A 72,089-nucleotide genomic window follows, 5' to 3' on the forward strand; every position below is an offset into this window, starting at 1 on the left:
CCTTACTCCAGGTGTAACAATTGAAGGAATACCCAACTCATCATCAATGCTCTGCTCTGAGCCACTGGATTCACCATCCACATAAGAGTGACTTGCATTCACATCAAACATGGGCTGATCTATCTTCTCTTTTCCTTTTCGTGATACCTACATACCACTATCTGCATTGCTTTGAGAAGATTCTCCTGATCTCAATCTGCCTATCCATGGTGAAGAATGTGAACCACTGCTAGAGGACGCTCCAAGTCCACTAATATCTTGTGACTGTTGCTGTGAATTCTGTGCAGCATTACCATTTTGTGCATCTACATTATCAATCACATTTACTAGTTTATACCATCTACTCATCTCATCAAAAACAACATCTCTGCTCACTGTAAACTTACGAGTAGAAGGGTTATAGCATCATACCCTTTTTGCTGCAGAGAGTAACCAATAAAGATGCACTTCTCAGCTTTTGGATCCAACTTGGATCTCAACTCATATGGCACATGAACATAGGCTATGCAACCAAAAATTTTCAAATGAGAAATATCTGGTTTCCTACCAGTATACCTCTCCTCTGGAGTCATCCCATGTATTGCTGCAGTGGGAGTCCTGTTCATTATGTAGACTGTTGTAGCAACTGCCTCAGCCCAATAAAAATCTGGCAGGTCTTTTTCATTGAGCATGGCACGAGATACCTCTCCAATATGCATGTTTTTCCTTTCTGCAATTCTATTTTGTTGTGGAGTATGACTGCATGAATATTGCTGCTTTATGCCATGCTCCTGCAGGAACCTTGCAAACTCATTTGAGAGGTACTCTCCCCCTCCATCTGACCTTAGGTATTTTATTTGCAGGCCTGTTTCTTTTTCAACCATAGCTTTAAGAGTTTTGAAATGCCCAAAAACTTCACTTTTCTTTTTCATAAAATACACCCAAATTTTTCTGCTATAGTCATCAATAAAAGTGACAAAATAATGATAGCCTCCAAGAGATGCAACTTTAGTAGTCCACAGATCAGAGTGGATTAATTCCAATGGCTTCTTACTCTCTTGAACATGTCTAGGAAATGGTTTCCTTGCCTGTTTTTCAAACTGACAGGCTTCACATACCTTACGCATTTCTGCAACATTGAATTTAGGCAATCCTGCAACAATATTTTGGGCTTGCATTGATTTAAGTCGTTGTACATTAACATGACCAATGCGTTTATGCCAGATATCAATATCTACAACTACACCGGTCCCATGTGCAAACATTGCTGCACTCAATTCAGGCATGTCTGCATCCAACGTAAACATTCTGCCCTTCTTCTTTTCTTTTGCTATCAAGCGACCTTTATTTTTCATATCCTCAACAAAGCATCCATGAGAATTAAATCTGACCTATAAGCCCTGCTCAACCATTTGACCAACAGAAACCAAGTTCTTGGTGATATTCGGGACATGAAATACATCCAACATGTATTTCTTTTTCCCATCCTGCATAGACAAATGAATTTTTCCAATCTGCACAATAGGATGTGTAATATCATTACCAGTCTCCACAAATCCTGGTTTTTCCATTTTCCTTGCATCATGCATCCATTCTGTATGACATGTCATGTGGTTTGATGCACTTGAGTCAACATACCACACATAGTTGCTTTCTTCTACACTTGTCACAGAATTGGTCATGTGCTGTACCATAAACAAATGCTCATTTCTGTCATTACCCTGTCTACGAGACGATGCATAATTCCCTTGTTGCAATTTTCCATTCATGATGTCATTCTGCTTTTTATAGCAGTCTTTAGCCATATGACCCATTTTACCACAGTAGTAGCATTCAACATTGCTGTTTGCATTTTGGCCTCTTTGCCATCCACCACGACCTCTTTGGCTCCCCCTGCCTCTAGAGTTACCACGTCCTCCTTCATAGGGCTGGTTTTCTTGAGTTTGCTGCATATTCTGATTCTACCACGGCCTCTAGATCGGCCTCCTCTACCTCTGCCTCTACCTCTTCCAGCATTTGAGTAGAAGACAACTTCTTTTGAAGTTCCTCCTGAAGAAGATGCACCACCATTTCTCTGCTCCTCAGAAATTAGAAGAGCAATCAACTCCTCAAAATCAGGAAATCTTTCACGGACGGAAATGGATATTCAAAACTGTGCATAATCCTTTCCTAGACCATTCAAGGTCACAGAAACTAAATCATCATCTTCCACTGGCGACCCAATGGAAGCAAGTGCATCTGCAATCTTCTTCACCTTCATGTGGTAGTCATCGATGCTCATACTTTCTCTTTGCACATTGTGTAACTCTTGCTTGAGTTGCATTTTCCTGGCTTGCGTATTTGTGCTATACATTTTTGACAAAGTATCCCATGCCTCCTTTGGCGTACTTGCATCTTGAATATGGAAAATCATAGAGTCTGAAATGCTGATAGACAACCAGTACATAACTTTCCTGGCTCTCTCATGCCATGTTTTAAATGCCTGCATTTGCTGTTGATTGGGAACATCAGGAAGAACTGGTTCTTCTTCATTTCTTGCAACGAATTCCCGATATCCTTTTCCCATAAGGAAATTCGTCATTCTGAACTTCCATGCTTGGAAGTTGTTCTTGTCAAGCTTTTCAGTGACAATCTGTGAAAGAGAATCAGACGCCATTACAGAACACTGCAAAAAATTATGTCGCTACAAAGAACATAGCTTCAACCTCACAAGGGCAAATCTGCAAAACTAACAAAAGTGGTATTTGACCACACAGTCACTTCCTAGTGACGATTTTGCATCAACAGGCAACAAGGATGATTCTGTAACTCCCAATGTCCCTGCGCAGAGGCATACGATGCAATTTCTACAATAACTTTTCACCGACCTGTAGAACAGTGGTTGCACAGCATAAAACAAGGCCTTTTCCTGAGTGCGTGCAGAAAACTTCCGCCTCCAAAACAGGCCCCGAAATGGCCTCAAATCAAAAAAACAGAGCAACCATGGGCTAAAGCCCCACCCGCAGCATATACTGCCCTCTTGCTACACCGCGAAGGGCGTCTCAATCTGAGACAAAGCACTCTTGCACTTTCCAGCTGTGCTACCTACAGAGACTTGCTCCCTAAACAGAAAAATGAAAGCAACACTAGTCTTCTTACCAGAACACCGCGAACTTGGTTTGCTTTCTTGAGCTCCTTACCACAAACAAGGCTCTGATACCATGTCAAGATTGTGGGAGAGAAGGAAGGAGTCTCACTTGTAGCTTTCTTGCTTGCACAATGGGGGAATACACACAAAGGTGGAGGCTAAAAACTATTTTCCTCTTCTTAGTTGTGTAAGCCAAAAGAACTCTAGTATAAAGAAATAGGAGAACCCTATATGTGGGTCTCAAACCAAACTCAACTAACTAAGGTGGCATACAAACTGAGCCACGAACTAGAGTAGATAAGGATAGCTGTCATCTAGATATTATTCATGGGCGGTGTACCAACCGCATCTGCAGCTAACAAGTCGGTGACATAAATGCACAACGGTCACCCTAGCATATCACGAGTGGAGCTCGATATCTCAACATATTGCACCTTTATCCTTCTCCCTTAACTTTGGAATCCCTACCACAATATTGCATCTTTTTACTTCTCCATTGAGACTTTGGGACCCCTCCTAAACTAGTAAGAGGTACAAAACTATGTATTTGTATGATAGAGACATATGTTTATCATAAATACTCAGGAAACTATAGAACTAGGAAATAGGAAATCTCAACTTGGCAACATAAATACCAATGATTACTATTAAGAAATGTGAAGGGAGTACAGTGTGACTAGATCCAATCGGCTATTTTAACCCCAAAAACCACAAATAACATTTGATATAGCTTAAACTATGTCCAAATATCCTCAAGGCAAGATTTTTAAGTCATATCAAAACAAAGAAGTGTTATGTGAAGCATGAATATGAATAGAATACAAAATTATGGTCCATGTAGATGATCATCCTCAACTCCAATTTGAAACATTGTTCATAGAATAAAGCAAGTAGCACAAGGAAGAGATGTAGCAAACATGCCATCCACATTCTCCTTAGAAATTACTCCATACCATGATTAATCATAGAGAATTCATAACTCTAGTAGAGGGTATAATCGACACTGTCATGCTACAGTCCTTGCATGGAAGATGAATATATTGGCGGTATCCAAGGTAATCAACTAGTAACAAGGATCTTAGTAGCATAAACATGTGCGGAACCAAGTAGATTACTTGACCAAGTATTCTCATAATTAGTTTTGCATGTTACAAGGCATCTATTTCAATCAAGGAGAGGAAATGAGACTAAGTCAACTACTTGAACACTTTGCTTGTATGCTTTGACAAAATATTCAATGCCTCTAGACTTGATAACTTCCTATTTTGTTAAGATATAACGTGCAATAAAATCAAACACAATAATGACTTATAGTCTAAATCACTATGAAGACTTAAATAGTGACCACAAGCATATCATGCAAGAAGGAAAATAAACAACATCCTCTTGCATGAGAGGAGCACCAAAGTGGAAACCCTATTTATGGGTTATTCAATACAAAGTAGCACCCACCTCAAAGGATGAATCAAGAGGCTAGTCCTCCTAGTGTGCCTTATCATACATATCAACTTTTTTTATTGGATTAGGGGTGTCTAGCTAGAACTTAGACTTAGGTTGTCGCATTCGACTGCTTTAGTAAACCAAAAGCATGAAATTTCACTGAAATGGACAAAGTAAGTGTTCAACTTCAATCATATCTAATCATATTTAACCAATAACCAAAGTTAATGGCCATATAAGCATATGTATAGGCGAGATGACATGATTTACACCAGACAGATCTTTTACTCTATTACAGTAGAGACCAAAGCTATATGAGATTTGGAATATATTTTTTGTATAAAGCTCAAGGGCTTGTAACATGCCTAGAATGTCTACCCAAAACCATGTTCTTATAGATTGTTAAAGGGCTTTTCCTTACATCATGGACATGCAACTTAGGTCCATCACTTGCAAGTCTTCAACTCGATGATTTTCTAACTATATTAACCTCCTAATGTGCCACTGACTCCCTTGTTGGTTGGAAGGACCCCTTGGAGGAAAGAGGCACCACTGCCTTATTCTCTTGTGTAGCCTTCAAACTCGTTTACATTCAATGACTCTAATTATACACTTTGACTTGTCTTCTCAATGGAAATAAGACCACCTTCTTAAAAACAACTTATTTGGAAGTATTCAAGTCTTCAACTCGATGATTTTCTAACTATATTAACCTCCTAATGCGCCACTGACTCCCTTGTTGGTTGTAAGGACCCCTTGGAGGAAAGAGGCACCACTGCCTTATTCTCTTGTGTAGCCTTCAAACTCGTTTACATTCAATGACTCTAATTATACACTTTGACTTGTCTTCTCAATGGAAATAAGACCACCTTCTTAAAAACAACTTATTTGGAAGTATTATTATCCTAGATCTTGGAAGGCTTGACTTCAAGTTACCTTGGGCATGAGTAGAGGCCATAGTACAACATACCCTAGGCATGACATAGTACAACATACCATGGGTAGGCACACTATTCACAACATAGCTTCTGGATACCACAATATGAGGTGCCCTTGCACTAGTAAATATTAAATCCACAGTTGCGATCGACTCCTTCATATTTTGAACACATTGCACAACCCATCATCATATGATTGAAGCTCAAACTAATTATTTTGATTGCTTATAGTGCTTTTATGTGCGTTTTTATCCTTCTTAAGTTACTAAATCCAATAATGACTCCAACTCTTGTACTTTTCTAACTACTACACGTACGTTTAACTAAAATGGCATTCATACGTCAAAATTTCTCGTAATTGAGGGTGCTTGTAAGCACATGAATACTATCTTGCATATTCCTATTTTGCACATCACACTTAGGATATTGATGAATAATTTTGACTAGCTAGCCATCTTAAGTAGTACACAAACATGTATCTTTTTGTGCACACAATTGTTATAACATTTCCTTCATAATACATCTGGGAAGAAGTTAACTCATGGCATGATAGATGCTTTCAAATACTAACCTATTAATCAACATTTCCACAAAGCAAAAGTTATAGGTTGGAATAGAACATTGAAAAAGACTCATGCACATGCTCCATGAAGTATTTAGAGTGTGTGATAAGTAACTTTTAGAAGTGTAGGATCTAAGATTAAGCCCATGACGAAATGCTTGACTTTGCTTGATTCAAGCCTTTAGTTTCCTAAAAGAGGATGACATTTGGTCTCAAATAATCATGGGAAGTTCCCTCTTCAACAAACATATCAAGGTAGAATTATGGTAGAGGCAAGCGTGTGAAGCATCAAGATGCCAAAACTCTTTATACATTAGGAACTTGGCCACTAATCACACTTGACTCAATCGCATAGACCTTTTTTTGCACTTGTGGGGGGTTATTCACAACTTTCTTTCTTTCTTTTTGTTTGATGAGTCTTAGTTTAAAAAATAGTGCATATTATCATTCTACATATATAAGCAATAGTGGAATCTCCACTAATATAGCTGCAATTAATGAAGGAAGTCACTACTTTAAAATGATGTCCTAATGATGATGAAGGGGTATTGCCAAATTGAGACTTAGAATTCAAAAGAAAACAATATTCAAGAATGTGAAAGAGATTAATTTTGAGATTTTGGGCCTAGATGTGACCTCCAACAATAAGCATTCTTTAAAGGATATGGCAACCTTTTGCAATATTAAGGGTTTTTTTTTTTTAATTTTGGCTACAAGGGCTCGCTCACTTTGTTGACTTTGTCGATCATTTGACTTTGTGTAAATAGGACTTGTGCATTGCTAAGGGGTTCTTAAAACAAGTTTTCAAACAACAAATAAATACTCTATTGAATAACCATTCAAGTTTGACAAAGAAGGTAGTGGGAAGAGGGATTATCGCACTTCTACCAAGCCTAAGGGCATGTTCATATGCAAGCAAACGTGCAACATGCTTGAACTATGTTAGATGTCAAAGCATGTAAGAGTTGCACTAGCAAGGCTTGGTAGGTCTACCACCATTCCAAAAACAAAGGAGACACTTTGATTCTCTTTGGGCCAACATTGAAGATCAATAAATTTTATTGCTTGAATTCATTTTCATTCAGAGCATCATTTCAAAGATGCAAAGGTGATCGTGCAAGAATAAGGGCACCCCTTGAAGGATCTAACACTTAGAGCCCCATTACACAAACAAAATGCAACCTTTGGTTGCCAACAGATTATTCGAATTGAGCTTGTGCAGAACACAACTTAACTAGGAGTACAAGCTTGAGGAGTTAGATAGGAAAGGTACTCGATCCACTATTAATGATTATGGTACAAATGGTTGTCAACGTTATGGCGAGCTTACAATTATGCAAAGGTGTTTGCACACACATTAAATGTTTATATGGTTGGGAACTTGGATGTGAAATAACATTTATATTTTAAGATTTAGGATCCTCCTTTTGTGGGTTTCTTTAGTTATTTTCCCTTTCATTTACTATTGCACTGGTCTTACATGCAGGGGTCATGCCCATTTAATACAATAGCATATAGAGGTTGTATTTTCTATTCGTATTTACCTTAGTAATACTTTTCTTACTTGCTTGTAAAATTTATACATTTCAAAAGGATCAAAGTCCTTGTTCAAGTGGCATTCATGACTTGCATGTCATGTTTTAGCCAACCTTTTGGCTCTTGCTTTTATGTGTTAACTGGTCATAAAATGCTCATTTTGTTGTTTGCAAGTGCTTGATTATTATGCACATCCAATTGTTGTAAAGCCTTTGTTCGTATGCCACAAGGTTTAACCTTCATTTTGGAAGGTTGAACTCAGACCAACTCAAGCGACCTTTGGCATCGATATCCCTTCTCATTGGTTGGTCAACAAGACTTGTTTGATGGCTTAGGTTGTTAGATTGGAATGGAGGCCGAAGATGGAAGAAAAGTTCTTTTTAACAATTGGCACGAGTATTACATGGCTTCTAGGTTTAAGTCTAATAGGAAATCCTCAAAGCTAATCGGCTCTATGATATGCTGAGGTACCAATTTCCGCGCCCCTGGATGGCACTTCACACGACTCCGCTATAACACAAACTCCGCTATAACACAACAACATGACTAAAGAACGTGTGACACAACTCTTTCACACTAGCAGCGTTTAAATGCTCGAATTGTGCCACATGGGAATGTAGAGAGCATGACAACTTACAAGGTTTTTAAGGGGAAAGAAAAAAGTCCACGTCAGCAGGCGAACCAAGAAAGTCCAGCCAGCGTGGCATCCATCCCTTGGGGCCTGCGACAGTTGAAATTGCCGGGGGGGGGTGGGGGGGCCTTGCATTTTCTCTTTTCTGATTAATTAATTAATTAATTAATTAATTAGACGGCGTTGAAAAACAAGAAGCACTTAAATTTTACAATCCTCGTTTTGAAAAGGGATTTTAGTGCAAATCGTTTTTCTTTTTTCTTTTTTTCCTTTTTTTTTTTGGCGCTTTCAAGAAAGTTCCATCCGTTTTTCCTTCTTTTAAAAAAAATTAAATTAAAATTTCGGAGACAGGATCGTAATGCGTACCGACTTACTACCCACCAAAGAGGCGATAAGTCCAACGGGAAATAATGCTAGAATATTTTAAAAAGCCCATTTGAAAATATGTGCCGCATTTATTAATCGAAGCGAACAGGTCTGAAATGACACGATTCAGAAAAAGAGAAATATAAGAAAAGAAGAAATCCGGGGCATTTTCTTCTTTTTCTTGGATTTTGTGTGAAAGCTTGTTCCATAAGTAAATAAATATATTTATTTATTTATGTATGTGTATAAGCTTTGAAAAGAAGAAAGAGAAGGCTCATCACGGCATTATTCTATCAACAAATATTTTAGCCCGTGAGTGGACAATTGTGTTGTCGGAAGCTCTAATAGAGGCAATCGTCTAAGAGGCCTTTCACACACACGCACTAAGTTTGAAGGACACACCCCCTTTAACCGTAGCTATAATGCACACATTCTTACCACACACATGCAGCCAGCAGACTATTGCGCAGCCTTGCACGCTTTTTGCGCAATTTTGACAAAGTTTACAATTGTAGGCTCTCTCGCCCAACAGAAATGGAAACTTCATCAAAACTTTTGGCGCCAATGTCCAAATTGTTCCGGTCATATACAAAAGAGGCCTTGCGTGAAAGGCTTCTCCTAAGAGCTTTGCTCATGGGAGCTACAAACTTGCACGCACCTTGAAATATTTCATCACACACGCTTATATAATGGTTGGTCGTCTCACTCACATGTCACGTGCTTGATTGCTAAGCCTCATGTTCGGTTGTTGCCAAAAAGGTCATAATACTTCCACGCAATTAAAAATTAGTTGGTTAGTTCGAAAGTTAGTTAGTTAATTAATAAGTTAGTAAGGTTACTAACTAAAGTAAAAACTAACTAACATTAATAACTAACAATTTTTATTTAATTAAACATATAAAAAATCGAGGGTCATAATCCGACATTTTTCCTAGATTGACAAGGATTGTAGCCACTCTTCACGGAAGTTACAACATGAACGAGAGCTATGAGCCATATTAATCACTAGTGTTAATGTGTATAGTATGGATGGTCCAAAAATATTAGATTTTTTAGTAAAACTAGCATATTTTAAATATTACTTATTGTAAATATCTTAAAAAGATATGAAAATTTCTAGAACTTAATGTTATGTAAAAAAAAAAAAGCAAGTGATTTTTTAGCAAGTTTTATATTACTACGCTAATAGTACCCACCACTGCACATTGTAGGTGGTAGGTGCCCGTCACCATTACTTTATTCTTTATTCTTTTAGTGACAGTTTGAATAAAGGAAGGCCCAATCACACATTGTGACTGTTGGAGTTCCCATTTTGTGTCTCTCTCTTTCTTGCTCTTGGTCTCCCGCCATAGCTCTTCCAAGCAAGCTTCGATCCTTCTCACCTTTCAACTAGTATTTGAGCATGGTTGCTTGAGCATTCGAGCTTTGTCTGTGACTCCTTTAGCTTCCTATCAATTACCTACACTCATTGGGTCTCCTTCCCGGCAACCATAGCCGACTCTCTCGAGCTCCGGTCACTCCCCAACTTCTAGAGCACCTACCCAGCCCATTTGTGCACCCTCAAGGCATTCCTTTAGAGGTATTGAAGCATTCTTTTGAGTGTTTATTTTAGTTTGCAGTGTACAATAGGAAGGGACTACAAAAAAAAATCTTTTTTTACTTCAGCCCTTCCTTGGCACTTTTTGGTAGCCTCATTCGGGCACTATACACTTGGTTTATGCTTGGCATTTGATCCCGAGCCTTGGCATTGAGCATTGATGTTATTTACTTCAGGTTTGGGACTGTTATACACAGTTTACAAGTGGTCCACATTATTGCTGCATTAGCATTTTAGGTTTGGATCACTTTGGCATTGGCATTTGATGCTTGGTTGGGCCCCGAATGCTAGGGGAATGTATGCCTATGATGTGAGATGCTTTTGGGGCTGAATTTGCTCAGTCATTGACTATTTTACATAGTCCACATGTAGCCCAAAACAAGGCAACCCCCTGTCATTACACTTCATACTTATGCTACATGGTTATTTGATGCCCGATTATGCCCGATTGGTCCCTCTAGTGGTCCTCGAATGTTTGAGGAATGTATGCCTATTGATTGGCCATCATTTGGAGTTGATTTAGTGGCTCGAAATACTCAGTTTTACACAGTAAATCACTGTTGTACACTCTGGGACTAAAGCTTATTTAATCACTTTATGCTTTGCCTACTAGTCACACAAGTGCTTGCTGGGTGTTTCATATGACTATTGGGATGCAAATCAAGGTTGGCAAATGATTTGGATGGTTTCGGTATGTAATTTGAGCCTTGTTTGAGCTCCGTATTGGTTGGAATTTAGTTGACATTGGTCTACACTAGCATGCTTTGTGACGGAGGTTATACCTATGGTCTATGTATGACTCGTTGGTATATGCTTGATGCTTATGTTACCTACACATGCTAGTTACATTGTTTGGACTTGAATGCTATTGGAACTTTATTTGGGCATGACTTTGGATCTTCTGGAGCTTATTTTGTTTTGCTTTGGCTCGTCACAGAGATTGATTGGGATTGTCTTCATGACATTGTATACTATCATTGGATAGTTGACCACTCATATGCTCTGGATGTCTTACTGATGTATGATCTTGGATACTTTGTCATTGGTGCTCTTATATGCTTTGTTTGAGCTTATTTGCATGACACTTACATCTTTTGTGAGTAGCAGTGCAGGTTATGCATATTGAGCTTTTGGATACTTGAGACTGGGATCTCCTCATGGATGATGTATGTTTGATATATATTGGTCCGTGTAGATGTACTTGGGCTGATTCGACTTTGTATTCACTGAGTAGACACCGGCTTGTGTCAGTGGTATGTATGTATTGCCTTGTTGATTGGGGGGTGTACTGACTTTACTAACATACTTTGTTTGACATGCTTGGGTGTTTACTCATGTCAGTTTGAGTATTACATGCTTGTTGATACCCGCTTGATGCTGGTTTTGCATTGACAATTAGTGATTGACATTGAATATTGGGTTTTGCCTACTGTCAACTCTCATTGTACACTGTTGTCATAAATTACAAGCATATATCTTCTGACTGTGATGTATTTTTCATGTTGAATCATCCTTGTTTTATGTACTTTTGATGGCACTTAGTGGGGAGCATAATTAAATACTTGTTTCTTACTATTTTGCCTTGGTTTTGGTGGTTTTTTGGTCATTTTCTATAATTTACAGCAAGCAGTTTTGAACAGTCTGCACTGTTTCAGTTTGCAGTATGGTATCTTCTTCCACTGACAACAAGCAATTTTGAACTATCTGCACTATTTCAACTTGCAGCATGGCATCTTCTTCCACTGACAGTATTATCTTCAACATCACTAAGCTTGATGGTATGAATTATGCCTGTTGAAAGAGCCAAGTTTGGCAGGTATTGGTGTAAAAATTGATGATAAAGCCACTAAGGATGCATGGCGAGTAGCCTGAAACTATGACTGATGAACGAATGAGATAAGCTTGATGAGTTATGCAAGTCCACCCTCATCTTGTCTCTCACTGAACAGGTCCATTACAATGTGGTTAAGGAAGCACATAGTGCTTGGCAGCTTTGGGATAAAATCAAGAATCTCTATGATAAGAAAAGTCTAGCAAGTCAGATGTATTGTTGGCTGAAGCAACTTATCGACCTACACATGAAGGAGAATATGATGATGTCTGCTCATTTGAGCCAGTTCCATGCTATTCTCAAGAACTTGACTTCGTAGGGTATTACCTTCAATGATGAGGTTACTCCATTGTTTTTGCTTGGGACTCTGAGTGAGCCATGGGATGTATTCCGCACTGCCTTATTGTGCTCCTGCTACTATTTTGAACTTGCCTGATGTAGAGAGTGCTCTTCTACAAGAAGAGATCAATAATAAGAACTTGGATGCCTCTTGTGTGTCGCACGCTTTGATTGTTAGAGGCAGAGATGGTAAGAATGACCGTGGGTGTGGACGTGGTAGAGACTCACAGAAGTCTAGGTCTAAGAAGTCACATGGTAAGTCACACAGCAAGTCTCGTGGAAGAAATGCTAATGTGACATATCATCATTGCGGCAAGAAGGGTAATATACGTCCACTGTGTCATGAGTTGCGCAATGAGAAGCGCAAAGATAAGGGGAAAGACAAAGTACATGAAAAGTCCTCTAATCGCAGTATGGCACCTGTGAAATCTAGTGTAAAAATAGAGTAGATAAATGTCATGCAGATTGATGACTCCGATGGGGAGTACATGCTTACAGTTAGTTCTTGTGATGCTACACCGTTGATCGAGGTTCACTCTATCTATGCGTAGTGCTGGCTTTTGGATTATGGTGCTTCATTTCATGTTACACCTTGTCGTGAGTGGTTCCACTCCTATCGCAATGTTTGTGGCTCAATTCGCTTGGGTAATGGCAAGTCACTTGCTATTGTTGGCATTGGGGATGTATAATTGTAGTTCTCTATTGGCAGTACTTTTTTATTACATGATTTACGTTATGTACTTGTGCTTGCACGCGGTCTTATGTTTTCAGGGCAGCTTGATGATGCTGGGTTTCATGTATCTTTTGGGGATTCTGCTTGGAAGATCACCTATGTTAGACTTGTGCTTGCTAGAGGTGCCAATGCTGGTAGCCTCTATCCTCTTGTAGTTGATGGATCCTCTATTAATTATGTTTTGTCATTGGGCTCCATCCCACATGTATCTCTTTGGCATGCCTGTTTGGGCCATATGTCCTTGAAGGGAATGAAAATGCTTTTTGGTTTGCAGCACTTACTGCCCCCTTTGATTATGTATGTTTTGATTCATGTGAGCATTGTCTTTATGGCAAACAGACTAGGAATACGCACAAGAAGTTTGGTAGGATACACATGAGTGAGCCCTTGGCATTGGTACATTCGGATATCTGTGGGCCCATGCCCTGTCAGTCTATGGGTGGTACAAAGTATTTCGTGACGTTTATTGACGATTTTTCATGTAAAGTCTGGGCTTATCCCATTAAGCTTAAATCAGATGTCTTGGCTGTGTTTCAAATATGGCTTGCATTGGTTTGAGAACTAGACTGGGCATAAGCTGAAATGCCTTAGGACTGATAATGGGAGAAAATATGTGTCACGTGTCTTTGAGCAACTATGTGATCAGAGGGGTATTAAGTGTCAGCTGACCGCCCCCTATACCTCACCCCGTAATGGTTTGGCTAAGCGGATGATTAGAACCATCCAGGAGCGTGTACACAGTATTATGCTTAGCCATGCAAGCCTACCACATAGCTTTTGGGCTGAGGCAGTCAATACAGCTGTGCATAACATAAATAGATCACCTTGCAGTGGTTTGGATTTGCAGGTTGCAAAAGAGATATAGACTGGGAAACCTCCGTCTTATGTGCATCTATGTGTCTTTGGATGTGAGGCATTCTGCCATGTGCCCAAGGACAAGTGTAGTAAGATGGATCCTAAGAGTGTCAAATGCATTTTCATTGGCTATGGAGATGCAGGAGAGATGGGTTACTGTCAATGGGATCCGCAGGTGCGGAAAGTCATACATAGCCATGATGTAGTTTTCCATGAAGACAATATGCATAAGCAGCTTGAGAAGGTGGTAGAGATATGCAGGGTTATATTCTAGGAGAAGCCACGTGCTCCTACACAGCTAGTGGGACAACCTATAGTAACAGTTGGTAAACCTGGGTAGGGTGTTGGACAGGCAACAAAGCCTGTAGTGAGACAGTCTACTAGAGATAGATGTCCGCCTGATAGATTTAAACCCTCGATGCATTATGTCATGGTTACAAATGTAGGAGAGCCTCTCACCTATGATGAGGCTATGCGCAGATAACAGTCACTCCTGGGAGAGGGCTATGCAGTCTGAGATAGACTTCCTGTACAAGAATGTGACTTGGGATTTGGTTGCATTGCCTAAGGGCAAGAAGACTTTGCCATGCAAATGGGTGTACAAGCTGAAAAGTACCCATGGAAACCCCAAGCTGGCTTATAAGGCAAGACTTATTACTAAGGGTTTTAAATAGGAGCATGGAGTTGACTTTGATGAAGTCTTTTCTTGTATGGTAAAGATGACCACCCTATGCTTGATTTTGGCCTTAGTCACGTAGCTTGACTTGGATATGTATCAGATGGATATCAAGACTGTATTCTTGCATGGGGATTTGCATGATGAGCATACATGGAGCAACCTAAGGGCTTTGCAAAACCTAGTAAGGAGCACCTAGTGTGCGAGTTGAAGAAAAGTCTTTATGGCTTGAAGCAAGCACCTAGGGAGTGGTATCATAAGTTTGATACCTTTATGCAGTCACATGGCTACAATAGGAGTGCTATGGATCCGTGTCTTTACACGAAGAAAGCCCGTAAAGGCTCATTACTTATTTTAGTACTTTATGTGGATGATATGCTGATAGCAGGGAAAACTCATAATGAGCTTGATGCTCTTAAATCTTAGCTGAAGAAGAGCTTTGAGATGAAGGATTTGGGCCAGGCCTCTCACATTCTTCGTATGCGCATTAAGCGGAACAAGCATCAGGGACTACTCTACCTCTCACAGAGGGAGTACATTCATAAAGTCCTCGAGTGTTTTCACATGCAGGACATAAAGCCTATTGGCTATTCATTACCTTCTTATGTAAAGGTCTCACAAGCCGATTGTCCGCAGACAGATGAGTGGAGGGACGAGATGGCCAAGATCCCTTATGTATAAGATGTGGGCAGTTTGATGTATGCCATGATAGCCACTCATCTAGATATATGGCTACACCTGGAAAGAAGTATTTGGATGCCATGAAGGGTATCATGAGTTACTTGAAGAGCACAACATATATGTGTATTTGCTATGGCAGCTAGGATACAAGAGTTGTGGGGTACATAGACTTTGATTATGTAGGATATGCAGATAGTAGAAATAGTAGAAAGTCCACGTTTGGCAATGTATTCACCTATGTTGGAAGTGTTATCTCTCTTGGATGTCCAGGGTTCAAAAGTGTATAACTTTATCTATCACACTGAGGCCGAGTTTGTTGCAGCCACTGAGGCTTGCAAAGAGGCCATATGGTTGGGCCATTTGGTTCATGACCTTGGGACTGATGTTATACCTACACTACAATCGAGTTCTATGAGTGCTATTCAGCTAGCCAAGAATCTGGTCTTCCGTGCGAAGACAAAACACATTGAGGTGAGGTATCACTTCATACGTGGGGTCGTGGAGGACAAGTCTGTTGACCTTGTCAAGATCTCCACTGACGAAAATCCTATAGATCTACTCATGAAAAGCCTCACTACTAAGCTCTTTGCCTTCCTCAGGAGATTGATGGGCATTGGATGAGATGACATTTTTCCTCACTCTATTGTATATGTGTACATTGTACTGTCTTTTTCTTTTTCTTTTTCTTTTCACTCCTCATTGGGGCAGATTCGCCTTTAAGTGGGAGGTTGTTGGAGGTAAAGGCGCCTCTATCTAGCCACCCATGTATTACTACAATGACAGTATCCGCCATTGCATAATGCAGGTGGTGGGCACTTGTCACCATCACTTTATTCTTTATTCTTTTAGTGACAGTTTGAATAAAGGAAGGCTCAGTCACACATTGTGACTGTTGGAGATCCCATTTTGTGTCTCTCTCTTTCTTGCTCTTGCTCTCCCGCCATAGCTCTTCCAAGCAAGCTTTGATCCTTCTCACCTTTCACATGGGAGTGCTGAGTAGCATCGCTTAGATTCGTCTCTTGATGGACCGTTAAAAACGTGCCTAGACAGCCAATAGGTGGGCATGTTACAAAGACGTGGTGCCCAAATGCCAGTCCACCCCAAAGGCAGAGAAACAAATGTGTGGAGCCCTCACAAGCAAGCTTTGATCCTTCTCACCTTTCACATGGGAGTGCTGAGCAGCATCGCTTAGGTTCGTCTCTTGATGGACCGCTAAAAACGTGCCTAGACAGCCAATAGGTGGGCATGTTACAAAGACTTGGTGCCCAAATGCCAGTCCACCCCAAAGGCAGAGAAACAAATGTGTGGAGCCCTCACAAAATCAATGAGGAAAATGATAATTTCTACATGTCAACACCACGCTTTGTTGACCTGTTGCATCAAACCCAACAACACAATGCCTAAAGGAATTATGAGCTATAACCACATCCATGCTTGCCAAATGTTAGATGAACACATACTTAACACACACACATGTACAACTCAATGAAAATGTAGAAATGTTCCCTTGATAATGGTATCCCAATCAAATGTAAAACTTGCAATCCTAGTCAACGATCAACTTTCAAATCACTCACGTCCAAATGGGCAATATGAAGGTTACATGGTGCACTCCCCATTAGTGAAAGAAACGGGTGTCTAAACTAGGCTTACATATGCTCAGTATAGGAAGTAAAGGTCAGTACATTGATATAGTACCATAGCTTAGAAGTACTTATACCCAACAACAAAAAGGAGAACATGGTTTGGCACCATAACTTGCATACATCCTTGTTGCTTTGGAAGCACATCAATTAGCTTCCACATTAAATGAAGTATTGCAAAAAGACTCTGATGAAAGCAAAAGATAATGCCTACGAGGCAAAGTAGATGTCATATGTGAGACTTTTTAACTAAGAGTTTAGCTTACAAAATATCCTAATGTGGTTGATGCATTTAGGAACTTGAGATGTCTTTTTTGGTTGACGTTGCCCTTTAGGGCATATGCTTATACAATGGTCTGGTGACAAAGTGGTGTACATTCCAAAAAAATTACCCACTGTAACCTTCAGTTGAAATGTGTGGATATCTTGCTTTTCAAGAAAGAAGAGTTTAGGAACTTGAGATGTCTTTTTTTGTTGACGTTGAGCTTTAGGGCATATGCTTATACAATGGTCTGGTGATAAAGTGGTGTACATTTCAAAAAAATTACCCACTATTAACTTCAGTTGAAATGTGTGGATATCTTGCTTTTCAAGAAAGAAGAGTTTATTTTCAAAAATTAAAGAAAGAGGATGCTCTCTCTCTCTCTCTCTCTCTCTCTCTCTCTCTCTCTCTCTCTCTCTCTCTCACATAAAAAAGGGGCAATGTTCTTGCATGTGATAGTGCACCCTTGTTAATCACATGACTAATTATTTTTTTATATTTTTTTGCTAATGGCAAAGTGCTAACGTTTCCTTCCAAGACTTAGAGAGTGCTAAACCCATGTTGAGGCTAGTGTTCCATAATGACATACACAAGTTTTCTTTTTGAGTCCCACATGGTAAGATGTTCACTTCTTTTACAAGTAGCTTTTATTTGCTCTCTACTTGGTGTTAGACAAAACTATAATTTCACCGGTAGTTAGATCGGCCAACCAATCCTACATAAAAGTTGCGAGAACATCTCTTTACTTTTTACCTAGCGCATGTTTGCATGCAAACATCATCTTAATTTATAGGATAATTAGGGACATACTTCATGTAACCAATGACAAACTCATGTGACCCTCCATGTTATGGGGTATGTCATAAACTAGTTCAAATCAAATGTTGAGTGCAAGTAACTTGACCTTGGTAACTAATGGCCTTGTTTCTTTTTTCCTACTTTTTTCAACTAGGTACAATCAAAAGTTTGATTATGCCTTCCTTTTGCTTGCATAAAGGAGAAAGGATTCTTGTGGAAAATTTTGACTAAGTGATAGACTAAAGTGTAGGCCAACTCAGGATTGACATTCCGGATTTAGCTTTCGAACTAGATAAGATCATGTGTGTTATCGACATTGTCATGATCCTATATGCCGAAAAGAGTATGCATAGTTGCTGCAATGGGTTAAGGGATAGGTGCAATTGCAAAATCAACTAAAGGTCGGTCACACACCTGTGTAGGTGCAATTGCAAAAGTGGAGTTGAGCATCAACAAGGGTTTATGAAAATATGGGTTTTCAAATGAGTCTTCTCTCTAAAGTGTCAGGAGGAGGAATGCCTTTTGTAGAATGCATAATTTTAAGTAAATCTCTACAAATATGAAGGGAAAATGCATTCACATATTTTTAATGCCTCGGCAATGTAAGATGAGAATGACTTCATCAATAGGGTGTACCCCAAGCGGTTTTGAGTGGGCAAGTGTGTACATGGGTGTGTGAGTTCAAATCTCGGGTACATCCCTTGAGGTATCTTTTCAAAGTTCATGTAAAAGAGGATGAGAAAGACATATGTGATGATTCAGAGGAATTATTCCTTGAATCTTGGTACTATGACGCACTATACACACACACATGCCTACGAAAAGGGTATATTCCTTCAACAATCGAGAGCTCCAAATGCAAGACCTTCATGAAGCCCATCAAGATACCTTCATTGTTGTGAACTCCCATAAGAGGTCTTGCAGTTGGCAGTTGGCAGCAACCACTTAGATGAGGTACCCAAATGCATTGTGTGAAATGGCCCTTTCGAGAGCGTGTGAATGCATCCTAAGAATTTTTGCTGCTGCTAAAAGAGCCGCCAAACACAGAGGAGGGGGGTTTCCCTTTTTGTCGCTCTCTTGCCAAATGTGGGGACGTTTTGTGCATTGTCTTGTTTTTTTGTTCCTTTCCTCTTCTTCTATTTTCCATTTTATGCCATTGGGATGGGATGGGATACAAAAATGTGCAGTATATGCGATAGCACGTGATTCGAATTTGCGGAAACATGTAGCAAGCAAGAGCGCATTATTATTATTTTTAAAATAAAGAAATACTTAAAAAAGAAAAATAAAAAAGTTTTTTTCCCCTTCTTTTCAGCATCATCATCATCATCATCTTCCTTCTCACCATCTTCTTCTCTCCCCCTCTTCCTATTTCTCTTTTTTCCTGTGTCTGCCTTCTCCGAGCTCTCAGAATTGCTCTTTCTGCAGCAATGATCGTGAAGCAGAGAGCCTACTGGAGCTTGTGATGCCATAGCCGCCTATCTGTGCCTCTCTCTCCCCCCCGCCCTTTTCTATGCTGCCTTAAACTTCATCACAAGGTGAGCTCATCAACCAGCTCCTCACGTCCCCCATCTTTCCCAAAGAAGAAAAAACAACTGAACTGCCGTTGTAGCCTTGTCTTCTGTGCTTGCTTTCTTTGCTAAAATGGCTCCCCCGAGCTTCCATTTTCTGCTAAATTCGGCGGGCTCCGACGCCGATCTTCTTCTTCTTGGGAGCTTGATTGCGTGAGGAAAAGATTAGCATTCTGCGCCTTCGATGCCGCAACGCGTGCGGCATACGCACTTGAGAGACACACAGGAGGCTGCCGGAGAAGAACTCAAGCTCTCATGGCGTAGGAGGATCTTTGCCTTGACAAGAGGTTGGCTGGCAAGCCTCAGGCAAAGCAGGATTCCCTCCCATTCTCACGCATAGTCGCAAAGCCCCCTTCCTAAAGGGCTTATGGACGTGACGGAACAGATGATCTTTCATGAATTAAGCTCGCTTCCACTCAGCTGAGCCTTTGCCAGGGTTTGCAAGGGCAGAGGTTCTTACTGCTCGTTGGCGGAGAAGAAGATGGCCATGCCTGGCCCTTTGTAGGGTTTTCCTGGCCAGTCATTGGATTTGATAGTGTTGTATGGACAGCAAAGATTCGATGGGCCTTCCTTCCCCAGGACCTGCAGGAGTGACGTCAGGCTCTGGATCGCTCAATGGGATGCACCAGAGGAACTCAGAGGCCTCTCCCCTGGCGGCCAGCTGCACGCCCGCTGTCCCCGCCCCTGCCACAGCGGGGCCTCCTGCCCGTCCTCAACCGCCCATCTCTGACGCCGCACGGGCCATTGCAGCTCCCATAGTCACCACAATCTCTTCCGTGCCGCCCCATCTCACCACCCCGCCTTCGTTCACGGCTGACATTTCAACCGTCATTCTGCCACACTCGGCTCCTGCTGGGACTGTTGGAATCAGCTTTGGAGGGTCAGAGCCGGTTAAGAAGAAGAGGGGAAGGCCGAGAAAGTATGGCCCTCATGGCAGTATTGCCCTCTCTGTAGCTCCTCTGTCATCTATACCTAGTCCCATGTCACCAGCGTCACAAAAGCGGGCTAGGGGAAGGCCACCAGGCTCAGGCAAGAACCAACAATTAGCAGCACTAGGTAGGCAGATGCTGGTACCGATTCTGAAATTTTCACAGACACAGCCATTTTTTCCCCCTCTGTCAAATAAATTTGCACATGTCCACTGATTAGTGTACGTCCGTTTTTATACTTGCTAGGAGAACTAATGGCAGGTTCTGCTGGTGCTGGCTTCACTCCGCATGCCATAACAGTTGCTGCTGGGGAGGTAACTTCGAGTCTGATGCCCGTAGTCTTCTTTTACTGAATTGCACAATAGAGATCTGATGTTATCAAAGTTTAATGGTATGTCATCTCAGCCATGTATGTTCTTTGTGTCGGTGCGAGAGTCCTGATTCATCACACATGGAGGCACCAGTCGTAGTTGGATTGTTGGCTGGGCTCAATGGTCCTTTTGTTGGCTTCGGAGTGACACTAGATTGTGCTACAATAGCAAACGGTGCACATTAATAGACAATATCGGACTCACAATAAAAGAGAATCTCAATGGCCGTGCTTCAGAAAGAGCATGTGGAAAACATATGCTTCTTTCAAAATTTCAATGTTGTTCACATATTCTTGCAAGCCCTTAGGGTGAGAAACTGGTTAAAAGTGAGCAGGAAAGGGTCTCTGATGTTTGTTTGTCATTGTTGTTATCTTAACTGCAGAAGCAAGGTGCCGATGAAAGTTGAAGTGCTCTATGCTGTGTGGTTGGGTTGTCAATAGTTGGTTACAGCTAACATCCTGAGCTCTTTGGAATAAATGCAGGATGTAGCTGCCAGAATCATGTCATTCTCTCAACAAGGACCCCGAGGAATCTGTATCCTTTCTGCAAATGGAGCTATTTCAAATGTTACACTTCGGCAACCGGCCATCTCTGGTGGCACTGTTACCTACGAGGTTGAAACTTTAGGACAGTTTTGGTTTCCTTACATTTTTGGTTTATCACTGGTCTATGTTTTGTAGGATTTCCTTTGTCTGGCTTCTTCCAATCCATTATTAGCTGTCTTCAGACAAGTTGCTGCATGGGCTAACAGGGCCAGTATATTGTCTAGTTACTTGATGTCAAAGTCTGGTAGATTGAATTTAGAATTGAGTAGCAAAAGGTCTTGGAATGGATTGCTAGGTGAACATTTCTCTGACCTTATTGTCACGGCTTGTTGTTGGAGGGATGTTCACTAGTTTTGATTTTGACTTGCCAGGGCCGTTTTGAGATCCTTTCTCTTTCTGGATCTTTCCTTGTGACTGATAATGGAGGCACTCGCAGTAGAACTGGGGGCCTCAGTGTCTCGTTAGCTGGTCCCGATGGAAGAGTAGTGGGGGGTGGAGTTGCTGGAATGTTAATGGCAGCTAGTCCAGTACAGGTGAAATTTTTGGCACACTTTGTGGATCAGGTATTTGAAGCTTTAGTGCCATTTGAGTCTGAAATCATCTTTGTGTTTCCAGGTAGTTGTTGGCAGCTTTATGTACCATACTCGAAAAATACTACCCAAGCCTGCAAAAATAGAAGTGCATACCGGCTTCTCAAAGCTATTCACTGCTGGCACTCCAAACCTTGGAAATTCAGTTCCAGAAACATCGCTAAATGAAATGGCTGATGTCAAACCTGCAGTGTCTGAAAGTCCACCACTAAATCAGAGCACAGGGGCTGCAGCTAGTAGTAATGCGGAATCTCCACCAGGCCAGGTGATTCTTGTTTAGTCATTTTGTATCCTGTCTAACAGTGCCAGAATGTCAGACACTGATACGGAGTTGCTTTGTCTTCAGGAGGACGACTGATTTGGTGTTGGTTCGCCATCCTGCTGCTATGAAGTTCTTTTAGATCCACTTGTCTGTGGAAAACTTTACATTTACCTAGAGTTGTGTAAAATTGAGCACAACCTGAGGCGTTTTGTGCAGGCTCCTTTTTGCTAAGAGGATCCCTGTATGAAGGGAAAAGAAACAAGCTTTGTAGTTTAGAGTTAAATTGAAATGATGAGTAGTTCACCACTGATGTGTCTGAGTTTCCCTTTGTAAAAAACGATGCCTGGTTTTCACGTGGGAACTGTGTGCATCAAAGGTTCTGTTTCATCCAACCACAAGCTTTCCTTCATACTTGGGATGAGGTTGTGATGATCAGGGGATGTGTGATTCTACAGTGAGCAACTTGTTATTCTTTACGCTATATCCAGTAGATACAGATTCTCTGCTTAGCCTCTAAGTGTTTGCACTTAAAAGTGATGAATATTTCAAAACACCAATGTTTCTACAGGCATGTTTGATTTTCTCTGCTCATACGACCAAGGCAAAATCTGTGAATTCATAAGGACATGGAGCCTTGCCTGTTCCAGATAATCAAGGAAAATCAGGATGCTTTTGAAGTGAAGTATGAAATATTTTAGCCTCCAGCTTGAGCAGTTCAGGATTAGTATCCTCCCCAAACACGTACCAGTAAAACTGCACACCCTGGTCAGCCACCCATAACATGATGAATGCAAATCTGACAAGGAAGCTGGAGGTAATGTGAATGCAGTCCTGGAGAGCCAATCCACTGCGAAGGCTCCAGGGACCATGATCAAAACCTGTCTGGGAAAGGGGGAATGTCTCTACTGCTGATGATCTGAATGTGTAACCCCTTCTTGCAGTTTTGGAGCCTTAAACCTCAACAAAGGTTAGGACACGTGTGGGAAGCTTTTTCATTTTGATGGTAACTTGTTATTTGACGTGTGATTGTGAAAGAAACCATTTACTTGTGACATACTAGACTTATACGTGAAATTCACACACACACACACACACACACACACACACACACACACACACACATCAAGGTGCATCACTTTTGCGTTGTGAGGCTACATATACACATCCTTGTCAATGTATTGAGGAATCATGCCGCTGGTGCACATCGAGCAGCAGCCCAGCTGGTTGAAGACTGTTTTCTTGGAAGTCTTTGGTTCGGGATCCATAATAGGTTGGCTTTGTGACATCTTATTCTTTGTGTTGCACTACTACCAATTGGTTGAATGACATTTCTACTCTTTGGTTGCATAACTTTGGGTTTCCCAGCCATCTTCCAACTATCTTATATCAAAGAACATGGTGTAGAATTTTGGTCTACAGACAAGTCCAAGTCTGAACTTGAACTTGTCCAATTCTAATAACCTCAATGACTATGAGATACAAGGGAGGACTAAGAGATGCAACTGGACAATCCAGGTCTTTATAAGCAAGTGGGAGGTATGCTTGTTGTCCTACTCTGTAAATGCAAAACCGATGCAATGCTCTACTCATTAGTTGAAATAGGTTGGATTTCCAACTATCTTCCAAGTATCTATGCAATGCAAACCAAGTTGCGATGCTCTACCCATTAGGTAAAACAGTTTGGGTTTTCCAAACATCTTCTAAAAACATAGTGATCTATTGCATCAAAAACCAGTGTTCAACAATGTTGGCCTAGAGACAACTACGAATGTCAGTTTTGGAAATCAGCTTGTCTTGTCGTCCTTGTCCAACTCAAGAATGTAGGTGTATCCTTTGCCAAGTGTTTTCTTTGCCCTATGGTGAGGCTAGGCTTATAGATCATCATTGGTCGATCCATTGGTGAATCCTACCATGGTGTGTGTGCAGTAGCCTAGTTGGTTGGGAGGATGTGAATTCTTGAAGGATCTTGAACTAGTCTAGTTGGGTGGGAGAAAGTGAGTTATTGGAGGTCTTTGGCGCAAGGTCCTTAGTAGGGCTGTTTTTGTGACATCTATTCTTTATGATGCACTATCCATTGGTTGAATAAGATCTTGTGATATACTCTATCCCTTGGTTGGATAAAGTTGGGTTTTTCAACAATCTATCAAATATTTATTACATTGAACAATGTGGTGCAATATTGGTACATAGGTGATGAGTCCAAACTCGTCACACCCAACTTGTATAAGAGTGGTTGGTGTGTTTGTTCCATGACTTAATGAATGTAAACCAAGTTGCAATACTCTACTCAAAGGTTGAATAAAGTTTGGGTTTCCCAACCATCTTCCAAATATGTATAGCATAACAAGACAATAATCTGTTATGTCCAAGACCATGGTTCACAATATTGGGCTATATACAATTGCAAACTGAGTTGCAATCCTCTACCCATCGGTTGAATAGAGTTGGGTTATCTTCCAATTATCTATTGCATGAAAAGCATGGCAATCTATGCATTTGAAAAGATAGTGCATAGTATTGGTTTATAGACAACTAGATTGTTGAACTTGAAAGGTCAATTGGTCTTGTCATTGCAATTGACAAGGGAGGACTTACATGTATATGTATGATATAGATCATTGTATGAGATCGGGATGCATCTTTTATGATTTCAAAAATGACAAAACAAGTTGATGGATATTGGAAGGGCTATGATTGAGATCACGCATTGAAATATGATGTATAAAAATGTATTAGGTCAAGTATCTTGATTTGTGAAAAAAGATAGGGGGATTTGGTGGTTCAATTGGGTTGGAATGATCAAGTAGAATATAGGCAATGATGCTCCTTAGTTCCAAATTTATATTATTCATGAAGTTAAGCTTGAAGTTTGCATAGGAGATGGATGAGATTTCTCATCTAAGTAGTTTAACATGATCGTCCCAAATTCCATAGGTAAAGGATTCTTCTTATTTATTGTTTAAAGGAGGCTATATGGGAAGCCAAGGAGCTATTTACAAGGTCTACTTATACATTTAGGCACTCCTTTTGGTTTCCTATGGTGGCAAGAATTCTAGAGATCATAATACAACTACCATTGTATGCATGGGAGTGTTGGTTGATCTAGAGGAAGGTATTTCAATTTCACACTTTAGGCCAACCATTTGCGTGCATCGTTAAGATGGTCTAGGATTGGGTTGCCAATTAGAAACTATGAAAGAATGATGACATTCAAGTAAACTTGAGTGATTGGCCATTGTAGTTGCTAGGTGGAAAGCTATTTGCACTTGGTCTCAAGCACTTGTGTGGATACATGTGTTTTTACTTGCACTCTTAGTCAACTTTCTAACCACTTATGATTTATTTTGACTTAATAATCAATTGTTGTAGTGAGAAATAACTTACAGCGAAATTGGGTTGGCCCTTTTCTTTTGTTTTATTACTAGAAGAAATTTTGCATGGGGACTATTATCTTTAATACACCATGATAGTGTAAGCAAGTGCAATATGGTATGGGGCAATAGGAACCTTGGTATATATCTCTTTTTCATGTAATGCCCTTATGTCTTAAAAATCATTTTGTTTTAAGTATGATAATTCTAGTTGCTATTTTAAGAAGACACATATTAGTAATGTTTGCCTTGACACTATACTAGGAAGGGTTTTGCATAGGGAGCGATTTTTTGGTTTAGAGTGAAAATAGAATTGTGATTGGCACTTGTAATTGTGCCACAAGATGAAAAATTTATACTAAAAAGAGGAAAAGTTTGAAATGTAAGGTTTTGATGCATGAAGGTGCATAGCAAAAAACATCAATTGTAGGTACAATATGTGTACAAAGGCCCCTTAATATGTACTTAGGTATTGGGATTAATTGGTCTCACATCTTGACCTTATCAAAAGGATGCCTACATGGTCAAAAAAGTAATCCAATGCCAAAGATAATAATCCTAGTGCCTTGTTGCGGAATGCAATGTGGGCTTTGGGATGACACTTGCAAAGTGCACGAGTCTCAACACTATCCCACATGCATTTAAGAGGTGGGAGTTGCGATCTATGGCTAAGAATGAAGCATACATTTTGGATAAATTGGATTATTTATTGAAATGTCCTATCATGGAGATACACTAGGATGTGGATGCACAAGTAAACTAGGATGTGTAGGTAAACTACGATGGAGGTACACTAGGATGCATGGGTAAATCAAGATTATTGAAATATATATAGTTGTTGAGAAAATGGAGATGTAAGGATAAAGAAGCTTCTATTTTAAATCCATAGTTTTGTCCCAAAGATTATGATTTTATTCTATAAAGGGTGAGATTACAATATCAAAAAATCCATTCATGTTTTACATATTAAAGTTTTCAATTTCTTCCAATAAACATTTTCTAGCTTCTCAAAATTAAAATATGTTACATTTAACATTTTGTTATAGCTTGGAGTAGGATTTAGGGTGATAGTGATGGTTTTGTTGGGATGAACTTCCTCTACACCTGGGAAAGTACATGTCATCCCAATCTAAAAAGTATCTTGTATGTAATTGAGCTTACCTATGATGTAGCTATTTTGATATCATCTATGATGGATGCACCTTTCATATGAATTGATGTAAGGCACCACTATGCATGAACAAAACCATATTGTGTTCTCTCATCATGTTTATTATGAGATGGAACTCACCTAAAAGTTAAGATTTGGTATACAAGCCTTAGGTAGTATTCAATCTTAGCAAGAAAGAGGGTTTGATTCTTTAATTATTATGTTGTATGAGAGAGAGAGAGAGAGAGAGAGAGAGAGAGAGAGAGAGAGAGAGAGAGAGAGAGAGAGAGAGAGAGAGAGAGAGAGAGAGAGAGAGAGAGAGTAGATTAAGCTTCATCATCCACTACTCCCTCAACTCATATTATTATTTTGTCTCTGTCACTCTAAAGCAATGGAGGTAGCAAGCAAGTAGACAAGAATAAAAAAAAGTGGAAACTCAAAGTTGTACACATAAGAATACTATCTATTCAGCTTTACACATTATATACCATTAGGGTTAGCGTTTTCACTCTAGTTGGGTGCCCTCTACCCTTTCCACTTGTAATTGGTCCTTCTTTTCGCATGTGCCTTAGCCTTTGTGGACATGGTTTAGGCAAAAGTAAATAGAGATGACTACCATGCTTTGTTGTCACTGTTTGTTGCACAAACAATGTGAGCTCCCTACGAGTGTGTTTAACTAATTGTGTAGTGGCATAGTGGATATAAATGTGTATTTGGAAGATGGATCTAGTACCAAGAGGCCAAGCTCCTTAGGAGTGTCCCACTTGAGGACCTAGTTGGTGAGAGAGGGTGGTGAGATGCAACTAATAGTGATAGGTTTGTTGAGCAAGCTTGGAAATTTTTGCTTTTGTGATGCCCTCGAATTTGTGTAGGTGGGGAAAATAGGCTAGGGGATTAGAGATGGAGCTAGCTCATCAAGCCACCATGCATCTCTAGCTTGAGGACCTCTAGGTGTAGTGTTTGTATTGGATGCATTGAGGTGTTGAGAGAGATAGAGAAGAGTGAGAGTGAGAGTATGGACAATAGTAAGTTGAGTGTAGAACCAAAGTCAACTCACTTATTCAAATGAGAATGGGGCCTTTATAAAGGTATTACAAGTAATGGTTGGTGAGAGTTATAGGTGCTCCTAAATTGGTGGATAAGGTGAATGCTCTTGGATAAGGTAGGTGCTAAATTGAGTTTCTATTGTGCAGTATGTGTAGAAAGACTCTCTCTTTATTGATAGATATAAACATATAATAATAAAATGAAACCTAGCTAGTGTGTCTATTATCCATTCCCCTAATGGACATCATGAATTCAGTATTTCAGCGCCCCCTTAAAACTCATGATGTCCAAGTCTTAAAGCATGACCATTTTCTTATAGTTGCTTGGTCACTACATGACACACTTAGACATTTGTCCACCCTTCAATAGCGTAGAGGGTCAATGGGCTTGCCTACTCAAGACGGTTCAAAGGCATTGTTGGTTTGATCACTTGTGGCTCAAAGGTTTGAATGATTTAGGGAACTCAAGCTTTTAAGCATAATGATGTTATCCAAGGCTTATATGGAACAATAAGAGGAGTCTTGTAAAAAATGAAGGAAGGTGGGGACCTTAATTGTATGATGGGTATTCGTGTTAAAAATCTTATTGGATGGTGTGGCAAACATTGCTAGCTATGCTTCATACCACACTTCGTGCAGTGTGAACAATTGCAAAGTGACATTTTGCTAGGCAAAAGTTTTTTCTCAAAATAATTACTATTCAAACATGTTTCCTTCATGGAACACAAACATTTATAGGTGAATATTGTTAAAGTTAATGGCATCCAAGTTGGAGTGGGTGCCATTAACTTTTTACACACAAAATCCCAATAATAGAGCTTTCTTTGTGTGTGTGTGTGACATTGGGTTGTGTCTTAGTTCTCTCATTGAAGATGGCATCAAGCATAGTTTTCTCCTTATACATGACATAGCCCATATCACACATCATGTGGATTTGTAAGCCTTGAGAGTAACTCTAAGAGCCTATGATTGTGATGTAAAGGTAGAAAGATTGTGGTTGCATGTGTGAGGATGTCTTTACAATAAATAAGCACTTAAATCATATGTGCGGCTATTAGATTAGCCTTAATCTACTTCATGATTTGTGGCTACTGACTCTATAAAACATTCTAACTATATCAAGAGCTATTGCTTCATTGGAAACCATATCTTAAATAGAGGTGAAGAATATGAGAACTCATAAAATCTATATATATAGCATTGTATATGCGATAACCCCATACCAAAACTTGTGGTTTATTAGAGCTTACTGATAGATGATTTTTGATGCCGAGAAGTGCTAAAAAATAGCCAAAAATTACGAATAAAGGGGAAAAGGCAATTAGTACGATTTTAAGCGGCAATGCCCATAAATGCTTAAAAGAGCCACTGGACGGCGGTCTGAGAATTTTCATAATTTTTTGGTGTGCGGGACGAGACCTTGGCAGCTTCTCGATAGTGGAGGACTTCAAGACGGATGCCTAGGATTTTTCAGACCAAGAACCAGACACCAGACGTGGAAAAGGGAGTGCTCGGAAGGCTAAAGGCCAAATTGGCAAGTGTGAAAATGGACTTTAGGAGAGCCCAAAGGGTGTGACCCTTTGGGGCTCCCTTTGGCGAGCCAAAAATTGAAAAACGTGTGGGGGGGGTGCGTTTTTTTCGCCGCCTGCATGGATGGAGGCGCCATCATTCCATTTGTGGAGGAGGGGGGCTATGACACCTATAAACAACCCCCCTAACTGATCTCATGGCTGTTCTTCTTCTTATCTTCGCTCTCCATTGCCGGTCTCCACTCCTCAAATGGCTTGCCTGGTTGTGGAGAATAAAAACCAGTCTTTCTCTCTCCTCCCTCTCTCTCGTGCACAGAGGCAATGCATGTGCAAGAAATCAAGAAGAAGAGGGGTTGAATAATGCTTGTCTGGCTGTGATCGGATTGCTTCAAGATGAAGAGGAGGCTGAGGAAAGAGGTTCAACACTGAAGAATGGTTGCTGGTCGGTTTGTGGGCTGCCCAGAATAATCATTAAAAAACCCGCAACACGCAATATATGCGGTATGCTTCAATTTTATGAAGAAATTTGATTGTTTTTGTTGTTTCATGGTCCAAATGTTGTTCATATGCAATGACTTTTTGTTTGAATCTTGTTTACATCATGTTTGAGGAATGTAACTATAGAAATATAGAACTTGTAATGATTTAGAGCCATTATTAATTCTTTAAAACCCGTAAAATGTCATTTTTAGTAGAAATTAGTGGTTTTTTTCACTTTTGAGTTGGGAGAAAGGAGTGGAAATAGGATAAAATTAGAGAAAATGTTAAGTTTCAGTCAAAATAATAAGGCAATACAAATAAATCAGAAAATACCTATTTTCCATGAATAATAAATAAGGAAAAATAACAAAAAATGAAGAAAATTAGGGTTTTCACGCTCAAAAAATGTGAAAAAATAAGATTTATGTGCGTGAATGTTTAGTAAGGTTAAAGAATGAGGTTAAGCCTCAGTTTGGCCTCATTCTTTGTGTTATAGTACGTGTTTATTGTTTTTTACATACAAAAATGATACAAAACAACCATTTATACCTATGCACCGCAGTAACACCTAAACGGTGAGGGGGGGGAGGAAGTTTGTGTGACGATCTAATTGCTGAAAAGATATAAATTTTGATTTTCCTCTTTGTGCATAGCATTTAGGGATCGTTCCATGATTAAATATAGGCGACCAGTAGCACGAAAGTTTTGGTGCTAGTCTCTCAAGAGCAGCGCAGCACGTAACACTTAGTTTAAATTCATGAAAGGGCTATTTTCTGCACCTCACATGGTTGGTTTTTTAATAATAAAATGGTTGTGCACAATCGTCATACACCTTGCATCAAGCATGCCACGTGGTATCTCCTGGAATGCATTGCAATTGATTGATAAACTTTGACTAACGCTGAGAGGACAGGAAACCCAAGCTGTAGGTTTAAACGGGTGCTTCCGTTGGGAAAAGTTTTGTGAGGAAAATAAAAATCTCCTGGAACGCTGAATTATGAAAGAGTGGAGTTTGTACAAATGTTATCTGTGTTAGCGATGCATCTTGGAACCAATCCTCGAGGTGTAGGAGAGTCGCAGTGGAGCCGCGGCAATCAGCCGAGAGGTGCTTTCCTATGTGTGTATTATGAGGCATTATACCTATATGTTATGGGATCTCCCTTTGAGGAGAAGGGAAGGTGAACGTTGGACTACATATTGGATATAAATGCAAAATCGTCATAAGCATTTAGTGCAAAGTGAGTTTTAGACACTTCTGGCCTGCGAGGCCATGTGGTGGGGTTGTCTGTTGTATGTATAAGGTCCGGCTAGTGCCATAGCCAGTGTCGGCCCATTTTAGGTCCCATCAGTGGTGCATCTGCTGGGAGCTACCTATAAGTGGCGGTCTTCGAATCTAGGTTGTAAAGGGACCTAAGTTTATAATTTCCATTAGGAGTATGCTAAGCTAACCATAAAATGGGGTTTGTTCAAGGATGGAAAACCTTGGCTTTCCCTATACGAAACTTAATGATGGACTTAGTTAGTTATGTAGAGCATGAGTCCTCTACAGAAGATAATTTAGGTGATGAGAAGAGTAACAGGTTAGTGGTTACCCCATCCTCTAATGCAATGGCATGGGTCGAGGTTTGCCTTTGTGTGGTCTCTAACCAAGAGAAATCATGTATAACCATCCATCAACCTAGAGGGCATGGAATAAGTATGTTGGAAGCTATGGCGGTCATGGCATCAACAAGTGATTATGCTAAAGCCGTAGTGTCATGGGAAAAACTCGACACACAGTGGAGTGCAGTTATGGCTGAAACATCCCATGTGGTGGGGCATCGTGCCAAAATTTTAAGTATCACAAGGATGTTAGAAGCCCTAGATGTAAAGGGAAAACCGTTGTTTAAAAGACACGGTCCCCAGGTCCTAAGTGCTAAGGATAAGTTTGCTTTTGATGAGGGGCAAGAGCTCCAAGATAAAGCCATCATGGAGCTGCCTAGGAAGAGGCAAGATATGAAAGATCCTCTAAGAAAGGATCGGAATGACATGCTAAGAGCTATAGGTCTCCCTAGACCACTTTATGAGTTGGCAGAAAGGGACATTAAGGATAATATTAGCCTCTCGACACCAGTAAAGGTGGAAATGGAAGAGGTTGGAGACCCTAAGACACTAGGGTTAGGCCATGATTACGAGGATTTTAATGGCCCAATGCTGATCCCGAAGGAAAGGACTAAATGCCCTCCTCCTTATAAGGATCTCCTAGTGTTTCATGGGCTGGTTAATGAGGATCCAATGGTGCATTTATGAGAATACGGCCTAACTTGCCTTGCAAGTGGGTTCAATGATATTCATCGGATGCTCGTATTCTCAAGTATCCTAAAGGGAGAGGCTAGAAAATGGTATTGGAGCCTCCTAAGGGGGCCTATTAAATCCTTTGAGGAGTTGAGTGATTGATTTTTAGATGAATATGAGAAGAAGGTGCCTATGACCCAAGTTTTAGGGCAATTGATGCAGATTAGGCAATAGTCCTATCCTTCTGTTAAAGAATACGCTAGATCCTTTGATGATATTTTGAGGCTTTGACTAAGAAGAGCTAATGCATTTCTAGGTGATGTGCTACATGAGCTCTTTTTGAGTGGCTTAGAGATTAACATGCAAATCCAAGTGGGATTGCGGAATCCTAAGTCGTTAAGGGAAGCAAAGATGCATGCCATTGATTATGAGGGACATATTCAGAGATGTTGGGAAAACTTTTGGAGTTTTTCTTGCTCAGTACAAGTGCATCCTAGCTTCCAACCATTTCTACAAGGAGACAGCTCACTTGTTGATACCAAGGCACCCTATGAGGGGAACCTTGGTAGCCAAAATCTCCAAGCAGAAAATGGCAATAGTAGGGATAATATACCCCTTGGGGATAAAAAGATTCCAAGCCCAGTAAGTCCCATCAAGGCTTGCAACACTTCCATGAGAGGTAGTTGTGATGGTGGAATTGATGGAACCATTAGGTCTACAAGCTTAGGTGAGCATTCCATGAGTGGTTCTAGTTGTGCTCTTGGTAAGGCTCTTGAGAGACCTTTCCAATTTATAGATGAATCATGCTTTCGAGTAGATACTATTCCTTTTAGTAAAAGCATGGTTCCTATGGCTAAGCAGTTGTTGCAGAGTGGACAAAGGCAAGTAAAGACATCTCATGTAGAGAAGATGCAACATGCCAAAGGTCCACCTGTACTAAATAGAAGCCATAAGGTTGTGAGGCCATTTGGTAATGGTTATAAATCCACTGTGAGTCCATTGGACCAATGTGGGCAGATGAGGCAGTCTAAGAATATGAAAAGGAATATGAGATGGGTTTGGAGGCCCAAAACCCCTAAAAATACTGTTGGTGTGTCAGATGAAGGGCTAGGAATCGCATGTGGACATGCTTTGATGGATTCCCAAGAGGATGTGACTAAAGGTCATAATGCGACATCTGACAATAGGGACTGCTGCCCTGAGATGCATCTATGTGATGGGTCTAGGCTTGAAGCTCTATCTAGTTTGGACCGTATCATTGACATATGTAATGGTCCAATTAGAGAAGAGTTGAATGATCATAAATCCATGATTCTCCCTGTAGGAGGAGTTACTGGAAAGTTGGGACAAGCGATCCGTTTGAATGATGACCAAGGGGATGAGATATATCAACCTAATAATGTCATTCATTCAGCCCATAGTACCCAAGAAGAGATGGCTATTATTACTGAGATATCAGTAGAAAGGCTTGGACTAGTGGATCTACAAAGAGCGTAGATCAAGCTCTTAGCTAACTTGCATGAGTAGCATGAGGCTAGTCCTCCTATTTTATGCTATCCTTGGTATCCTGATTAGTTTGATAGAATGTGCTGTATATGCCAAGGAGATCATATATTGCATGGATTAGAATGAACTATCCATTTTAGGCCAAGAGGGCCAGTTAGTTTGCAGTGAAATGTGCTATTTCTTTAGGTCAAGAGGGCCCTATCTCTGTTTGGTGCTGCATGTACGTTTAATGCTTTGTTGTTTTAGTGATTGCACCATACAGGTTGACGAAGTCGCTAGAGGGAGGCTTTGCTACAAAGGAGCTTCTTGTGGCCATTCCAGGTGGGTTCGTCCCTTTTCCTTTAAGCAATTAATGATGTGTGTGCGGGTGAAGGTTTTCCTTTTTGTTGGGGACCCACAATCAAGGCATGAAGTCCCAGGTTTAGGTTCTGTATATCTGGGGGAGGTCTGAGTAGTCATTGCCTCCTGCAAGGCATTATCAGGCATTGAAAGACCTGTTTTAGAAGGAGTTCTAGTGACCCTGTTCTGCTGACCTACTAGGCGGCCGTTCTAGGAGTTTTTGCTAGTTGTGAGGCAGTTAGAGAAGCCTATTAAAATACTGATGGAAAAAGCCAAAACCCTAAAGATATGAAAGACAATATATGAATATATGGAGGTGCGTCAAAAGGGATTTGATCCCTATAAAAATAGAAAAGGAAAGATTTCGGGCTAAGAAGTACAAATTTGTGAAGGGTCAGTTTAGTATTGTATTATGATGCTAGAAGGGCTCTTTCTAGGAAAATTAGAATCCAAATGGGATGGACCATACAAGATTGTACATTTAGGAAAGAATGGCTCTACGGCCCTTCTAGCAAATTTGCAAGGGGTAGAGTTTAAGACTAAAGTTGACTTTAATAAGCTCAAGTCTTACTATGTGTAAGGGTTGACGTTGGTCTTGGTGTCTATGCAAGTTCTTTAGGTTTCAGCTTTAACCTGTAATAGGTACCAAGATGAGCGGATGGGGTTCATCATTCCTTATTTGGAGCATTCGTACCTTGAACAATGTTACCATCAAGGTTGAGTGATCTGGTGGAGCAAAGGGTATCAGGTTATTGAGTGGCAAGATAGATCCTTTATGTGGTAAATTAAGGTCTATTGCCATCATTGTCAACAAATTCTGACTATCATTCCTATCGAGTTCAGCGAGAAAGGAGGAATCGTGCATGTTATAAATCCTCTCTCTTGGCTTGATTTTGATTATCATAAGTATGCATGCACTGATTATTATGACGTGGCCTATCAATAAAGCATGGGTTTACACTGTACTTTGACGGAGCTTTCGATGATGCCTTTTGGTTTGATGAATGCATATGCTAGCTTTTCAAGATGGGTTAGTTGGGTATTTGCCCCTTTCATTAGGAAGTCTTTACGGGTGTTTATGGATGACTTTTGTGTGTACAGCTCAAGGGCATTATACTCTCAAAAACTTGATGACTTTTGTGTGTACAGCTCAAGGGCATTACACTCTCAAAAACTTGATGAAGTTTTTTGCAGACTTGATGAGGATGGCGGTCAGCTAAACACCGACAAATGTAAGATAGCAAGAACTAGAGTGATACTCTTGGGCCATGAAGTGTTTATTAATGGTATTTAACTTGAGCCTAGTAAAGTTGAGGCTTTACTTGTTATGGATTCTCCAAAAACTGTAAAAGAACTGATGAGCTTTGTTCAACTGTTGAGGTATCTATCAAGGTCATTCCATATGCTGGGTGAATATGTATATCCTTTACATAAAGCAACTCAAAGGGATCCTTTAGTTTGGACACAAGTTGAAGAGGATGCATTCTTGCATATTAAAGAAAAGTTAAGCACTTTTCTAGTTCTTATGCCTCCGAATTGGGATGAACCTTTCTTCATTAGTATCAGTGTTGGGAAAAATGTAGTGGGAGCCATTTTAATGCAAAAGGGAAAGGGGATGTCTTATATGAGGCCTGTGTTTTATATAAGCAGATCCATTGGAGCGACTGAAAAAGCTTGGATGAAAGAAGAATGGTTGGTATGGGGGCTGGTATATGCAGTTAAAATATGGAAATCATACTTGATTCAAAAACCATTTGTAGTACTTACTGGTTCCCAGTTGCTTCCACATGTTTTGCGATCTGCTGAAAATGCTCCAAGAGTTACTAAGTGGCTGCTGGCTTTGCAAAAATTTGAATTTGCATGTTTGAAGGAGGATAATGTAAGACCTAGCTTGATTGATATCTTGACTTATAAAGAACATGTTGAAAGTACAGGCGTTATAAGACAAAAACTGATTCCACATCCACAAATTCATGAGGAGATGAAGGATAAAGATGCTACCTTGTTTTTTGATGGCAGTTACAGAAGAGTGCTAAAAAAGGGAGGACTGGGTTTTGTCATTATGGATGCTAAAAATCGAGAAGTATTTTCTGGAAGTCAAGAAAGTAAAGAGATACAAAGTAACAATGAAGCTGAATATGTGAGTTTACATGCTGGCCTAAAACAGTGTATTTAGCTGGGATACAAGAAGATAGTTGCAAAAGAAGATGCTATGTTGGTGGTTAGACAGGTTCAAAATGTTTGGAAAGCCAATAAAGATATTTTGAAGGACTGGCTGTTTAAGATAAAAGGCTTCATGAGGCAGCTGCAAAAATTTGAAATTTGGCATATTGGTAGGGAGAACAACCGTAGAGCTCATGAATTGGCTAAAAATGCTCTTTCCAAGTATGTTGCTGCAATGAGGGTGGATAATCCTAGATATGAGGGCAGGGAGAGCCTTCACGTGATTGAAGAGTTTCTAAAAATTGGGGAGTTAAAGTCATTGGCTGATAAATTCAAAAGGTATACCATTGTTAGAAAGGCCAGGGCATATGTGCTAATAAATGATCAATTGTACATGAAGGGGATTCATAATGTATTAACAAGGGTGCTGGATAGTTCTGAGATTCCTGTTTGTTTATCTTCCTGTCATGAGGAAGCATGTGGTGGTCATTTTGGTTTTGAGCTTACCAAAAGGAAAATTCTGCTGGTAGGACTTACTTGGCCTAGTCTGAGTGCTGATGTTGCTCATTGGTGTAAAAGCTGTCATGCTTGCCAATCATATATAAAAAGGGTACTAATTCCAGAACTTGCTATGGCCATTGTTGCCTATGGACTGTTTGAGAAGTGGGGTTTGGATTTTATTGGACCTTTTCCTGGTACAAAAATAGAAAAGTCTTACATCATTACTACAGTTGATTATATGACCAAATGGCTTGAAGATAAGGCTACAAGGAATTGTAAGAAAGAGGATGTAACTCAATTCCTCATGGACGACATATGCTGCAGATTTGGAATGCCACTAGAAATAGTGACAGATCAAGGTCTTGGCTTTAGAAATAAGCTATTGAGAGAAATGATAGGGAAACTAGACTTCAAACACAGATTTGATACTCCTTATTACCCTTAGTGCAACGGATTGATGGAAGCATTCAATGGAGCATTACAAAAGATTCTCTTTAAGATAGTGGAAGATCATCCTAAAGATTCAGAAAATTGTACCTTCCATCTTGTACCGCTCGGTTAGCATATTCAAAGTGTGCTTTGACACCTGCTAAAGGTCTCTATCAAGTTTGGTGTTGATCTGAGCAAGAATGCAAAAGTTATGGTCTCTGGAAGGTCGATGTCTGAAGTGGACTGCATGTAAGAATTTAAGATTGTAGACTGTGTAGAGCTGTTTTAGGGCAACAGATCAAAGAATTTGGCTCTAAGTTGCCCTCGAGAATTAAAGATTGGAAAGAGAGATACAACTTTCCTTTTTAAAGCTTGAAGTTCTAAGATCTGGTTAGAAAGTTATGAGCTGTTTTGTGTTGTGCTCTATGAAGTAGATTTTCAGAAAAAGGTGTTTGTCTTTGTCAAATGTTTTTGAAGCTTTTAATAAAGGTTTGTTTACACTTTGTGTTCCAAACCAGGGGGTGGCTAATCATGGTGAGTGAAAATGAGCAACCAGGGACATGATGCTGTGTGAAGTCAAGTGGGGTAACATATGCAAATATCCTTTTTTTGTCTTTCTAACACTTACCCATAGCGGGAGTCGAGTTTATAGATGGAAATCCCAAGTGCTACCATGCATGTTCGATGCGTGATTGTGATATTTCAGTTTTGAAACATGCGCCTCACGCAAGAAGAGAAAAAAATGTATTCTCGCTTACAATTTTGAGTCCCTGAGTGGAATTTTACATGGCAAGGGGCATGTTTGCCATCTAACAATTAAGGGGAAGCAAGGGGCAACTTGGAAAATAGGGAAAAAAAGCAAAAACTTGAGGAGATTTTTAAAAAAGAAAAAAAGAATAGAAGAGAAGTGTTCGACACAAGACAATTAGCATGGGGGAGAGAGAGAGAGAGAGAGAGAGAGAGAGAGAGAGAGAGAGAGAGAGAGAGAGAGAGAGAGAGAGAGAGAGAGAGAGAGAGAGAGAGAGAGAGAGAGAGAGAGAGAGAGAGAGAGAGAGAGAGAGAGAGAGAGAGAGAGAGAGAGAGAGAGAGAGAGAGAGGAAGAAGAAGAAGAAGAATCTTGCAGGTTGAAGAAGGGAGAAATTCAAAGCTCAGAAGAAGAATAACAAATTGTCAGAAGAAAGAGACCATAAAGCTAAAGTTATTGAAGCTGTGGAGCAGAATGGCAGGGTTGTTGAAGTCAATGGGCTGATGCTAGTTCTCAGTTTTCAGATTATGGTAATAAGAGTCTTCTTTTTGTCTTGTTTTCTTCTACTACTATGTGGGGCAGAGAGTTAGCAGATCAGTTTTGATGTATGGATATGAGTGAAAGACAACAAAGGGCTATTCTTCATCCTGTTGAGAGTGATGCATGTTAGTTGTTGAGTGAGGCTTCCCGTCAGCAGAGAAGAATGGAAGTGAAGGGTCTCTACATCTGAAACTGGGTATGTAGCACGGAATATGTATTATGGTCAGGTGTTGAATGCACGGACTCAAGTTACTAGAAATGTAAAAGGATTTTTAGTCAAGAAAATAATGGATCAGAGTTTGTAAAGTTCAAAGCTCTTGCAACTCTTCATCAATGTAAGATTGTGCTTTTGGAACAGAGAAGTTGTGTTTACTGTATAGAGCATGCTAGAATTTAGGACTACGGATTGTGCAGAGCTATTTCAAGGTAGCAGATCAAGGAATTTGATTGCGAGTTGCTTTGAAGAATTATAGATTGGAAAGAGAGCTACAACTTTTCTTTTTGAAGCTTGGAGATCCAAGGTCTGGTTAGAAAGTTATGAGCTGTTCTGTGTAATGCTCCATGAGGCAATTTTTGTGCTCTATGAGGAAACATGTGAATTCAGTAGCATCTATGTCACCAACTTGATTTCTCATAAAAGTCATCATGATTATCCATTGCTATATTAGTGTAAACTCTATTTTGATGCAGTAATGGAATGTCCACAGCAGTGAAATTCTTATAGTAGCTGAGTTGGCATGAAAGTTGGTGGTATAAAGCTTTGAGTGAGTACCTATGTATTTGGTTTGTATTTATGTGTGCTCTGAGGAAAGAAGAATAGAGAGGGTCTCCAACTAATTTTGTACTGCTTGAAGCAATCACGCTTTATGGGGCAGTTTGCTGTGTGGGGTTGCCATCCCTAAAAATAGGAGTTGTGTGAATCTGAAAGCTTGTGTTGTCAGAGTCTCTACCATAGTTGTTTCAGCATCAGATATTCTCTCTAAAAGTGATAATTCTAAGCTTGAAGGTTTAAGCTGCTCAAGTTGTTGATTTGAAGTCTCAGTGAGGAGTGAGTGACCAAGAATTTTTGATCATGTGTTTAGTGGTGTCGTCTCGTGGGTTTTGTTGAGGTGAGATCCTCAGTCTTTATCCTGTGGTGTTGTCTTGGGGGTTGTTAGAGGCTTACTACTCAATTCACCTACCAACGCCTCCTCGTGCGTGAATAACCACACTGAAATGGCACACACACACACCAAAAAGATCCACACGTGAACAACCATGGAGTGAGAAACACACATGAAATTCTCTATAGACCTGCACAATACGAACAACAATGAGGGAGTGGGGGTGGACACATGTATGCTATGTAGGACCACATTGCAGTGCATGACAGGGGATCGGCATGGTAAGTGGGTGGGGCGTGGATATGGTTTTTTAGGGGTAGAAGGGGTTTTTGTTTTTGGGGTGGAAATAGAAAAGGGGGATGGGACTATGGTTTGGGGGTAGGGTGGGCAATAAAAGAGGGGGGGGGGTAGGGCAAGGGGATTTGGGGGTGACAAAGGGGGTGGTGGGGGAGCAAGGGTATGGGGAAGGTAGGGTGGAAAATGGATGGGGGGAGGGGGGGTGAGTAGGATGGGCGGGTTGGGTGGGGGGAAGGGAGGCCACATCTTGCAGTTACTTACATCTTTTAGCGAAAGTACTCACAAGTTTAGAAGAAAGTATTTGCATCCTTAAAGGGAAGATCATCTTTAGTCATGGGTTGGTTAGATCAACTAAGTAATTTGCGTGTAACTAAGTAGCTTACATGAAATTCATAAAGGTATGACTAGTTAGCATATGACGGTCACCTCATTGTGCTAGGTAGGGTTAAGTTATGTTAAAATTCTGCCTAGTATCGCACTTAGGATGCCGATCTAATATTTCCTATCCCAAAGGTCCTACCCACATTCTCGAAATGTTAAGATTATCTAATCACCCACGCAAGAACGATCTAGGGTTCTCACCCTAGGGATCAGTTGACCAAATGCTAGACTCCCGCAAGGAATTTAGGGACCCTAGGGCCAAAACGTTTATCAAGCCTAGTAGGGTTAGGGATTTGGATTGGGTCAATAGGACTCCCAAACCCCATATCTTGATCAAAGGTATTCATGATCAGGAAATACCGTAAGAAGAAAGATATAATCCCCACAAGTTAGGTATTGACACCTATCTTGTGCAACAAGCTGCAACGTTATATGCTCTTGTGCCTAAAACACAAAATAGCACTGCTACACCTTAGACCAAGTTTGACAGGTTCTAATTACAAGTCTAATTTTCTAGAAATTGAGTAGTCGTCCTGCTTCAACACTCTTCCTTGAAGACTGATTTGTGAAGCTAGGGTAGTTATGAATTGCCAAGAAAGCAATTGACCAACCCAGTTAGGGCAACAAGGTTGCCCAGAATTTATTGGCCATAATATATGGAAACCTAAAGTAGCGAAAATTTGGGTTAACAGGGTATAAATCCTAACCCAAGGAAAAAAGGGTAAACAAGCAACTCAGCTTATGAAACCCTTGGGGATCTTGCCAAGTCGTAAATGATCCAGGATCAAATGCTGGAAGTATTTGTGGAAAAGGAATTACACCTTGGCAGTTGGCCGCACAAACGACCACTGGAATGCTCGTGATTGTACACTTAGGTGCACTGTTTGTTCTTCTTTGCTCAATGAACTAATTCAGGGAAAACAACTAATGCTTCAAGTTAAAAGCGTGGAGGGAGAGGCAGTATCGGTTACCTCTGATTGTCTGCCTGACCCTATCCAAGGGGGTTGTTAGTCGCATCGGGTACGTGGACCGAACCCGCTGCATGAGGTCTCTCCATGGGTGCTACTTGGAGCAGGAGGACGCTTGGGTGCTAGGGGAGGCTCTGGCTGTAAATCCCTTACCTCTCTGGATCCTGCACAAGAGGCTGACGTGACTTGAGATGGGATCTCGAGGCCCGTATACTAGTCAACGGGTGGAACTTGGAATAGCGATCCCTGAGGATTGCTGGAATAGCCTTTGGGCAGGTTTATTTGATGTATTCCAAAGACTGATAAATAAAGATCAAAAGTTGAAAAAGGAAGTTTCTTGACATTGTTTTTCTGTGTCAATGCTTAAGTTACGTGAAGGAACCAGTGAATAAACGGTTAATTAAGGAAGCTGTTTTTGCTTATCAAACTAAATATGGTAGGTAATTAGATAACTAAAACAACCTGAGGAAAGTGCGGTGGACGTGACTCTGGGTCCGTCCTATGGAAGGGTGGTCCCAGTTGGCCGGGAACTTTTCTCAAAGGAAATTACAGAGAGGTAGCAATGACCTAGAATCAATAGAGCTAGAGTCTCGATTTATGTTGTTTTAGGGGAATGGAATGGGACTATGCCTTACGGGCAGAGAGGTCGAGCTTCGCATCCCTCTCGTTTCCCAGTCTCCTTGAACCAAGTGCAGAATAAATCTGCTTCGACCCTGATGTTTCTGCACAAGTAGTTTGTCTGGGGCTCGACGCTAGTTACTTCCCAAGAACTTGGCTATTAGGAAAACCTTGATTCAGGTCGGTCCTAAGAGGGAATGGTCAGGTGCTTCCGCTTCGTGGCAGACTCGGGGAGACCTAGATCGCAAACCTCGTGACATTCCTTGTGAGTGCCGAGCAGCGCTTTCTAGACTCTCTTCCCGATGGGCTACTAAGATGTGTCCTACAAGTGGACAGGGGGACACGTTACAGTTGGTATCAGAGCGAACCAACGGGTTCTAATATTTATAAGGGAACTTAAAACACCATATTGGGGAATATGGGAATTTCCCATAAGTTTGGGACACGTGGTCAAATCTTTGGATTTATCATAACTTGAACACTATAACTCCAAATCGAGCTCAATAGATTCCATTTTTCAAGCGCTTTCCAATGATAGGTCACATTGTATGGTTTTGAGAAACTTATGGGCATGTTATCCGAGTGCCACCTTTTTAGTATTCAAAAAATGGGAATTGGGAGATTCCCAAACTCACTAATATTGTGTTTTAATGAGGGAAAGCAGAGCAATGTTGCAGTTAAGAACATTTCCTTACTTACTTATGGATGCTGGCCTACAGAGTCGCGAAGCATGGAACAAATTTTTGGTGTTCCAAGTTATATTTATGACTGCAATGCGTGCTTTGGATTATTGACGAAGGCTAGGCATGATGAATATTCTAGACCGTATCTATAATCTTTCACCCCTGTACATGGAACGGAGATCGACGGGTGAATTAGGAATATATTACATAGCGGCCCATCGACTCGCGTACCTTTAGAACAACTTGAAGAGAATCAAGTGGATGGAGGATTTAAAGATCGTGAAGCTTTTCATCTTTGTCAAGACTCACGCAAACGCAACCCTACATGTCGGCGGTCGAAAGGTCAAGTAGAACAAGTATGTGTACGAGGAAGTGACTCGAATAATCCCTGCTGACAGAATCAAGGTGCTGGGACATTATGAGAAGAACGGGTATCAAAGGAAAGGATACCCCAAGCTTCCTATGACCTATCGGTTCCTGAAAGTCCATGACCCCTCTCCATATTATTACTCAGTCCCCGTAGCCGAATGTAACACAATCCTATTTTCCCCAAACTGATGTATCATCTTGTTCTACCTTCCCAAAAAAAATGTACTTGAAAGGGCTATGCCCACATGAATGAATAAGATTTTTTTAATCGCTGATTGTCTTGGCTGTAAGTGTGGGTAAAGGAGTTAAGTGATTAGGTCACTTGGCTAAAAGCTAAACTGGGCATAATAATGTAATGTGAGAAACGTTTAGTAAGTTTTAACGTAAAGAATCTTATTGCCTAGGCGCAACCTCAAGTGTAGACTCCTAGTCTGACCCTTGCACTAAGTACGGCTGTAATTCAAGAGAAGAAGTTCCTTCTTAAACAAATCAAGCCACCTGAATTCGATGGTAAGGGAAGGACCATCCAAATTGATGTTGAGGTCTGGATCGAATCCATGGAGGATACTTTCAAGGCAGTAGGAACTGCACCTTCTATCCAAGCTATGCTCGCCAAATTGAAGCTTACCGGCGAAGCAAGACTTTGGTGGAAACAATGGTGCAGAGACCAAGGGATCTCGAAAGGGTCAGTTACTTGGGAGAAGCTTCAAAAAGCTGTGCGAGGGAGATATCTGCCACCTGCCTATCGCACACAGAAGATGAACAAATTCTATGAACAGTTTGTCTCTCTCTTAAAGTACACGCCACAAATGGATATGACACAATAGGTGTCAAAGTTTTGTGCCGGGTTAAATCCACCCATAAACACCCCCTTGGAATCAATGCATCCAATGGATCTACAGGATGCGCTCATTCAAGTTGCACCTATAATACAGGAGGTGTAGACCAAGCCAAGAAATAACAGGACTTGGTCTTACAAGGACCTGAACAAGGAAATATATAGGTCATAGGCTAAGAGAGCACAGGGCCAAAGCCAAGAACAAAGGAAGAAAGCTAGGGCGAACGCTATCAACAAGTTTGATCCTACACAGAGTAATGGCCGCAATCTCCATTGCTTCCATTGCAACGAGCCTGGTCACTTTAAAAGGCAATGCCCCAAGCTTAGCATAGGTCAACATCAAGGGCCATTCCAAGGAGCCACCCATGGCAAGGAGCTACCGTCAGGGCCAGAGGGAGAACCTCCAGTGTTTCCAACAAGGAGCTGAGTGATGAAGAAGACCCATCCATGGAAGTTGACATTGAGACGGAAATGGTTCATGCCGCTCTTCACAAGAAAGGCTCAAATCGCCAATTCTCGGTGATTCAAACTCCTTCGGATTATCAAGGTAAAAGCTTTATAACCTTGATTGATTGTGGTAGTATACATTCCTTCATTTCACCAGTCTATGCAAAAAGATTAGGAATAGCCACAAAAGATGCACCTACCTTACTTGTGGAATTAGCAAATGGTCGTGAGGTCTCTTGTACCACGCAAACTGCTAAGGTGAAATTCCTACTGAGTGGAAATTTGACTTTGGTCAGATTCAGGGTAATGAACCTAGGTGTCCACGAATGTTTGCTCGGAATGGATTAGCTGATACCCAATGACGCCCACATTCACTATGGAAAGGGCCAAGTTTCCTTTTAAAATTCTGAAGGGGAACGAGTTACAACACAAGGAGAGGCTGGTAAGCCAAAAATTTAGCTAGCAAAAGCAACACGGATCATAAAAGGAGTTAGAAAGGGGCTACTTGTCTATTTGATTAAACTAAATAAGCTAGATCAGAATCAAGAATCTAGGGAAGAACCTTCATGGTTAAAGGAATACGCAAACGTATTTCCTGAAGAGCTGACATAACTTCCTCCTCAAAGGGAGGTCGATCACAAAATCAAGCTAGCGCTAGGAGCTGTACCAATTGCAAAGAGACCATATAGGATGTCCATCCTGGAAGAGATTGAACTGAAGGAGCAACTCAAGCAACTGTTAGACCAAGGCTACATCCATCCTAATAGTTCACCATGGGGAGCTCCAGTGCTGTTCCAGAAGAAGAAAGATGGAACGCTTCGGCTATGCATTGACTACAGAGGATTGAATTAATAGACCATTAAAAACAAATAACCCATTCCAAGAATAGATGAACTTCTTGACCATTCAAGGTGCAAAGATCTTTTCTAAGATAGATCTCAGGTCTGGATATTATCAGATAAGGATCAAGGAAGAAGATATCCCAAAGACGGCATTCAGCACAAGGTATGGACACTTTGAATTCCTGGTTATGTCATTCAGGCTGACAAATGCTTCTACTACCTTCAGCAGGCTAATGCAAGATATCTTTAGGCCCTACCTTGATGATTTCGTACTCATCTTCTTTGATGATACCCTAGTCTACTCCAAGCAGGAAAAATATCATGAACCCCAGCTTTGCATTGTTCTTGAAACAATGAGGGCACACAAGCTTTATGCCAAGAAGAAGAAGTGTGCATTTTTCAAGCGATAGATTGAATATCTGGGATTCATTGTATCAGCGGAAGGAATTTCAGTAGATCCAAGACGTTCTGGAGTGGCCAACGCCAACTTCTGTCAAAAAAATACATAGTTTTCTTGGATTTACAGGATGGTATAGGGTCTTTATCAAAGACTATGCTTTGATTGCAACACCTTTGAGACTGACCTACTAAAGAAGCAAGTATCAATTGTATGGTCACCTGCTGAACAGTCTAGCTTTGACAAACTAAAGCAAAGCTTGGTATTAGCATCCATCCTGAAACTTCTTGATCTTAGTAAGAAGTTTGAAGTGATAATTGATGCTACTGCACTTGCCTTAGGATGTATGCTCATGCAAGAAGGTCATCCCGTAGCATACTCTTCAAGGAAACTAAAAAGCCATGAAAGGAACTATGCTACCCACAATCTGGAGCTGTTGGCTGTCATCCATGCTCTCAAACTTTGGAGACACTACTTGCTAGGTAACAAATTTACCTTAGTGACGGACCACAAGAGTCTTAAATGGATTTTCACCCAGAATGAGCTCAATATGAGGCAACGTCAATGGATTGAAGTACTGGAAGAATATGACTTTGAAATCAAATACGGGCCTGGAAAGGAGAATATAGTTGCCAATGCACTCAGTCACAAGGCATTTCTGAATTCTATGATTTTGCAAGATCCATCAACATCAAGATCTCTAGCCACAAAGGTATCCATGCCAAACAACCCAATTCTTGAGCTAGCTAGAGAAGAGGCATGCCATGACCCAACCTATCGGAAATTGCTAAGGGAAATCCCCATCAAAGATCAAGACCCGAAGCTACAAACGAAGTATCAAGAATTCTCTATCCATAGCGGGCTTGTCTACTTTAGGACAAGATTATGTATCCCGGCAAGCTAGTCACTCAAGCAGAAGATACTTTGGGAAGCCCATGACTCTCCTTTCTCAGGACATCTTGGCTATGCCAAGACCCTTAATGCGGTCAGGAAGAGCTATTATTGGGATATGCTCAAAGGTGATGTTCTCAAATATGTCATGGAATGTTTGTCTTGTCAACGCATTAAGGCCGAACATGTCAAAATGCCAGGGAAATCGCAACCACTTGACATTCCCCAAACGAAATGAGAATTCATTAGTATGGACTTTGTTGTTGGCCTGCCCCAAGTTCAGGGAGGATACAACTCCATTATGGTCGTGGTAGATATGCTCACCAAGGTTGCACATCTTATCCCTATTAAGACAGACTATAAAGCCTCAGACATTGTAAGGTTATTTATCAAGGAAATATTCAAACTGCATGGGCTACCCAGAAGAATAATTAGTGATCATGACTCTCTCTTCACCTCACACTTCTGGAGGGCTGTCTTTGAGGCCATTGGGACTCAACTCTGTTTCAGTACAGCTTACCATCCCCAAACCGATGGTCAAACGGAACAAGTCAACCAAGTCATTGAAGATATGCTTAGGGCACACTGTTGTCTCGAACCCAAAAAGTGGATTCATTATTTTCCACTGGTTGAGTTTGCCTACAATGCTTCTTACCAACAAAGCATTCAGATGACCCCTTTTCAAGCATTGTATGGCCATGATTGTCGTAGTCCCTTGAGCTTTTCGGATCCAACCTTGAGGGTTGAAGCTTCAAAGAAGATGCTGGAAGACATGGATGACCAAATCAAATCAATAAGACAGGACATCCAAGCCGCCAAGGACAGACAGAAGGCTTACGCGGACCTGAAATGGTAAGACAGATGCAGGCGATATGGTCTTCATTCGCGTACATCCAAATATGAGTTCTGAATCCTTGGGTGAATGCAAAAAGCTAAGTCCAAGGTATTGTGGACCCTACAAGATTCTCAAGTGCCTAGGATCTAATGCTCACGGACTTCAACTCCTTGAAAACCTAAAAGTTCATAATGTATTCTATATCAGCCTATTGAAAAAGTATGTGCCTAACCCTAGTCACGTGCTTGATGATCAACAAGTTGTAATGCCGAGCCAAGGAGTCCTTGAGGTACGACTTGACAGGATCTTAGATGTTAGGGAGAGGCATTTGAGATCCAGGACCTTGAGAGAATACCTCATCCAGTGGAAAGATTACCCCGAAGAGGATGCCACTTGGATGGATGAAAGTACTCTCAACTAACAATACCCCCAAATTTTCTCGAGATGAGGACATCTCGATTCCTCTAAGGGGCAGAGAATGTAATATTTCTGCAAGGAAATATTAACGACCCTAGATCCCACGCAAAAGTGACTCAAAGTAATCTCCCGCAACAAAAAAAATTTGGGCTAAGTGCTCCATCCACGTGCATTAACAAACACCAGCCCGCGTCGTGCATAGGAAGCCATGGCTCAAAATTCGTAGTTCACCGCGGGAACACCCCTCCAAGGGAAAAAAGGATAAATGATTATTTGCAAAAAAAAAATTCAAAACTCCCTCCCCTTCAGTCGTTGCATGGCGGGGAGAGGGAGTATGAGCTAGAGTTGTGGAGAGGCATGGGGAGGAGGGCATGCACCCTGCCACATGTGTGGCCACCCCCCCACCTTCACCCTATATATGAACCCCCCCTCCCCAAGCTTGAGGGGGGGATTGATTGTGCTGCTGCCTGCCGCTTTGAGGAGCTGCCCGTTGCCTTTTGCCTATCGCCGCCAGGTTGCCGCTACCGTGGTCATCATCATCATCATCATCATCATCATCATCATCATCATCATCATCATCATCATCGTCATCCTCTCCAATCATCCTCTCCACGTTATCCCCCTATTTCTTCCAGAAGATTGGAAGCTTCTATTGAAGCTTCCCTAGGCCTAGTTCACTCGTGCCTCCTCGGTTTTCTTAAAACCGTGACTTGCAAGGCCCGATTCCTGTGTAGGGAAGAAATCTCGGGCAGTAGTGACTTCGTAACACATAAGAGAGCCAAGGGAGAGTCGCTGAGTCGAAGTTTGCTTTGTCAATGGCTCCCAAGCAAAAGTTGAGAGGAGCGCACGTGGGGGCTTCCACCCAAAGTACGAGAGTGGACAATGCCCTGATATTGAATGCCTAGGTTCCAAATAATATTTTCGCATGAAAAGGATGCATTAAGCATGTTTTAATTCTCGTAGGGAAGTTTAAATGCATTGGGAAATTTATATACTCATTCGATCTACAAAGTTTAGTTGCATGTCGAGTACTTGCATTTGCTTGCACTTCCATGGTCAAAGGTAGTTGCATTTTCGAACGTATGTTGCATAAGTTAAAAGATGAAATTGTGCGAAGGCATCCTTGTTGCATCTCGCAAAGGATAGGGCTTATAACACATAATGCACTTAGGTAATAAATTCTTGGTTGTGACTCATGTATAAGATAATTGTAGATAGACATTAATGATGCCCAAATAGTTGCAATGAAAGGAAAAGATCTATGAACTTTGATATTATGCAATTCGCATGCAATGTTAGTTACATTTTAGGATTAAATCAATGATGTATTCATTGGCATCTGGTCATGGAAGAATGACGTATCCATGCATAGAGTTCTTTATCAAAGTTTGAAATTGGGAAAAGATGCATCTTCATTAAAATACTAAGGCTTTGAATTCGATGCATCAACGTAGGGTTTATAAGAATTAGTTTTGCATGACAATTATTATAGCATAGGGCAAGGAAAAGAAAGATCACCGTAGATCCTATAAAGGCAAAAAGGTCTATGGTCTTGAAATTGCATGGAGTGATACATCCCCCACATCTTGCAGCTACTTACATCTTTTAGGGAAAGTACTCGCAAGTTTAGAAGAAAGTATTTGTATCCTTAAAGGGAAGATCATCTTTACTCATGAGTTGGTTAGATCAACTAAGTAATTCGCGTGTAACTAAGTAGCTTACATGAAATTCATAAAGATATGACTAGTTAGCATATGACTGTCACCTCATTGTGCTAGGTGGGGTTAAGTTATGTTAAAATTCTGCCTAGTATCGCACTTAGGATGCCGATCTAATATTTCCAATCTCAAAGGTCCTACCCACATTCTCGAAATGTAAAGATTACCTAATCACCCGTGCAAGAACGATCTAGGGTTCTCACCCTAGGGATCAGTTGACCAAATGCTAGACTCCCGCAAGGAATTTAGGGACCCTAGGGCCAAAATGTTTATCAAGCCTAGTAGGGTTAGGGATTTGGATTGGGTCAATAGGACTCCCAAACCCCATATCTTGATCAAAGGTATTTATGATCAGGAAATACCATACGAAAAAAGATATAATCCCCACAAGTTAGGTATTGATACCTATCTTGTGCAACAAGCTGCAACGTCATATGCTCTTGTGCCTAAATCACAAAATAGCACTGCTACACCTTAGACCAAGTTTGACGGGTTCTAATTACAAGTCTAATTTTCTAGAAATTGAGTAGTCGTCCTGCTTCAACACTCTTCCTTGAAGACTGATTTGTGAAGCTAGGGTAGTTATGAATTGCCAAGTGAGAGCGGAGTTTTGAGCCTGGTACGTGCCTAAAATTTGCCAAAAATTTTGGAATTTAGGGAAAAAATATTTAACATCAAAGGCGGCGGCTCCAGCTAGGACGATTTTAAACACCAAGTGAAATACGACTTTTAAAAGGCGTTCGAGTGACACTTGTTGATTTTTGATAATTTTTCAGACTGTCATGCGGGTTGTCAGGAGTTGCTACTCAATGCGGAATGTAAAGCCAGATGGGCAAAAATTTACAGCACTCAAATCGGAGCCAGGACGGGGAAATGGCCACAAATGGGGCAAGATATGAAAAGGTGGACATTGGAGAAGACCAAAAGGGGTGCCCTTTGGAGCCTTGGATCCCCTCCCCCCCCCCCCCCCCCCCCCCCCCCCCCCCCCCCCCCCCTCCCTCGCCCCCAAATTTTTTTTAAATGCAATCTTGATGAAAAGAATTTGAGGAAGATGAAGAAAAAACATGGAGCAACATGGAAGCCGTTTTTTGCACCCTCTCATGATGGAGATGGAGTATGCAGGGTGAAAGCAACCCATACAATCGATCATGGGGCTGATCTTCCCTCTCTTGGCTGGTCTTATCGCATGTCTTCGCTCGTGGAATGATGGATTGAATGAAGAGATGGAAATCTAGTCTTTCTCTCTCCTCCCTCTCTCTCCCCTAAGGGGTTGTTTTTGTGTGCAAGAGGAAAATGAAGAATGGTGAAGGAAAGCTTGTCCGAGTGAGACCGGATTGCTTCCGAATCGATGTAGACATGAAGATTGCTGATTGTGAAGATGCTGGACATTGAATGTGGGCTGACCTGCAGTCCCGCACCAAAACTGAGATCCCGAAACATGAAGCCTAAGCTGTAATTCAATTTTTATGAAGAAAAAATGAGTTTTTATGCTATTTGATTGATGAAACATTGTTCCCATGGGCTGAATATTCATTATGATGTTTTTTGCTATGAGTTTCAACAGTTTATAATCTGAAAAATAGAAAATCATAAGTGACATGGCTGAAATTAATGTTATAAAACCCGTAAAACACACGTTTAAGGGGTAAAATGGAGGTTTTTTGCGAAATAAATGGAAAATATGAGACATAATGGCTACAAACCTAAAATTTTGCTGTCAAGGAATCCAAGGGCCACAGCCCACAATCAATCTCAATTTCTTGTCCTTTTTTATTGAGGAAAATAGAGAAAACATACCAAAAAATGGGTTTTAAATGGGGGAAAATTAGGAAACAGTAAAAGAAAAATTCCAAAAAATTACATGTGTGTTTGTGCAACATATAATGAAGGTAAAGCACAAGGTTGGCCTCAGTCTACCCTTGTTTCTATGTGTCCATTCATGTTTATCGCTTTCTTTATAAGGAAATACACATAAAATGACATTTTCACCTATCAACGAATGCAAAACATTAAACGGTAGGGTGAGAGGGGAGGTTGAGAGTCAAATTATAAATTAAAATATATTTCATGTGTTGCATCATGCCTATAGGACATTGTTTTAAAATAAAGGGAAAGGCAGCATGAGTGTACGGCTCAGTGTCTTTTCTCCTTACATTACATAAACGCTAGCATGTAAATCATGAAAAGATTGGTTTCGCACGATGCACAATGCTAATTTTCTTCTATTTGTGCACTAAACCGTTCACATTATGCACTATGCATGGTTCATGGTATCACAACGGAAAAGCTTCTGGACTGCATAGCAATTTTTTTCTTAGGAATTTGACCCACGATTGAGAACGTAAGGGTATCCCTTGCCGTAGGATAGAGGGGCAGTTTCCTAAGGGACTGTTAAGTGAGGACACATGGTATATCTCCTGGATTCGAAATGAAGAGTGGAGTGTGTTCATTTGTTTTTATATGTTGAGCAGCACATCAAGGGGCCAATCCCTGGGATGTAGGAGAGCTGCAATGGGGCCACGGTAAACGTTGGACTACAAAATGATAAAACTATAAACGCATAGAATAGGCTTTAGGGCAGTTTGTCCTTTAGCATTAGATTGACGCTCCTGGTCCGCGAGGCCGTGAGGGTGTGTTTGTCTATTATGAGCATGACGTCTGGCTAGTGTCATAGCCAGTGCCGGCCCATTTTAGGTCCCATTACCAAGAAAGCAATTGACCAACCCAATTAGGGCAACAAGGTTGCCCAAAATTTATTGGCCATAATATATGGAAACCTAAAGTAGTGACAATTTGGGTTAACAGGGTATAAACCCTAACCCAAGGAAAAAATGGTAAACAAGCAACTCAGCTTACGAAACCCTTGGCGATCTTGCCAAGTCGCAAATGATCCAGGATCGAATGCTGGAAGTATTCGTGGAAAAAGAATTACACCTTGGAAGTTGGCCATACAAACGACCACTGTAATGCTCGTGATTGTACACTTAGGTGCACTGTTTGTTCTTCTTTGCTCAAGGGACTAATTTAGTGAAAACAACTAATGCTTCAGGTTAAAAGCTAGGAGGGAGAGGCAGTACCAGTTACCTCCGACTGTCTGCTTGACCCTATCCAAGGGGGTTGTTAGCTACACCGGGTACGTGGACCAAACCCGCTGCATGTGGTCTCTCCATGGGTGCTACTTGGAGCAGGAGGACGCTTGGGTGCCAAGGGAGGCTCTGGACGTAAATCCCTTACCTCTGGATCCTGCACAAGAGGCCGACATGACTTGAGATGGGATCTCAAGGCCCGCATACCAGTCAACGGACGAAACTTGGAATAACGATCCTTGAGGATTGTTGGAATAGCCTTCAGGCAGGTTTATTTGATGTATTCCAAAGACTAATAAATAAAGATCAAAAGTTGAAAAAGGAACTTTCTTGACATTGTTTTTATGTGTCAATGCTTAAGTTATGTGAAGGAACCAGTGAATAAACGATTAATTAACGAAGTTGTTTTTGCTTGTCAAAATAAATGTGGTAGGTAATTAGATAACTAAAGCAACCTGAGGAAAGTGCGGTGGACGTGACTCTGGGTCCATCCTATGGAAGGGTGGTCCTAATTGGCAGGGAACTTTTCTCAAAGGAAATTGACAGAGAGGTAGCAATGGCCTAGAATCAATTGAGCTAGAGTCCCGATTTATGTTGTTTTAGGGGAACGGAATGGGACTATGCCTTATGGGCAGAGAGGTCAAGCTTTGCATCCCTCTCGTTTCCCATTCTCCTTGAACCAAGTGCAGTATAAATCCGCTTTGACCCTGATGTTTCTGCACAAGTAGTTTGTCTAGGGCTCGACGCTAGCTACTTCCTAAGAACCTGACTATTAGGAAAACCCTGATTTAGGTCGGTCCTAAGTGGGAATGGCCAGGTGCTTCCGCTTCGTGGCAGACTCGAGGAGACCTAGATCGCAAACCTCGTGACATTCCTTGTGAGTGCTAGGCAACGCTTTCTAGACTCTCTTCCTGATGGGCTGCTAAGACGTATCCTACAAGTGGATAGGAGGACACATTACAAAATGATAGAAAACATATTTAAAGTGTTCTTTGACACCTAATAAATGTATTTGTCAAGATTGTGTTGATCCAAGTAAGAATGTGAAAGTTATGGTCTCTAGAAGGTCGATGTTTGAAGTGGACTGCATGCAAAAATTTAGGACTACATGCTATGCAGAGTTGTTTCAGGATAGTAGATCAAATAATTTTGCTCTAAGTTATCCTAAAGAGTTATAGATTGGAAAGAGAGCTATAACTTTCCTTTTTGAAGCTTGGTGATCCAAGACCTGGTTAGAAAGTTATGAGTTGTTTTATGTAGTGCTCTATGTGAGGAAGATTTTTAGAAAAATGTGTTTGTCTTTGTCAGATGTTTTCAAAGCTTTTAATAAAGGTTTGTTCACACTTCGTGCTCCAAACCAGGGGGTGGCTAATCATGGTGGGTGAAAATGAGTGAATAGGGACATGATGTTGCATGGAGTCAAGTGAGGTAACACATGCAAATATCATTTTTTTGTCTTTCTAACACTTACCTGTAACAGGAGTCGAGTTGATAAATAGAAATCCCAAGTGGTACCATGCATGTTCAATACGTGGTTATGATATTTCAATTTTGAGACCTGCACCTCATGCAAGAAGAGAAGGAAATGTGTTCTTGCTTCTAATTTTGAGTCCTCGATTGGAATTGTACGTGGCAAGGGGCATGTTTGCCATCTAGCAAGGGACATCTAAATAAAATAGAGGGAAAAGTAAAAACATGAGGAGTTATTTTTTTTAAAAGAAAAAAGAGAAGAAAGGGAGAGAGAGATTCGATACAATACAATCAAAGAGAGAGAGAGAGAGAGAGAGAGAGAGAGAGAGAGAGAGAGAGAGAGAGAGAGAGAGAGAGAGAGAGAGAGAGAGAGAGAGAGAGAGAGAGAGAGAGAGAGAGAGAGAGAGAGAGAGAGAGAGAGAGAGAGAGAGAGAGAGAGAGAGAGAGAGAGAGAGAGAGAGAGAGAGAGAGAGAGAGGAATCTTGCAGCCTAAAGAGAAGGGAAAATATAAAGCTTAGAAGAAGAAGAAGAACAAGTTTTTAGAAGAAAGAGACCGTGAAGCTGAAGTTATTGAAGTCATGGAGCACGATGGCAGGGCTGCTTAAGTCAATGGGCTGATGCAAGTTCTCAGTTTTCAAATGATGGTAATAAGAGTTTTCCTTTTGACTTGTTTTCTTCAACTACTATGTGGGGTAAAGAGTATGCGCATTTGTTTGAATGTATGGATGTGATTGAAAGATAGCAGAGGGCTGCTCTTCATCGTGTTGAGAGTGATGTGTGTTAATTTTTTGAATAAGGCTTCTCATCAATAGAGAAGAATGAAACTAAAGGATCTCTACATCTGAAAGTGGGTATGTGGCAAAGAATATGTATTATGGGCAAATGTTGAATGCATGGACTCGAGTTAGTGGAAATCTGGAAGGATTTGCAGAGCCAAGAAAATGATGAATCAAAGTTCATACAGTTTGTAGCTCCTGCAACTCTTCATCAATGCAAGATATGCTGAGATGTATCTGTTGGTATGCTTCAACTCTGTTGTTCATACGCAAAGTGGTTCATCTGGAGCTCAATGCGAGTTTCAGGTGGCGCTTTCTAGACTCCCCTCCCGATGGACTGCTAAGACGTGTCCCACAAGTGGACAAGTGGACACATTACATTATGGAGCAATAGTGGGAGGTGGAGCAACTAGAGCATGTGGACCACCATTTTTGGACAATGGTGAACCATCGTTATTGACCACACTAGGGCCACCATTGTCAACCACCAAGGGATCTTTGTCACTCACTGTACACTCACTAGATTTGGAAGAGTGTTGAGCTCGTGCTCTTGCAGGTGACTTCTTGATAGGAAGCTTGGAATGTGTCATGGTTGTGATGATGAAGGATAGAAGGATGGAGGGTAGAGTGCAGAGCAATGGGAAAAAATGAAAGGAGAGACTCGACTTAAGTACAAAACTTTTAAACTAACTGTGGTGTAAATGAACTTTAAAATTATCATTTCATTGAGAATGTCTTATCAATATTGAGTTTTGTTGTACAAGATGAAAGAGTTTATGGAATGAGAATGCCTTATGGATATTGAGTTTAAAAAATTAAATTGTTGATGATGTGCAAAGAAAGAAACTCAAAGAGAAAGATCAAGGAACTCCACGAGAACATCACAAAGACAAATAAAAATACTATGGGTGACGAAAGAATATTGAAATATCTTCCAATTTCCAAAATTGTTAATAACAACTTTACCCATCTTTATCATTTTTTTTGTTAGCTTTTGAGATCTTTTAATTTTCAAAATAGTGAGTACAACTTTATCATATATTTGTCATATGTTTTTCACATTTTCTTAGTTAATAGGACCATTGGGGCTACCAAAACATATATTGAACTCAATGTTTAAAAAAATTCTATATTTTCTCTAGTTGGACTTGAATATACTCAACGATCCAAGTATATTTGAGGATATAATAATGTAGAACAAAGTGTTTGCCCGTATGAGTAATTTTAACAGTGACTTTAAAGTATTGAAATAAAGAAACTAAGGTAAGAGTTTTAATTTGAAACTTTAGAGTTTAAAAAAAACCTTTATTTTAAACCCTAGATACATAAAAGCTATAACTCCAAACTCATTTTCACTTTCATTCTCTACTACCCTACACCGATGCTCTCCTTTCTTCTCTCTTTGTGTGCCATGGCTACCACTCCCTCTTTCGCTGCATGGATTAGCTCCACACGCTATGCACACATAGGAGACTAGATATACCCTAGGTTTTGTGTGACCTTGAATCTAGAGAGCTCGCTTTCCACCATAGACCCTACCTCTAGTATAGTCGCATCGTTTTGTGATGCGGCAATTATGGGCTCTACTCTCAGATGGGTCCCCATAGATTTCTTATATAGTTTACGTGCTGGATCGAGCCATGAAAAGGTGATTAATTGAGCCCTCATGCATGTGGGGTAAGATCTCCGTGCCAAAGTAGTGACTACCTCATCCCAAGACCACGCAATGATGGATCTCATCGAGCACAATACAGCATTTGCCATATATGTTTTGTGCACTAATGTGCAAGAGGACAGTGACGAAGACATCAACGCACCCTCTCGACCACAGCCAGAGTATTTCAAGAGGGATTGTGAGGAGATCGCACTCGATTCGAGCATAGAGGTAACACAAAGCTTAGCCATTCTGCACCCACATCCTTTCCCCTGATGAGATGCCGACTACCCCTCACTTCTCTCCATGCTATCATCATCGAGGGGGTGGAATATCTACTCATGCAGGATATTCTAGAAATTTTTGAGCTAAGAGAAGAAGAACTATATTGTATCATGGTGCGTGATGCACCTGATGATTTAATAGATTTTGATATACAAGATGCCCCAACACATGTTGATGAGGTGGCTTGATATGATGCTATGAGTGTCAATGACATCTCTACCATTGTGAGAATCCAAGAGCATATTGAGGATGCGGTGCCACTGTATGAGATCTCAAATGAGGAGTTTGAGCAATTGCAAGAAAGCATTTTTGGGCCTCGACCCAACTACACAGTACCTTCCCAGGTGAGAGACGAGGGTGGCCTAGTTGCACGAGCAGCTAGACCTGGATGCTCCATTACAACAGAAGACAGATGATGTAGAGAAGGTAATGTTATTAGATTCACGTGCAAATTTACAAGTAGGGCCTCTAGGGCATCGAGACCAGTGGGATCAATTTTTACTAGGATCAAGGCCCCCCAAAGAAGCCCTGGCTGGAGGCTTGCATCTAGGGGCCTGAATCTGCAAATTCATGCCAAGATCGAGCCCCTAGAGAAGCCCTAGATAGAGGCTCGAGGGTCGCGTCGTCTAGGGACCTGAATCTACAAATTTAGGCCCCCAGACGTGACCTCCGGCCAGGGCTTCTCTGAGGGCCCAATCCCTAATCCCAATGATCCTGATGCCCTAGAGGTCTTACTGAAAAATTTGCATGTGAATTCGATGTATATATCTTTAGCACACTCCATGCATAGTGAGTTTGACACTGAACTCATGTGATGTAGGACATTGTCTATATAGATGAATTTTCATCTGGACAAGGTGGCTAATCTGGCAGCCAAGGAAGGGTGCAAAACTTGGCATTGAAGGAGTATATCAACCAGCTTGTGAGAGATATTATTGTATTTCATAAGACGTGCTCTCTGACTTTTCTTGAGAACATCTTGAAGTTGAGGGCACTAACCAAGGTTGTTTGTTGGGCCCTTCAAGTCCATCCCAACAAACTCTAGCTTGGAGAAAGTAGTGTTGCTTCAACATTCAAAGCTCCTCTACTTATTCTCTAGTACTAGGTCTAGGCCACTTTTTTCCATGGTGGCCCATGGCATTGCTGTTGCTGGTGTTCAAGACCCCAATGTCATTAGGCAGAAACTACCAGGGAAAAATGTGTTATTGCTTATGATCAAGAATAGCTCTGACCATGGGGAGTGTAGCTCGAAGAAGCCTAGGAGAGAGTAGATGTACTTATTTCCAAATCATATCTCATCACCAATGTATTGCACTTTGTAATCTTCTCTTGAAGTAATGAAAACCGATATTTGTTGTATTTGCGTACAATATAGTTTGTCATACACGTCATTTATTATTATTTTTTACTTGAATGTTATGTTTTTTAAATCAGATTTATATGCAACACGATTCATACCCTAAATTTAATATGTAGTGCTTTATCAAGTTCGTGTGCAACATGTATTTGTTTGAATGCATGTAAAAATAACTCAAAGACATAAATAAAACAAATAACAAGTGAATAAACAAAAATAAGGCATGCCAAAAAGTTTATAATCATATTCATAACATTTTACATGGGATCCATTACAATCAGGTTTTACAAAATCTCTTAATTGGAAGCTACATTCTGTATATGTATTAGTAGTATACCCCAATTGTTGTTGATCTCCATGAGGGCTATCCTTCCATCATTGAAAGAATCTCACTATCCTTAAATCCCTATCGATGAGGATGGTGACTCTATTTGCATGCACTGCTGCATAGATTGAATCTCCGAACAACTCGATGAGCTAAGCTTCGACAGCTTCCTGTAGTATAAGAAGGGCTTAGGCAGTCCAACGATCAGGTTGTTGCAAGCATGATCCATATGGGAAGTGCCTTCTATTATGCTTAATGAGTATGCCATTCATAATCTCCCGCACTAGCTTCTGGAATGGAGCCCTTTGGTATTAGAAGGTGTGTGATCTTCTGGTAATGGTGGATCTCATGAAGAGCCAATGTGCCTAGCCTCTATCAATGCTTGCAATACTGGCATGGTGGCAGTGGTGGTGGTGGTGGTGGAGCTGGGGGAGGTGGCCTGTTCATGGGATTTCTAGGGGGGTGTCTCCAGGCCACTTTCTTGGTACGTGCGATGCCTTCTAGGAGAGAAAACTCAAAACTCAAAAGTGAAATGTGTAAAATTAGGTGAAACTTTAAACTTCTAGTAAAAAAAATGTAAAATTCTTAAACTTGAATTAATATCCAGGCTTTGAAAAAATACGACAAGTGATTCGATTGACATGAAATTTTATAAGTGGACTCCTCTACAACACATCAACTATCCAAAAAACAGGCCTCATCAGAAGTCGCTAGGACGCCTGGAGGCTGGTGTCTGGGGCCAATTCTTTAATATCCATGAGTTTTTATGATCCCTAGCATGTGGGTGAAGTTTCACCAGATTTTGATTTATAAAATTGACGGTTCAATCATTTTTTGAAAATGCATTAACTAGATTATACTTCATTGATAACAGAAAAACTCACCACTGAGTGTGTGCAATTGCATATTAAATGTGTTATCAACTGAACTATGTGAAATATTGGAAACTTAAAATTTCACAAAAAATAAGTCATGGGTTAAATGGAATATCGCATATCGAATATAGTGTTGCCAAACTGCTAAATATAGTAATGATATAGTGCATCGGCTCATGTACAATTGATCATTGATGTGTGCATGATTGCGCATTGAATTTATCCTCAACGAAACTAATTTCAAAATTAGAAACTTGGAAGTACGCACAATGCAAATCATGGCAAAATAGAATATCAAATATCGGATTTAGCATTACGAAACCATGAAATACACGATAGATAGTTCATCGCACCAAGTACAACTAGAGCTAGGTAAAATTTAGCTCCATTTTGCAAGCCACTGCTATCAAATACTTGAAGGTCTACTGGAAAGATAACCCAAAACTAAGCTCCTTACAATCTACAACCAAACTTGAGCTAAAAAGATAGATTGAATTGCAAGGTAGATTTTCAAAGCATATTCTTGACATTAAGATTAAACACATCCTTGCTATTGCGGATCCTACAAACAAGAACCATATCTATGGGCTTAATAGTGATACGTCGGGCATGAATGGTTAAAAGTTGACAATTACTCATTAGATCAATCAAGTAACTTTCATCTGCTTCTTGGAGAGCAAGCAAGGCTTGGATTGACCATCGCCCCACATTCCTTGCTTGGTTCCTTGAAAAGAACTTGTGATGATGCCCTAACTGCAGATCTTGTAGTATTTCTCACACCAACCTAGAGAATGGTGCCTTAGGAATAATCAAGTTGGCACTCTTCTAGAATTTCCTTATCTCACGTAGTGCAGTTGTGACTGGTCTCCATCTTTGCTTCTTATGTAATGGAGGACATGTATTACCAGTTGGAGTAGTAGTGGCAGGTGGAGCAACTGGAGCATGTGAACCACCATTTTTAGACAATGGCGAACCATCATTATTGACCACACTAGGGCCACCATTGTTGGACATAGTAGCGCCACCATTATTAGCTATAGTAGGGCCACCGTTGTCAGCCACTAAGGGACCTTTGTCACTCACAGTACGCTCACTAGATTCAGAAAAGTTTTGAGCTCTTGCTCTTGCAGGTGCCTTCTTGATATGAAGCTTGGAACATGCCGTGGTTGTGAAGATGAAGGATAGAAAGGTGGAGGGTAGAGTGAAGAGTAATGGGAAAAAATAAAAGGAGAGACTTGACTTAAGTATGAAACTTTTAAACTAACTGTGGTGTAAATGAGCTTTAAAATTATCATTTCATTTCATTTCTCCACCCCATTTCTGCCTCTCTCTCTTTCTCTCTCCTACCACCCCCCTCATGCCCCTCTCTGTCTAGGGTAGTGAATGTTCCAAGGTTTGGAATTTTCTTATCTTTATCTTAGGATTTCAAAATCGACTTTAAAAAATATAGTGACAAACCTTTGAAATTTTAAACAAAATTTACAAGACATATCATGTTAAAAGTAGTATTATTGATGTATCATATCCTTAGTACGTGTGCTCTCTCGTGGACTCTAAATGCATCGAAAGTATTATCTCTATCTAGGTCTCCATTTCTTGCCATCTCTCTCTTGGGTTTCCAACCATTCTGTGTGGCATTGTCTAGCTGTGTTGTTTTCATATCTTGCTTTTCTCACCTCATATATTGCCCTAGTTATAAATTCTACTTTAGAGGTTTTGGACTTCTTTTCTTTTTCCTCGTATCATATCACTAATCTCCTATACCAGCATTGTAATAATTGCCACATAGAACTGGAATCATTGATGCCACCTCCATGATCAATTGCCTTTTGAATAGCACAGTGAGCTTGCCAATGAGATCATTTCATGCCTTGAGTTGGCCATACTACCAAACTTCCTTGATCTACAAAGTATGGACCCTGTGCTTCAAGTATATGTTGCACAAGAAGAGAGATTAGAAACACAAAATAATTCGACATGATGATATATTTTTTGTAATGGTGACAATAGTGACCATGTAGTGTGTATGTTGTTTGTAGTCCATGCCTCCACCATGGACTTATGAAATTTAGCAATTGTCTCTTTAAATGTATTGGCATCACCATCCCTAAACCTCAACTTTTGTAAGAGAGCTACTAATCTATCTAGCTGTATCCACACTCCTACCTTTGCAATCCTCATTCATCCCCCAATGCTCCAATTTGGAACAGCAAGGTGCAACATTTTCCATGCTTCATACTTCTCTAGTTGTTTTACAAGTATATTTCCTTCCTCATCTCGAGGTGGAGATATAAACTTCCTAGCCTTGGGTCCACCAAATCATGGTTTATAAGGGATATTCCACCCTTTTTTGATTTTTTCTTGTCCTTTTTTATTTCTACTTGGCCGATATGCAATCCAACTTCAGAGAAGATTATTCTACCTTCTTGCATGTAGCATCAACTTTTGACATGGGCTACATCTTGTACGCAATGCATATATATTCATATACTAGCTTCTCAATTATTATAACCAAACAATGCAATGTGCAAAAGTGAACCCTTGTTAGTGGTATTTCCAAAATAGGGCGCTAGTTTGGATCCATTGGAACTAGCATTCTATTTCTCATGACTTTTTGATCAAGTGTTGGAGCACCTTGTTATCCTGCCTTTGCAAGCCATTCTTTCTTTCCATATTTCCCTTTCTTCCTAGTTTGCATGCAGTATACACACAGAAATTTTGCATTCGCTGCATTTGATAAACTAAACATACACTTCAATGTTTTTAAATCACCTGCAAGATACCATTCAACTTGATAGTCCCCAAGCTCCTCAATGTGTAAAATTGCTCCATTATTTTGCTATTGAATAACATTGGGTATATTAGTAAGGTAAAAAAAAACTTTAATTACTTCATGGTCCTCCTTTGATACTTCAAATGCTGCAAGCTACCATATTTCATTCTCTGATTGTACACGCACTGAAGTATAAAGGATGGTTTCCATCGATGTTGGGATCCAATCCTTAATTCATAAGTGTTATACTCACGTTCAAGTTTTTTCCCCTTGATAATCTCACTCTCATCAAGTTTGAGAAAAAAATTAATCTTGCCTCTACATTCTTCCATAGACATATTGTAGAACTTGACCATAGCAATCTGAACCTACATATATCCAATACAAATTAGTTGTTGGATGCATTTAATACAAATGCATCTTCTTTGGAACCATATTTCAATATGTGTGTATTCTCCAAATGCGTTGGCTCACCAATTAGTTCTAAATCTTTCTCATTTTGTTGAATTTGAGCCTTCTTCACGTGAAATGGTTTTCACAGAGGCATTACTCACTTAGTTTTGAAGAATTGCTTAATACCTGTATCCAATTGTTGGTAGAGCATACTATATGACTCAAAACTCATTCCCACCTTGTCACATAATCCCTAAGCATCTATTAGTAAACAAGTTGCTCACATCCCTAACATGTTCACTTGCGACACCATCTACAATGTTCCTGAATTTACAAAATTTCAATGCATTTTTTACCATATCCTTGCTTAGGACTTTGGCAATAGTATCATTCTCTACACGAGGGAACATATTTCTCATTGTAGTTGATTGAGCATATATCCATCTATGATATTGTCCACTTTCTTTGGTTAATTGATGAATTGGTTTAACTAATCGGATATGCTGATGTGCTTCTTTGGTTTTTAAAGTGGGGCCAATCTCCAAAGGTTTTGTGAGCTTCCTCTTTATGTCTCAATTCTCCTTCTTCAAGCCCATAACTTTAGACTGTAATTCCATATTTTGTAGTGTGTAGCATGCATAGCATCTTCAATGACAGACATTGCTTGTTGTAGGCTCTAGTTCTCCCTATCCTTCTCATCCAATAATCTATACTTTTCTATTAAAGACCGAATATTCCCTTGTAATCTTGTCTGCATATTTAGCAAGGCTTGATGAACCCCTGGTAATCCTTGTGTGACAAGTCTACATGTGTATCCATACAATCCTTCATTGCCTTCATAAACAAGCTTTACAAATGATGTAAGCCCTTCAAATTGTGGTGGCCTTTGAGTGACTAGATCGGGTGGATAAATGCGCCCATCAACCCAAAAGTCCACATTTTTTTCTCTTGCATTTCTTTCTTGTTGCATCCTCTATCTTATTGCATCATCCCTTTCTATAGATCTTTTGAACATTTGTGCATATCTATCCTCCAATTGAAAGTGAATATCTCTCTTTCTCTTAGTACATCATGCACCTGCATCTTGTAAAGAAAAATATATGCCAATTTTAACTTCGATTAACATTCAAATCACACAATTACACCCCTTTGATTCACTATATCTGTGTTCTTTTTTGCCTAGTTGGATCTTGTCTCTTTCTCTTGATTTCAGTCATGATAGACCCTAATCAATCCCTAATCTACCTGTAATCTTAGCTTTTAATCTACTCTAATTAGCATCCAATATTATCTTCTATTCTATCCAAAATATTCTCTCTCTCTCTCTCTCTCTCTCTCTCTCTCTCTCTCAACAAGAATTGATCAAAGATATTTAAACACATTTATACAGAAGCTTGGCTAGTGGAGAACAGTAACATCATCGTATCTTCTACCTTGATTTACTCTCTGTCACTTATTTTCTTAGTTTATCTCACATAGTCCTCTCTCCCCCCCCTTCTCCCTCTCTCCCTCTCTCTCTCTCTCTCTCTCTCTCTCTATGAATTGATACTTAAGGATTAAACAACAAATATGAAGAATAATAACATCACATAGATTTAAAAAATAAAGATACCTCCATTATCACTTGTTTTCTTGTAGTATAGAGTATTGAAGAGGAAGATATCTTATAGCGTAGTACTGAAGAGGGAGATTGCTTATAGCAGGGTAGAGAGTGTTGTAGATAGAGATTATTTAATTTCAGCAAATGGTATGAAAACCACTCCTGAGATTGCTTGTAGTAGAGCGTATTGTAGATAGTACTGAGTGTTGCTTCAGAAGAATTCATATGTAAGAAACCATATTATGGAGGGAAGGAGAAGAGTACACAAAAATTTAGACAAAACTAGAGCTTTGAGAGGGAATGAAAAAATGCCCAGAAATAGGCATATACTTTTCCAAAAAAGATAAAAATTGACAAGGAAAATCTCGAGTTAAAAAGGTGTCTCTAGGAAAAAATAATCTTAAAATATAATGTGTACATCATTTTATATCATTTTTTAACTTCCACCCTTTTAAGAAGCAAGAATGAGAATGTTTCTAATATATTTTCATGTTGAAAAGTCATGATGACATTAAAGAGTCATATATTAATGATTGGCTTTGTTTTTAGAGAAAATAAAATTGTATTTTTTTAGTTATGAGAATTTTGAGAAAAAGTGACCTTATCCTACAGTTTGGGAATAAAATAATAGGTGAAATCTATTGAAAATACAAATACAAAATTTTCTTGATTGTAGAAGATATCTTATTATAATATTATTTTGGAATCTCTTTTTAGAGAGAGAGAGAGAGGTGAGAGAAACCCTTTAAGAGGAAAAAAAGAGAGTCCATATTTCTCCTAATGCTACCCTTCTTTTTCAACCCCAAGATGCCCCTCAAATCCCTATTTTCACCCTCTATTTTTTTTTTTAGGATTGTATCTTTTCCCCTTCTCCTTCTTGTCCTTCTCCATCCACAACTGTTCTTTTTACTTTTCCAACATACTTGTTAATAATCTTTTTAGACGATTTCCCTAAATTAAAGCAAAAAACAAGTCTTTGCAAATTCCTTATAGAAGGTAATAGACTATCTTTCTTTAACCCATTCCTCCTTTCATGATTTTGCTTATCTATACATTTACCCACTCTTTCTTGTTTCTCTTCCATCTCCTACTACTTTTATCCCTCATCCCCCTCAATTGGTTAGTAGTTATATAGGCTTTGATCTCAAGATCCTTAGACATCAAAGATGGAGTTCAGCAAATTCTCTAATAGGACCTCAAATAAATTAGCTACTGATTCCAAGGAAATGGACATTTGCCAACCAAGTCTTTTAGAACTATCTACATTTTGGTCAAATGTATTCTCAATCTTCAAATTCTTCAATGAGACTGACTACTTACTTTGCTTGGTATCTTGCCTACATGCACCAACATTAGCATAATGATCAAAAGTCAATCCCAAAGTTATGTAAAATTGTGAATGTGTATATTGATCTCCAACAATTGGATATTTTGTACTTTCATACCCTTTGCTTGCCTAGCTAGTATCTTATATTTGTGAAGAGGATGTGTTGCTTGCAATTTTTCCAAAATCCTCCCAAGACTTTCTTAGATGAATCTCTATCCATGGATCATTTTCAAAACTACCAAGCTTTTAAGAGCGATCACCTTCATTGATATCCTTGGATGTATTTTGGCGATTTATAATGTGATATCTCTCTTTTGGAGGTGTCATTTGGATGGTTGTTTTGTGTTTAGTGTCTGTATTGTGTGTATTATTTGTATGATGGGGTCGTGATTGGATATTCAAACTGTTCCAAAAGATACATTTTTGGAAATTTTTGGTGATGATGGATGGATGGATGCAAATGAAGAAACTCTCATATATCCTTTAAGAGTTTTTTAAAATTTGGTTGGCTTGATTAAGTACTATTTGTGATCTCTTATTTTGGGATTTTTCCTTGAATAATGGATTAGATATTGGTTTTCTTTTCTGTAGATGAAACTAGAGCCCTTCTTGGTTTTGCTGATTAGATATTTGAAGATAAAGTCATGAGCTTTTATTTTAAACTTTTATCCTCTTTTTTTGAGGTCGCATCGAGGATGCTCCCTGATTAAATGTGGGGATATGTTAAGGGTTGATATAACTGTGTCTTTGGTTTTTTTTTGTTGTATTTTTGGGTGATTTTTGTATGATTTAAATGATGATTGATTGGTTTGGAAGTATTTGAGAGAGTTTTGGATAATGTTAAATAGGTTTGGAAGTATTTGAGAGAGTTTTTTAGTGGAGATATGATGTCCTCAAAGGTTTTGTTGAGTGCCTAATATGTTCTAATTAGTTCTATTTAACTTCTATTTTGCTCTGATTTCTTTCTGTATGAGAGGTTGAAATGATGATTGATGGTGTTTAAGAGTTTTTGGAAGCTTATTGCATGATTCTTGATAGTTTTGAATGGTTTTAGTTGAGCTGAATTCTTTTTTATGACCTTGTATGGTACTGTAGACCTTCTTTTTGTAAAGTCTCTGTCTCTATTCTGTTTTTGTTTTGTATGCCTTTGTAAGTGTTGTGTGGGATAAATGTGTAACTTGAGAAAGTTTTCTAGTCTTGCGAAGAGATGAATACAAGTTAAAAATAGCTCAAAGAAGCAAAAGAAGTAGTTGATGTGGGATTAAATGGAAAATAAGTAAGTATTGGTGAGAGAGATATAAAAGAAGGGATACCAAAACAAGAAATTCTAAATAGAGTGGTAGCAATATAGTGAAACGATAACTTATCAATAAATATATATTTTTATTTTACAAGATAATATTAAATATTGATGTTATCCACCCTTATGGATTCTACATATTGTTGAGATGACAAGCTAAACACATGCGGACATTGATGATGGACCGCCTGGTTAGATAAGTTCACACGTCTACACTTAGCATGTCGGTGGACATTATGACTCTCACATGGCCACTGACTCATTACTTATTATATTCAAGTTGCTACACCTATTTATAGCTAGCATAGTTATAGCGCCAGTCGACTAGTGTAGTCAGTTATGCATTGTTTGACTTAGTAGGCCACTTTCCTTTATGTTGTATCTTATCTATACTTTGTGTACATTGTAAAGAGTTTGGAAGAAGAAGAATAAACCAGCAAGATGACGTTTTGGCCTCCATCTCTCTTCTTGTCTCTTGAGTGAGCTTCTCCTTGTGCATTCTGTGTGTGTTCGTCGCAGTATCTTGAGCAAGTCCCCCCGCCACACGATTCTTGACATGGTATCAGAGCCGCACCACTGAGAGAGGCTGATTTCGAAGGCTGAAGTAAAGGAGAAGAAGCAAGGTTTGAGCAAGCAAGTCACGGGTAAGAAGCTCTCTCATCCTTCCACTCTTTCTCTTGGATACTACCTGTGGAGGCACTGGAAGCAGGGTAGAGCAAAAATCTTAGATTGCAGTGAGATTTGGTGTGCACAAAGAGCACTATGTATTCTGCAAATCAAGCCCTTTAGGGCTTATCCGCAGTTATTTTGGGTATCTGAGGCCGTTTCAGGTCCCATTTTAGAGCCGCAAGGTTGTAGAAAGTAGTTTCAGAGTACACAGTGATTTCGGTTGTTTTGACCGAAAGTGGGTGCGCAAGTTACAGATTGTGAATCTGTAATTCTTGAGGTGTTTGCAGGAAGTAAACATAAGGTTTATTTGCAAACAGATTGCAGATTGCATGTATTGTTGAGCAAACAATGAAAAAGGCTGTTTGGTGTATTGCTATGCACTACAGGTCGAGGGTTGCAGAAGATTTGCTTGCTGTTTGGTATAAGTTTTGTGATAATGGCAGAGAACAGTGGAAGCCCCATCATTGAGAAGCTTGACAAGAACAACTACCCTTCATGGAAGTTCCATGTCATGAACTTCCTTATTGGAAAATGTCTCTACGAGTTTGTTTCAGGTGAAGAAAAGGAGCCGAAGGTGAGTGATCCTCCAACTGTAGAAGAGACAAAGGCACGGAAGGAATGGAATGCAAAAGACAAGAAGGTCATGTATTGGCTATCTACAGTAATTGACAATAATATGCTGGGACATATTAGAAATGCAAAGAATTCATATGCAACTTAGATCGTACTTGAAAGTATGTTTTCCGTAAATACAAAGGCATGAAAGATTCAACTTAAGCAAGAGTTGAATACATTGAAGAAAGGGAAGATGTCTATCAATGAGTATGCACTGAAGGTAAGGAGCATTGGAGATGCATTGGCAGCGATTGATGCAACGCCGGATGATGATGATTTGGTGTTGTCTACATTGGGTGGACTTAACAATGAAAAGGCTCGGAAGTCTTTTGTAACTTCCGTATATGTTAGAAAGCCATTTCCAGATTTCGATGAGTTGGGTCTCCCTTATGATCACTGAAGAGATCAACATGTAGAGTGAGACATCTGAAATAAGTGGTGAATATGTCCAAGCTTTCTACTCCAGTTTAGGAAGGGGACGTGGCAGGTTCTCTTCAGGAGGCCGTGGTACAGGACGTAGTAGTGACAACTAGCAAAACAGATTGAATCAGCAATTTGGTGATATGCAGGTTTCAGGAGGTCGTGGTAACTTTAGAGGCAGGGGGAGCTTTAGAGGAAGAGGTGGATGGAAAAACAGAGGATCTAACAACTCTGGTATTGTGTGTCACTACTGTGGCAAAATAGGTCATATTGCAGCCCAATGTTATACTAAGAAAGATTATATTCGCAGTGGTAAGTTGCAGCAAGGAAACTATGCATCGTCTTCACGACAGAATGAAGATAAAAATGAACGACTGTTTGTTATGCAGCATATGCTGAATGCTATTACAGGAAAGGGAACACTTGATGATGTTTGGTATGTTGATTCAGGTGCATCCAATCATATGACCAGCCATGCAAAATGGTTTGGAGAGATGCAGGATTTGCAAAGTGCAGGTTATATGCAGACGAGTGATGATTCATGCCACCCAATTTCACACATTGGAAAAGTTTCATTGTCCTTGCATGATGGTAAGACAAAGAGTCTTTCAGATGTATTACATGTGCTATCTATTACAAAGAACTTGGTGTCAGTCAATCAAATGGTAGAGCAAAGGCTGCAAGTTAGATTTAATGCAAAGGGTTGCTTTGTAGAAGACTTCAATGACAAGTGCAGGTTAGTTGCAAAGGGAAGTTGAGTTGGACGTATGTTTACTCTAGATGCGGGAATTCCTACTATGAATGCTGCTATGTATGCTAAAGGAAAAGGTGTTGTTGCAGATATTGAAATTTGGCACAAATGCATTGGACATGCAAATGTACAAAAGCTAAAATTAATGCAGTCCAAAGGGAGGTTTGCCTACATTTAGAGTTGCAGAATTTCATAAGGTATGCGAAGCATGTCGGTTTGGTAAGCAGGCAAGACAACCCTTTTCACATGACAGAGATGTAAGCAGAAATATCCTTGATGCTGTGCATACAGACATTTGAGGGCCTACACAAAATGTATCTCTTGGAGGTAGTTCATACTTTGTCACATTCATTGATGATTGTTTTAGAAAGCTATGGGTATATTTTATGAAGGAAAAGAGTGAAGCGTTTGAGCACTTTAGAACTTTCAAGGCTGTAGTTGAAAGAGAAACAGGCTTGAAAGTAAAGTGCTTGAGGTCAGATGGAGGAGGAGAGTACCTCTCGAATGAGTTCAGTGATTTTCTGAGGTTTCATGGGATAAAGAGACAGTTTACATGCAGATATACCCCACAGCAAAATGGTGTTGCAGAAATGAAAAACAGGCATATTGCAAAAGTTGCACGTGCCTTGATGGCTGAAAAGAATATGCCTAAGCATTTTTGGTCTGAGGCTGTTCATACTACTGTTTATATTATGGACAGAACTCCCACAGCTGTAGTTCATGGGATGACTCCTGAAGAATGCTTTATTGGCAAGAAGCCTGATGTATCGCACTTGACGGTATTTGGCTGTGTTGCATACGTTCATGTGCCAGATGAGCTACGGAAGAAGCTTGATCCAAAGGTAGAAGAATGTGTTTTTATTGGATACTCTTTAGAGCAGAAAGGGTATCGTTGTTATAACCCTGTCACATGTAAGTATAGAGTGAGCAGGGATGTCATCTTTGATGAAATGAGCTGTTGGTATGCATCTAGTAGTGATGCATTGGATGATGATGATGATCATGACACTCATGTGCAGGCTAAAAACTAAGAATCACGGAATCTTAGTGGACCAGAGACATCATTTGGTAGTCCTTGGTCTGGGAGACTAAGGAGTATCTCTATATCTTTAGGTGCATCTAGTAGCACTACAGGTAAAGAAAAAGGAAAGAATAAAGTGTCAAATGGCATTGATGCAGTTCTTGATGGAGACTCCAGTGGCTCAGAGAGCTTGGATGATAAGCTTGGTATTCCTTCTGTCAGGACACCAGGTGTATAGAGAGCTCATAGTAATGTAAAGGCTCCATTGAGTGATCCGGTGGTATGCAGATCTAGCAGGGTCAGATACCCTATTAAAAGATTTGGTTTTGAAGGTTATGCAGCTCACCATTATGCTTATATGGTGAAACTAGTTGAGGATGTTGAGCCCACATGTTTTGAGGAGGCTATTGGTCATGCTCATTGGGATGCAGCAATGGATGAGGAGATGGCTGCATTAAAGGCCAATAAGACTTGGGATCTAGTATCATTGTCGAAGGGCAAGAAAGCTAGTGGATGTAAGTGGGTTTATAAGATTAAGCACGATGCAGATGGTTCTATTAGTAGGTACAAAGCTAGGCTAGTTGCAAAAGGCTATGCACAGACATATGGCATAGATTATGAAGAAACCTTCAGTCTAGTCGCTAGGATGGCAACTGTCAGATGTGCGATTGCTTTGGCAGAAGCCAAAGATTGGAGATTGCAGCAAATGGATGTGAAGAATGCCTTCTTGCATGGTGATTTGCAGGAAGAAGTGTATATGGATCAACCAGTAGCTTATGAAGATTTAGAGCATCCCACGTATGTGTGCAGGTTCAAGAAGGCACTCTATGGGCTCAAGCAAGCACCTAGAGCATGGTCTGACAAGATCAGAGAGTATCTTGTCAATATTGGCTTTTATGTTTCTGATGCTAATCACTCACTTTATGTGAGAAAGGGAGATGCAGGTTTGATCATCATAGTCATCTATGTGGATGACTTGATTATTACAGGTGATAGTGATAGTGGGATTGCTGAAGTCAAGGATTTTTTGAAGAAGAATTTTGAGATGAAGGATTTAGGTGAGCTAAGGTACTTCCTTGTCATTGAGGTGATTAGATGTGATGATGGTATATGGCTGTCCCAAAGATAGTATGGCTTGGATATGTTGTCTAAGTATGGTATGACAGCATGCAAACCACTTTCAGTCCCATTGGAGCAGAATGTAAATTTGAGTGCTAATGTTGGGGATGAGATAGAAGACCCTACTATGTTCAGGAGGATAGTGGGGAGTTTGATCTACATGACCATTACAAGGCCAGACTTGAGCTATGTTGTTGGTCTTGTGAGTCAGTTTATGCAAGTACCTAGAAAGCCACATTTGGATGCAGTCAGATGCATATTGAGATATGTGAAGTCCACATTACATTATGGACTTTTCTATGAGGCAGGTACAGATGTACATGTGTTTGGATACATAGATGCATATTGGGCTAGTAGTATGTCTGATAGAAGATCTACCAGTGGATACATGTTCTCTCTTAGTGGTGCAACAGTTACTTGGAGCAGCAAAAAGCAATCTACAGTTGCTTTGTCGAGTACAAAGGCTAAGTGTAGAGGTGCTGTTGTTGCAGCATGTGAGGTAGTATGGCTACAAAAGTTAATGGCTGATTTGGATGTGCAAGTGGAAGGTCCATTGTCATTTATTGTGACAACATGAGTAGTATACAGTTAGCTAGGAACCTTGTGTTCCATGCCAGGACAAAACATATTGAGGTACACTACCACTTTGTGAGAGAGAAGGTACTAGCAGGTGAGATTGACTTGGTGTATGTCAGCACACAGGATCAGATAGCTGACATCTTCACAAAGGCATTGGGTATAGAGAAGCTTCAAAAGTTTCGAAGCTTACTTGGAGTTGTAGAGATGCAATTGAGCTTGAGGGGGAGTGCAAGCTCAACACATGCGGACATTGATGATGGACCGCCTGGTTAGATGGGTCCACATGTCTACACTAAGCACGTTAGTGGTTATTATGACTCTCACATGGCCACTGACTCATTACTTATTATATTCAGGTTGTTATACCTATTTACAACTGGCATAGTTATAGCGCTAGTCAACTAGTGTAGTCGATTATGCATTGTTTGACTTAATAGGCCACTTTCCTTTATGTTGTTTCTTATCTATACTTTGTGTACATTGTAAAGAGTTTGGAAAAAGAAGAAGAAACTAGCAAGAAGAATTTTTGGCCTCCATCTCTCTTCTTGTCTCTTG

The 72,089-nt window shown here is 40.2% G+C and overlaps 1 protein-coding gene across 1 annotated transcript; it reads left to right on the plus strand.

The window, feature by feature from the left end:
• The first annotated feature begins 19,336 nt into the window (after positions 1-19,336).
• On the plus strand, positions 19,337-22,779 carry LOC148040691 (AT-hook motif nuclear-localized protein 1-like). The gene is made up of 6 exons (XM_087661123.1): positions 19,337-20,621; positions 20,741-20,808; positions 21,348-21,479; positions 21,782-21,943; positions 22,026-22,265; positions 22,347-22,779. The coding sequence occupies exons 1-6, from the start codon at positions 20,108-20,110 to the stop codon at positions 22,356-22,358; spliced, it is 1,128 nt and encodes a 375-aa protein (XP_087517249.1). The 5' UTR covers positions 19,337-20,107; the 3' UTR covers positions 22,359-22,779.
• The last annotated feature ends 49,310 nt before the right edge of the window (positions 22,780-72,089 follow it).

The sequence above is a fragment of the Lygodium microphyllum genome, chromosome 2, assembly GCF_053477565.2.
Source record: "Lygodium microphyllum isolate KBCC chromosome 2, Lygodium_microphyllum_v1.1.10, whole genome shotgun sequence".
Classification (NCBI taxonomy): domain Eukaryota; kingdom Viridiplantae; phylum Streptophyta; class Polypodiopsida; order Schizaeales; family Lygodiaceae; genus Lygodium; species Lygodium microphyllum.

Bases quoted from the DNA above. Each gene is read 5' to 3' on its own strand.
- LOC148040691 (XM_087661123.1), top strand. From the start codon at position 20,108: ATGGACAGCAAAGATTCGATGGGCCTTCCTTCCCCAGGACCTGCAGGA. The intron at 20,622-20,740 runs GTAGGCAGATGC...TATACTTGCTAG, and splicing joins CCAACAATTAGCAGCACTAG to GAGAACTAATGGCAGGTTCT. The intron at 20,809-21,347 runs GTAACTTCGAGT...GAATAAATGCAG, and splicing joins TAACAGTTGCTGCTGGGGAG to GATGTAGCTGCCAGAATCAT.